The 55748-nt window shown below is 42.8% G+C and overlaps 1 protein-coding gene across 1 annotated transcript; it reads left to right on the plus strand.

Moving 5' to 3' along the window:
• Window positions 1-19762: 19762 nt before the first annotated feature.
• MAP3K14 (mitogen-activated protein kinase kinase kinase 14) lies at window positions 19763-53001 on the plus strand. Its single transcript, XM_066588189.1, has 16 exons — window positions 19763-19960; window positions 35410-35657; window positions 35973-36045; window positions 36133-36325; window positions 36674-37153; window positions 38895-39032; window positions 40354-40483; window positions 43875-44006; window positions 44712-44816; window positions 45517-45680; window positions 45837-45987; window positions 48505-48732; window positions 48916-49013; window positions 49133-49262; window positions 49482-49582; window positions 51820-53001. Exons 2-16 carry the CDS (start codon window positions 35426-35428, stop codon window positions 52036-52038), a joined length of 2574 nt encoding a protein of 857 aa, XP_066444286.1. The 5' UTR covers window positions 19763-19960; window positions 35410-35425; the 3' UTR covers window positions 52039-53001.
• Window positions 53002-55748: the final 2747 nt, after the last annotated feature.

The raw sequence follows: 55748 nt of genomic DNA on the forward strand, positions 1-55748 counted from the left end.
ACCCTCCCTGGCCAGTCAGAAATAACCACCCTAGATCCCAAAATGGGGCGGGGCCAAAACAGAGCTCTATACTAACCTTCCCCCAGCTTAAATAATAAACCCCTGCGGTGCTAAAGCACACCCCCTGTGCCAGCACAGTCAAAGTCCCTGCGGCTATACCCCTCTCGGACTATAATGATAATTTGGCCCCACAGAGCCCTGATCTCATCATCATCCAGTCTGTCTTGGATTACATGAAAAGACACAAGGATTTGAGCAAGCTATATCCACAGAAGATCTGTGCTCAGTTCTCCAAGATGTCTCAAACAACCTATCTGCCAAGTTCCTTCAAACATTGCGTGCAAATGTACCTAGAAGAACTGATGCTGTTTTGAAGGCAAGGGGCGGTCACACCAAATACTGATGTGATTTAGATTTTTATTTTGTTCAGTCTTTTTGTAATTTGTTAAAACTGTCTTTAAAATGACATATTTGTAAAAATATGAAATTTTATTTTCTCTCCTTTAAAATGCATTAACTCCTGAAAAAACTGTAGGGTCAAAATACTTATGACACCCATCAGCGAGTGAATATATTAAGGGGTGTATTTTTTTTTTTTAAATGGGGTCATTTGTGGGGGTATCTATCCTTCTGACGCCTATGAGCCTTTGCAAACTTGGCTTGGTGTAGGGAAACAAAATGTTCCACAAAAGTAATGTTAAATTTGTACATCTCCTAAATGGTTAATAAAAACTAAAGTTTTTCCAAATGTGCATCCAAAATAAAGTAAACAGATAGAAATATATATCTCATTAAAACAGGGGAAAAGTATGTTTGCACATATTTGAGATATTGCAGTTGAAAATGTTAAAAAAATGGCAATTTTTTCAAAATGTTCCCAATTTTGATAAATATACACAAATTATTTCAGTCTATTTTTACCACCTAAATGAAGTACGACGTGTGGCGAAAAAACAATGTCAGAATTACTTGGATAGGCAAAACCTTTAGGGCTTAGTCAGAAGAGCAAATTTTTCACGCATGTATAGGCGTGGGGAAAAAAGAAAATCGCACAACGTGTGTAGAAAAAAACGTGTGACCGGGTGCATTTGCAATCACATGTCCTAACTTTTGCAGGTGCGAATTTTAAGCGCTTCTAAAAAATGGACATGTGACCGCTTTCATCAGAAAGCATTGGTTCTAATAGAGCCATTTTTTCCCCGCGCCTATACATGCATGAAAAATCTGCTCGTCTGACTGAGCCTTTACAGAGTTATTATATGTTAACCCCTTAGTGACCAAGTCTGTTTGCGCCTTAATGACTAGGCCAAGTTTTGGAAATCTGACATGTGTCACTTTAACATACAATAACTCCATAAAGGTTTTGCATATCAAAGTAATCCTGACATTGTTTTCTCACCACATATTGTACTTCATTTAGGTGGTAAAAATAGTTAGTTAGAATTTATATATATTTATTAAAAGCGACAAAATTGGGAAAATTTTGAAAAAAATTATAATTTTTTCACATTTTTAACTGCAATATCTCAAACATACTGTATACATTTTTGATAAGATGTATATTTCCATCTGTTTACTTTATTCTGGATGCACATTGGAAAAACTTCCTTTTTTTTAACCAATTAGGAGAGGTACAAATTTAGCATTACTTATTAACATTTTGAGGAACATTTTGTTTTCCTGCACCAAGCCAAGATTGCAAAGGCTCATATGTGTCAGAATAATAGATACCACCACAAATGAATCCATTAAAAAAAATACACATCTTAATATATTCCTTGAGGGGGTCAGGAGTATTTTGATCCCACAGTTTCTTTTCAGGAATTAATGCAATTTAGGGGAGAAAAAATAAAATTTCATATTTTGGCAAATATGCAGTTTTAAAGACAGGATTTTTTTCTAAAGTGCACAGGAAAATGAGGATTTGCACCCCAAAATGGATACCCCTGTTTGTCCCGTGTTCAGAAACATACCCATTGTGGCTCTAATCCTATATCTGTATGCACAACGAGGCCCAAACCGAAAGGAACAGCCGGTGGCTTTCAGAACAGACATTTTGCTTGAAGGTGTTTTAGGTCCCATTGCCCACTTGTTAAGCCTTGAGCATCCAAAACGATGGAGAACTCCAACAAATGACCCCATTTTGAAAACTAGACTGCCTAATGAATTAATTCACGGGTATACTGCATATTTTGATCCCACAGTTTTTGAATGAATCTAAGCAAAACAGATGGAAAAAATTACAATTTCATTTTTTTGGCAATTGTGTCAATTTAAAAACCTTTTTTTCCCCGTACAGCACACATATGAATGAAGACTTGCACCCCATATTGGATCCCCCTGTTTGTCCTGTGTTCAGCAACATATCCATTGTGGCCCTAATCTTATGTCTGTATGCACAATGGGGCCCAAACTGAATGGGGCATTACATTTCAACTGTTTTTTCAAAAACATGTGACCGGGAACCGCTCACTGCGGCCCTCAGTCACTGCTCCAGTCTCTTGGCTACCTTTAGTAGCCAGTAGCAAAAAGATTTTACATTTCCTGGGTCCTCCCCATCTTCTGTGCTTGCATCCACCACTTTCGCGATGGGCACATGCACCGAAGCTGGGGAAAGCTCCATGGTTAAGGATCACATTGAGGGACATCGCCGGAGGCCTTAGGTAAGTAATTTCACCTCTCCTCACGGTTCGGATCCGTGACGGGAGGTGAAACTTTAGCTTTTTTTTACTTTTACGTGATTGCCATTATCCATTCGATAACAGCAATCACGTGACCAAGAACCATGTATCGCGGCCCCCTTGTGAGATCTCCAGGCTCTCGGCTACGTTTAGTAGCCAGGAGCAGGGAGATTTTAAATTACCCCAGCAATCCACCGATTTTGCGCATGCTTCCGCCCACGAATAAATCCAGGGGCCTTAGGTATGTAGTTTCATCTCCCCTCACGATACTGTCCGTGAGGGGAGATGAAACCTAAACTTTTTTTTTTACTTTAAATGATCACTGTTATCCACATGGTAGCCGGGAGCAGAGAGATTTTAAATTTCCCAGGGTGCGAGCCCTTGTGAGCACGCGGCTGATGTATGACGTCCGGCACGCATGTGCAGAAGACAATGTCAGATCTGGGAAGGACCAGAACGTCACGGAACATCGCAGAGGACGGAGGTGAGTACTTTCAGCTCCCCTTATGGATCCAATCCATGAGGGGAGCAGAACCTATAACTTTACTTACTTTTATTACACTATTATGCGATCACATTATACCTACTTCTGTTAACCAACGGCATGGAGCTGCTACGTTCACAGCCCATGCTGTTGGTTACTACCGCGGTACTTCCGCAGCTGAAATCCGTGGCGGAATTCCGCAATGGATGTGGGCATGAGACTTTAGCGACAAATCTTTTTTCTGTGGAGCGGGACACTGCCCCATGCTGGTGTGATGGTTTCAGGGTCATCGCATACGACAGTTCGTTACCCCTAGTAGTGATACGAAGGACAATGACGATATGTTTTTCGACATCCTGCAGCCACATATGTTCCTCTCATGGCGGCTTCCAAGAGGCTTTTCCCAGCAGGATAATGCTCGGCCGCACACACAAGGGTTTCGCAGGGTTAGCACTGATCGAGCATTTATGGGACCAGCTGGGACGTCAGCTTCAGCAACCTGCAAGTGTACAGGATCTAGAGGCCCAATTGTAACATCTGTGGGCAAATGTGCTGCAGGATACCATACGGACCCTGTATGCCTCCATGCCCACCCATATCTCATCACGTATCCTATCCAAGCTAGAGACTGTACAACAGGACACAAGAGCCTCTATGCTCACCCGTATTTCATCTTGTATTCAGCCTAGAAGCGATCCAACAGGGTACTAGAGCCTTTATGCCCCCCCGTATCACATGCTGCATCCAAGCTAGAGGCGGTACAACAGGGTACTAGAGCTCCAATATTGTAATCACTTCATATATATATATATATATATATATATATATATATATATATATAAAATTACATTCACATATACAAAGTTTCATTCGATTCCAACAAAAACTCCTTGGTGCATTATTTTTTCTCAGTGGGTGTATGTGAACTAGACACGTGCACAGATAATGAATGAAGGCTGTTGCGCAATTTACCATAAGGATATTGGCACCTACTGCGATTCGAGGGTGTGTGCCAGGCAATGCCAGTACTACGCCCAGCCCTATTTTCTCTTCATAATACAGAATACATATGGAAATAATTGACATACCTATGTTCCTTTCCTAAAGCATATGAAGCTCATATGTGAAAATCAATATAACTCTTATGGCAGGATTGTCCTGGAATGGGGCAATGGGTCCATTTTTGTCCATGAGGTTACTGGATCTTTCCCAACACCTCTCAGTTATTGAAGAGGCTTATGTAGGCGATAGCCAACATTTTATATTGTTGTAATACACGTCAATAGAGATCTACCTTTTGTGTCATTCCTATTTCCTCCGAGATTGTAAGTTCTTATGAGCAGGGCCCTCAATCATCTTATTGGTAATTAGGCCATATTCAGAGGGCCGTATGCAAGTGCCTGAGAGACTCAGGAATAACTGACATCGTATAGCAGGACAGCAGTCCATGTGCTGCCCAATATTCACATACCCTCCACATTGCATGTGCTATTCATGTCCATGAAAATGAAAGAGAATAGGACATACAGTCCATTTGTTGTCCGTATGGAAGAGGGTTCATGTGAATAGCCTCATAGGCTATTATAGGGCTGTGTGCTGTATGTTGAACAGCAGAATGCACAGACTTGACTGGAATCAATTGCGGAAGACGAGGGAGTCGGGAAGGAATTTTTCCCCCAAAAGGGCTAATTGGCTTCTGGCCTTGGGGTTTTTTGCCTTCCTCTGGATCAACACAGTAGGATAGACAGGCTGGACTAGATGGACAATGTCTTCATTCGGCCTTACATACTATGTTACTATGACAGCAAGAAAAGGATCCAGCATCCATAAAATCACGGCTTTATTGAGACATATTAAAATCCCAACAGGAAGGACGTACAATGGCGCAAGTACTGACGCGTCTCAAGCTCTCACGGCTGCTCTGGTCATAGAATAAGAACATGGTGCACCTGCTCAGTTTAAAAAGAAACCAATAAACACACGAAAAAGTTTACATAAGCCTCTATCTATAAAAAGAATCCATTCATCCTGCGGGAGTATTTTCCACTGCATTTAGTTGCAAATTTCAGGAAATATGCCAGATGGTTAATTAATATACACCTGTTTTGCATATTGATCTCATCTTCACATCTATTCTCCACAATGATCATAAGAATATAAGCGAGGAAAGCCCCAACTTTGGGTTATTTATTATCGCCTAGTCTGTTTTCTGACCATATTGGTCCATCTGCCACCTCGCTCACGCACCCTGGGTCATTTATATGTGGACATTCCAAATGTGGGTGTTCGGTTCTGCCTATCTCAAAAAATTTCTTTCATGTGTCATTGGTAATTAATTGATATTAATATATTAAGTGTAACACTCCTTATGTAGTGCATTTCATCACTTGTGTCTCAGGTCAACTTTAATATGTTGGTTGCACGACTTGCGTTGACACATTCAGCTGGCGTGGCTTGGACTGTGTGGTGGGAGCAGCCAGAGGCAACCGCCACGGCCTCACCTACGACCTCTCTGAGGGTCGGGGAGCAGAGCCATAGCTACCGGAGCTTTCTCCTAGCAAGCCACGGGAGTCTGCGAATGTGGGCGCTGAAGCCTCTTCTTCGGCCTCCTCCCTTGAAGTGGCCTGGCCTTTTCCTGGTATACAGCAGAGGCAGACACCCGGGCTCTCTCCTCAGGTTCCTCCTATGGGATGAGATGGCAATAAGGGGGGGGGTTCCTTCATGTGTCCCTCGGTCCTCCTTGGGAGTGATGCAGGAGCTGACTGATGATGCTTTCCCAGCTCCTTCCTCAAGACAATAGAGAAGTGAGACCATACCATCAGGCATACCTGGATCTTCTCTAGTGTTGGTGGTAAGCAAGAGCCAGCCAGGGTCCAAACATGCATATGCATACATGCATGGACAGGCACAGCAGGGGTCCACATCTAATTCCTCATCCTCGGATAGCTATTCAACCCCCTATATCTATTAGCAAGAGGGATCCATATACCCACCTCGGCGGATGTGGAGTAGTAGGACTGGAAGGCTCACTTAAGGGCCATACCTACTAAGATAGAGCTGAATAATCTGTTCTCGCAGTTAGAGTTCTCTTATAAACAGGCCATGACATCTTTACAGAGGGAGATCCAACATGTAGGACATCGCCTGACGAAAGCAGGAGGCTCAGGATTAGATTTTTTTAACACATTGATTTCCACAATTTTATTCTACAAAAGCACTCCAACCAGATTTCGGATATACTAACGTATCTAGAGGATATTGAAAACTGCAAGAGGCATAATAATATCCGCATAAGAGGGCTCAGCGAGAAGGTGGAAAACTGAGCACAAAAATGCTTCAGCAATATTTTACAATGTCCTTCAAGCAAGCCAGCGGAATTAGATAGAATCCACAGAACCCTAATCCCTCGCTCTGAGGATCCTACTTGACCGTGGGATGTGATTTCTAGGATCCACTTCTATAAAGAGAAAGAGGAGATATTGAAATCACTCAAAGAAAAAGGCCCCATTAAACATAAAAGCGACACACTTATTGTCCTTCCTGACCTAGCTAGAAGGACCCTCCAGGTACGCATAGTCCTCCGTCCACTACTGACGGCCCTAAAAGAGAGAGCGTTCCCTTATCTTTGGTGGTTACTCTTTCGAGCCAATTGCTAGACGAGAGGGCTAATCAGCAGTCTTTAACAGTTTGGGAGATTTTCCTAAGTTTCTAGCCACATCTGGCCATGATCTTTCTTCCAGATTGGAGGAGACAATCTGCCCTCCCCTCCAATGCCGCCTAGAGAGCGAGCGGTGGCAACCTACTAGGTCCACCACAAAACGGAATACTGGAGGAACTCAATCAAATTTCTTAATACTCCTAGGACATGGTCCTTGAGAGAAAATATATATGCTGGTTTTCAGTTAAGTTAGCTGTAGAGGGACTTACATAATTGTAGTTAAAAAAGAAAAATGTCCGCATAATTAACAATCATGGTACTAAAGTTTCTACTTGCCAAATGTTTGTATTTTCACTGTTATATAGCATTGTTTGCTGCCAATTAAATTCTTGGTGCGTTGGCTTCCCTCTGGGTCTACAGGTATCGTAGTGCTCTGATCTTTTTGTTATCTTCAAAGCAATGGCTGGAACTTGGGGTGAAGCACTGCACCAGAATCCCACATCTCATTTATTTTACAAGCAGGAGTATTTTACAATATGGAGTGCTGTAATGACAAGAGTCATTTGCTAGTTTTGAAACAAGATTACAGCTTTGTAACTTACTGCTTCAGGCCCATTTACATGAGGCAATTGTCATTTGAATGAACAAATTAACAACTTCTTTGCTTTCAAATGCTGAGCATTTACACGTAAAGATAACCATCTGAAATCCTTTCTATTTCCCTCATTAGCTAAAGTAAACATTGCATATGTTGTTTGCTTAGGTGGGCGTGTGTTTATGTGAGGTTATCTCCGGCAGGGAGGTTTTTAATTAGTGCTAAGAAAAGCCACTGTCTTCTACCACAAGAGTAAACAAGTAGTCATTGTGTTTAGCATGGCAAACAATCACCCCTCAAGTCCTTTGAAAGACTAAACGATTGAACAAATATCATTGAAAACCAAATGAAAAGCGAACCAACTATTTTTATAGGCTGAAACTCAGCGATAAACGACAAGTAAACGAATAGTGCATGGTGGCTGCACATTTACATGTAAGGATTATCGCTGACTTTCGCTCGTTTGAACATATTTTGAGCAATAATCGTTGCATGTAAATGGACCTTTACTCAGTCATTTCAATTATTTTGGTTTAATGACTGCCTCTTTACCAACTCTTACTTCTCTTTTAGGCCGCATGCAGACGGGCGGGTTGGACCCGGCTGCAAGGATTCTCGCCACGGGACCCGACCCGATCGCCTGCAGAGAGCAGCGCGTACTCACCTGCGCCCGCGGCTCCGGCTGCTTGATGTGCCGGCTTGCCGGGCAGCCGACGCATGCGCAAACCGGAGCCGGCGGCCGGACACTAACGTCTCTGTGCAGGGGTCTGCGAGCCCCGCAGAGAAATAGAGCATGCTGCAGTTTATTTGCCGCGCGAGCTTTCGCGCAGACAATCCGCAGCCGTCTGCCTAGGATTGCGTTTGCTAACACAATCCTATGGCAGCTTCCAAGGGCGGAAATTCAGCGGGAAATCCTGCCGCGGAATTTCTGCCCCTCTGCAGGCGGCCTTACTCCTTCTCTTTCCTCTCTGCACACCTCTCTTCCTGGTGTCCCTTCTAGTGTGGCCTGAGTATTCTACAGTTCACTCTCTAGACAAGCTACTATAGCGTCTCTAATATTTTGCACATTTAACGCCAGAGGGCTTAATAAACCCGAAAAACTAAATCAAATTTTCTATAGATTTCACAAAAAGAAAATTATGTTAGTCATGCTTCAAGAAACACATTTTGTGGCCTTTGGAGTTTCTTGCTGTAACAACAAATATTATGCCATGTGGCATCATGCCCCAAATCCCAGTCGCACAGCCTGTGGAGTCTCAAAAGCATCCCACAAATCCTTTAGTCCTACAATTATAACCTCCCAAGTTGATAGTAAGCGTAGATACAATTTTCTGAAACTTGCGATTTCAGGTTCTGTGTACACAATTGCTAACCTCTATTTCCTAAACTAGGAGCAGGCCTCCTTTTGGTCTAGAGTTCTCTGGAGACTCTGAAAATTTGCTGAAGGTTCTAGTATCATATTTGACGGTGACTTTAATCTAGCTTTTGACGCTTCTATGGACACATCTATAGGTTGATCATCGGTTTCCCACTTGGCGATGCGTAGAGTGAAGAGAGACCGGGTAAGTCTACAATTGATAGACCTTTGGTGGTTTTTACACCCTAACACTAAGGACTTTAATTTCCACTCACTAACACATAATTCCTATAGCAGATTAGATTATCCTTTTATTTTACATGACCTCTTAGATGGAACTGTTCTTTAGATAATTTCACTTGTTATTAGTATTATTTATAGTACCAGTGTTTCTGATGGCGCAATGCGCCACTTATAATATAATATAGTGAACGACATCACATGTAACTTACTGAAGGACCTGTGATGACGGTTGGAGTTAATCAAAATATTGAAGGACCTGTGATGATGTCACGGTCATGTGATCAAGGGCGGAGCATGTAACTCACTTACTCAATGAAGGACCTGTGATGACATCACCGTCATGTGATCAGAGGCGGAGCGTGTAACTCACTCACAGACAAGTGGTCATTAGTACTTTGATAGTAAATGACATCACATGTAACTCGCTGAAAGACCTGTGATAACGGTTGGAGTTAGTCAAAATATTGAAGGACTTGTGATGATGTCACCATCATGTGATCAGGGGTGGAGCTCAGAGCTCCGGTGATTCAGCTGCTCGTGGAGGTGAAATCGTGGCTAGGATGAAGGACCCGTGATGACGTCGCCGTCATCTGAACAGGGGCGGAGCATGTAACTCACTCACTCAATGAAGGACCTGTGATGACATCACCGCCAGGAGATTAGGGGGTAAGCATGTAACTCACTCACTCATGGACTAGTGGTTGTTAGTACTTTGATATGGTCCGATCACGCCCGGTATATGGGATCCTTGGTGACAACAGTCAAAGACATAAAAGCCTTTGTTGGCGCCTTAAAGATAACCTATTGAAAGAAGAAGCCTGCATGTCTGAAATTAAATCTGCAATTAACAACTTTATAATGGATCGCCAATCAAACCCCACAACAGCTCCCATTCAGTCGGAAGTCTTAAAATATGCTTTAAGAGGGACAATTTAGATTAAAAAAAGATAGGTCTCATAAGCTTTCTCCATTCTTACAAATACTGAGGATTCGGGAGGCGGCCAACAGATCACATTTTTCAGATATCCTGGCAGCAGAGATATCGTCTCTCTGCTCTGAGATTTTATTACTCTTAGGGTGAACACCCACTGGCGATCCGTTACCCTTGTGATGCGAGAGTGAGTAAAATCATATGATAATGAAACCAATGATTTTCAATGGTTTCATTCTCATTAGCGATGTTTTCACCTTAACCTCACATCGCAAAGAAGAATCTGGCATATCGCCCATTGTTTACAAAGGGGCCAGCGGCAGCAGCGCTAGCCCCATTGAAAACATAGGGAGAACATTTTGCTCCCCTGACACAGCTGTGACAGCTATGGCAGGGGATTCCTTCATCCCCGTGCTCAGCCAATCAGAGGCAGCACTGAGCTGTCATTTAAAGACGGCTGGGCACTGCCTCTGATTCACCACAGCGCTCAGCCAATCAGAAGCAGAGCTTTCTGGAGGTGGGGATTTTTCAATTCCTGGCCTCCAGAACAGAGAAGACGACTGCCGGGGCCAGCTACCCATGATTTTCAGGGAAGGCGAAGGCCTTATATTTCAGCAGTGCTGACCCCATTGAAAGAAATAGGATAGCATCACAGACTTCCGCCACAGCTGTGACAGCTTAGGCAGAGGATTGGACCGTGGGTATGAAAAGTCCCCTGCCATAGCTGTCACAGCTGTGTCACGGCTCAGACAGAATAGCGGATAATCGCGCGTTTTCTCCACGCAGAAAAAAACGTACTGCGTGCGCGGCAAAACATCCGCACCTACAAAAGATAGTACATATGGGTGGCAATGGACGTGGTCGCGCGGATCTTTTTCCGACGCAGCGCGTTTAATTTCTGCGTGGAAAAACGTGTGAACATTTGCTCGTCTAACCAAGCCCTCAGGGGAGCGCTGCCGCCACTGGCCCAGTTGAGAACAATTGGCAGTATCGCAGATTCTTCTTTGCGATGCGAGGTTACAGTGAAAACATTGCAAATGAGAATGAAAGCATTGAAAATCATTGGTTTCATTATCATGCATTTTCACTCACTCTCACATCGCAACGATAACGGATTGCTGGGGTTTGAACACAGCTGCGCAGCTGTGTCCTGCGTACCCAGAGCGGAGCGCACAGCTGAATAACAGCCGGCGCTCCGAGCCGAGAAAAGCTGGATGCAGAAGACAAGCGGCCCCGCTTGTCTTCTGTATACCCCACTTAGAGCACAAAGTGATCGCTCAACGTTTGAGCGATCACCTTGCCCTGTAAATGCACACAACGATTATCGCTCAAAAGTCACTCATAAGACATCTTTTGAGTGATAGTCATTTTGTCTAAACCAGGCATTACAGATAAACTAAGAGCTAGATACTATGAATATGGGGATGTGTGGTAGGTGCTTGGCTAAAGCACTACATCCTGGCTCTTCCTAATCTCAGATTTTTTCTATCAATTCTCCCACTAAGGGCCTGGTATATGCACCTCGGGAGATCCCTGAGGAGTTTCGCTCCTATTGTGCTAAACTGTATAATATCTCACAAACCCACAGCTCTTCAGCAAAGTTACAGAAAGATACTGCACAATACTTGCAGCTTAATTTTCTTACATAGAGAACATCAGGTCCTGGAAGGACAAAATTGCTGCGGGACATCGTGAAGGACGGAGGTGAGCATTTTGACCTCCCCTCATGGATCCAATCCATAAGGGGAGGTAAAACTTTAACTTTATTAAACTTTTTTTAAACTTTTCCATGACCGCCATTATCCTTTGGACCAGATCATCACGGGATATCGCGGAGGTCGATGGTGAGTAGTTTCAGCGACCCTCATGGATGAGATCCTTGAGGGGAGCTAAAACTCACTTTTTTCACTTTTTATTTACTTTTTCATGTAATCAGCGCTATTCATTGGATAACACCGATCGCATGACCGGGGATTGGATATCCCGGCCCCCCATGACAGTTTCAGCTTGTCGGCTACCTTTAATCCTCAAGTGAAGCATGTTTTTATGTCCCTGACGATTAAAGTACACTTAGCTAGGATGTAAAAAGGAAATGGGGCTGTCACTAAGGGGTTAAATTGCTTTCAAAAATGATTGCCACAAAATTAAAACCACACATTATGCATAAGGAACAAGTTGGCTTTGTACCAGGTCGAGAAGCCCGTGACAACACTGTTAAAACTATGTCACTGATATCCGAACTCAGAGATTAGGGTCATTGCTAAGCTATCTGATGTCCATTGATGCAAAAAATTGGGAATATTTAGAGGCAACACTTAAGAAAATAAGTCTAGGCTCAAGAATATTGGGCTGGACCATGAGTCTTTACCATGGCCCCTCTGTGGGGGTGCGGCTAAATGGACAATTATTGGCCCCCTTTCCAATTAGGAATGGGATGAGACAGGACTGTCCTCTCTCACCTTTTTTATTCATACTAGTAATTGAGTCCCTGGCTGCTGCTATTAGACATAACGCTTTGATCCAAGGAATAATCAGTGTGAATCAGAAACACAATCTCTCTCTCTTTGCAGATGATCTTTTGATTTATGTTCACAGTCCTAGAATAGGACTTCTAGTTATCCTACAGGACCTCACTAGATATGGTAGGCTTAGCAATTTTAAAGTAAACACTCATAAATCTGAAATTTTGAATGTTACCATTCCTCGAATGAAATTAAACATCTCCAGGAGCTATTGCCTTCTCATTGGAAAGAAGTTTTAATTAAATACTTAGGGATTTAGCTTCCTGCCGACCCAGATCAAACCTTAGAACTAAATTATAAACCAATTCTCCAGATTCTTGAATTAGAACTCCTGACATGAACTCCAATTGTCCTGGTTTGGTAGATTAATGCATTAAAAATGGATTCAGAAAACTGATTATTAGATTTGTGTGGAAAACATCCTTACTACGCCTCAGTTACTAGACATTGACAAGACCTAAAATTTAGGGAGAAATGGGCCTGCCAAACCTCGACTTTCATAATAAAGCCACCATCTGTAAAATTGCGTTTTAGACTTTTCCCACCATACCACATCTAAATTGTGGATAATTATAGAACAGGCCGCCAAGCCCCTCCAGGTTCAAGGAGCATTCTGGATTCTTCATAAGGTGGACTGTGAGAAAATGGGAGCTTTGGCCCTCATACTAACCTTATTAGGTGTTTGGAGGAAAATGGCTAGGCAGGGTGGACTGATAACTTCGCCTGGCTGCCTAACTCCTTTGGTGGGGAATCCTCAGTTCTCATTTACACTGACACACACTCATTTACTATTTCTTCTGATGGTACAATACCCCAGAGTTATAGATGTGATGGGATCACTGGGTCTAAGGGAACTGTCTGATTTAGGGAGAAAATTTGGTATTCCAGTGGGTTCTTGGTTACAATATTTTTAATTATGAAGTTACATTAGTACCCTTACTCCCTTTCCTTACCTGGCAGTAGAATCACTCCCTTTGAAAAAATATGTCTATCATTACCCCCACCCCCCACCCCACACACTCCCTCCCCCCTACATGTGGTTTCCTCAGTATATGGTTTATTGCTGAGTGGGTTGATGAAGGGGCCTGACCCTAGTTGGATTTGGGCTTCGGAGGGTGCCTTGGGTAGGTCATTCTCTAAGGAACTCTGGATTAAATCATTTATATGTACACATAAACTGTCAATATCCAATAGACTTCAGGAACTTAACTACAAAATAATATCATAATGGTATGGGACCCCTGCTAAAATTCATAAAAGAAATCCATTAATACCAAATACCTGTTGGAGATGCTGTTCAGCAGTGGGATCAATATTGTACATTTGGTGGGAATGCCCACTTATATCTTCTCTTTGGCAAGATGTTTTTAGTCTATACAAACAACTAGGTAGATCCCCAATTGCACTTTTATTCATGTACCCAGACTCTATCTCCAAATTATAAAAAAAAGTCTACTATGACAGGAATGCGTCAAGTCATCCCTCCGTATTGGAAACAAAACATTGGTATCCCGAGAATAATGTGGGTGAAAGCCCTAGATCGTCGGAGATACATGGAAGAACTCAGAGGCTCAGACCTGGACGAGGAGTTGAAGGGATTTCTCTCTACCTGGTCGGGGTGGATAGACTTCAGAAGCTCGTCCTCTTTCTCTAACTGGTTATGAATTGGCTCAAGTTTATAGAACTTACTGGATGGGTATGGTTTATGGGTCACTTCTGATGGGTACACCATAATCTTTTTCTTTTCTTCTGCTTTTTCTTTAATTTATTCCTCTACTTTTATTCTTTCTTATTCCTCTTTCTCTATGCACTCATTTCTCCAAGTTCCAGTGTTATATGGTTGTTTTATGATGTCATTAAGTACCACCTAAAATTAATGGAATCCAAAACGCATGGATTCATTTACAGATTTTCGCCATGTAATTCTTGCACATATTCTGGCACATGGGTGTCAGCCTTCTTTGACAGTTGATTCCCACTGGCAACAGCTGTGATTAGAGATGACTCAGATGGCGAATGTTAATCAATTAAATGCTGCTGTCAATTCTGACAATGGCATTTAAATATAACGATTAATATGAAGATATGCCAAATGGGCTCCTCCCCCCCCCCCCCCCCCCCCCGTGATGAGATTGTGTGGTGCTGTCTGGGTGTTACGGGAGCCAGGGGCTTTCTGAAGGCCCCCAGAGCTGCCATGAATGATTGTCTATTAAGACGTGCCTGTGGCAAATCTTAGCAGGATGGCTGTCAGAATACAGTATAATGCATTGCATTATATTGTATGAGTGATCAAACAAACAACTGCAAGTTCAGGAAAAAAGTATAATTAGGTAAACTAAGTTTTTCTTAATCATTGGTAAAAGTTAAAAAAAGTTAAAAAATTTTTTTCCAGTCACTGCACCAAATAAAAAAATATAAAAATGGTTATCGCTGCATCCATAAAAGTCCAATTTATTAAAATATCACATTACTGATCCCACAGGAACGCTGTCAGAAAGAAAAAATGCAATGCCAAAATTGCACTTTTTTGTCTCCAAGAAACAAAAGAAAAGAAAGAAAAAGCTATTAAAAAGTCGTATGTACTGTAAAATTGTACTAATAAAGGCTACAGCTCTCTCTACAAAAAAGGAGCCCTCATACAACCCCATAGACAAAGAAATAAAAAAAGTTATCAAGGGTCAAAAATGAAGACAGTTGTTTTTTTATGTATTTTATTAAGTGTAGTGGCCCAGCGGGTCCTACAGAACAATCACGCACACTTGTCCTGTCTCACCTGTCTGCATGCCGGCCATGGATACAGAAGGCGCCGTCTGTGGGAGAGACCCTGTGTCTTCCCTTCTGCTTTAAGCATAGAGCTCAACTCTGATGTCAGCTGGTCTCCCAGGTTTAATCTCACTGGTGCAGAGCCAGAGGTCAAGGAAGTAACTTCACAAGTCCCTATGCAAGAAGGAGTCCAGAAAGTGCGGGAAGGAAAGAGAGGTTATAAAAGAGAGTGACAGAGAACAGTTAATCAGACTCAGCCATGTGTGTGTAAAGGAGAGGTTGCAGCTCCGTTGTCGGAGAGGATGAGCCCATTTCATCATGTTTTTACTCGTGGTAGAGTGAGGTGCAAAACCCGCTTCCTTGGCATCCCGCAGCAGAGAAGATGAAGATCCTTTCTGAGGTCCATCTTCCCCAAACAGTGAGTTATATAGCTTCCCCATGATATTAAAGCCAGGATTAACATTACAGCCACTTGTCCCTCTGCTTCAGCAATTCTTCATCCCAAGTCACAGCAGTTATTCACCTAAATTCACTAGGGGGAAAATTGTCTAGTTAATCAATCTCCAAGAAAAAGAAATGAGAGAGTGTTGAAGTTAGAGTACCTTCAATTTGTTAGCACTGTATCTTCGTGTTATACTCAAATTGCCTGCTTAGTGCTGCATCTCTGTGTACCTGTTACAACCACGTTTGCAAGGAACTGTGAATTTAACGTGTTATTGCGAATTTCAACGTTAGTAAATCTGCGCACTTTCAGATTGCTAAATATTGCTGGACTTGACGTTGTTATTTCTGCGGCATACCACTCTGAGGGTCCAGATAGAGTGCTGGCGTCAAGTGACAAAGAGTAGGCCTCCAGCCATATGTACAGTAAGTTCATTGGGGCGTTACATTGCGTAGTACTACATAAAAAAAACAGGCAGAGTGTTAGGGCAGCAGAATGCAGTCCTAAGCTCTCACTCACGACCTGAAGGTTGTGGGTTCAATCCCCACTTGGTTCAGGTAGCCAGTTCAAGGTTGACTCAGCCTTCCATCCTTCTGAGGTCGGTAAAATGAGTATCGAGCTTGCTGCAGAGGTAATAAACAAAAAATTACCTGAAAGCACTGCAGAATAAGTTGGCACTAAACAAATAACAAGTCCCTTCCCCCCTATATAAATTTGCTATCACTATAATTGTACTGTTGCACAATTGCATTCTTTTTCCATTTTGCTCCACTTAGAAATGTGAAAGTTTTCCAATACATTATATGGTACATTAAATGGCACCATTAAAAAATACAACACGTCCCGAGAGGAGGTTAAAAAGGCAGTTCTTCGGTAGCCGCAGTATACTTTATACTGTACTGCCTTTTGGCTGCTGCAGGCCATACAAAGCATGAGAGTGTTATATATCAATCAATTGGTAACAGGAAACTAACATTTTCTCTTCAAAAAGAGGTTCTGCAGCAACTGTGATGCATTATAAGGAATAATGCATTTGCTAGTATAACAGATGAAGAATAGTAGGAGACACCTGGCAGCTCCTGTATGGGGATAGTAGGAGACACGTGGATGTAGAGGGGATGCATTATACTCAGTAAGGGCAATTCTGTCCTGTAATCAGTTAACAGGAAATGCTCTGAAATTAAATCTCTCTCCGCATCTCACTCAAACTCTGTTCCTCTTCTTGGTTTCTGTATATCACTGCTCCTCCTTCAGCTGTCTTATTTCCTCCAACTTCTTGGCATCTCTTTTTTTTCCAGATATCCAGATTCTCATCTAACCACCCACATTACTTTTTGCCTCTACAGTCACTTTTACTGCTCCTAGTCCAACACCCCTGCACTTTGTATGTATCTCCGGTATCTAAAGCGCCCCCACCCTATCTCAAAAAACAAACAGCTGTTAAGTGGAAGTCCTTTTTATGGGCATGTCTGTAACTGTACGCCCACGGCTGTTGACAAGCAGCCAAAACAAATGAGCTGTTCCAGTGCACAGTCGGTGTCTTCTTAAAGTACCCACCAGTAGTGAGTCGGTGTCTTCTTAAAGTACCCACCAGTAGTGTAATAAGGCTCAACTACATCTGTCCACATGGTGCTAGTGTCTTATTTACTGTCTGTGTAATATATGATAATTCTGATAATCTACCAGTCATCGGATTATGTAGGTACACAGATTTATAGTACTGTGCAAAAGTTTTAGGCAGGTGTAAAAAAATAAAATGGGTGTCCGATGACTCCGAATTCATTCTGCAAGCAGGACAACGACACCCAACATCCAGCCAATGTCATGAACAACTATCTTCAGAGTAAAGAAGAACGAGAAGACCTGGAAGTGATGATATGGCTCCCCCCCACAGAACCCTAATCTCATCATCAAGTCAGTCTGGGATTACATGGAGAGACAGAAGGATTTGAGCAAGCTGTCATCTACAGAAGTCCTGTGCTAAGTTCCTTCAAAAACTGTGTGCAAGTGTACCTAGAAGAACTGATGCTATTCTGAAGGCTGATGCTATTCCGTACCTGAATTAAAGCCTGCGGATTTGACTTGCGGATCTGTGGGTGCGGAAATCAAATCACAGTATGCTCCATTTCAGTGCGGTTCCCGCACGGACGGCTTCCATGGAGGTCAATGGAAACTGTCCCATCGACGGCCTGTTCTCAGTGTCAGCATTCCCAGGAAAGCAGGAGTTTAGAAAAAAAGTACTGAACATGTACGCCGACACTTTCGTACACATCCGCAGTACAGAAAAAAAAGAGGACCCGGACAGGTGAGCAGGATCCTTGGCCATGGGCAGGGTCGGATTGCGCTGCGGGCTCCGACCCACCCGTGGGGCCTAAAACTTCTATTTTTGAAAGCATTCTTACTTTGCAGCATTATTTCCAAACCTGCCTAAAACATCAAACAGTACCGTATACATTTCTATTGGGAGTGTCAGACATCATCAGACTATCTTTTTCTCCTTATTATACATGGCGCAGGCCTTAAACCATGACAACAGGGTAACAAGAATGCCCGGCACTGAATTTATGCCTGACACTTTCTTACTTTGCAGCATTTTTCCCACACCTGCCTAAAATTTGTGCACAGTATTGTATATTAACTACATAAATGAAAAAAAAGTATATTTTGGAGTTATGACCCATAAAGATGTCTTGCACAAAGGGGTTAAACACCTACAGTTCCATGAAGCAAGATTTAACCACCGCACCCTATTTCCATTTTGCATTTATATTCGCTAATCTGTTAGTCAAAATGGGCAGGGGTAAAACCACAATACACAGCAATGACACGAGTCAACTGATGGCGGGTGGGGTGCTGACCCTATTACCCTCTTTATGCCCCTTGTTCTCAATGTCCAGAGACCTTCTGCTTCATAGGCTAACATTTCTCAAAAAAAATTCTAGAATACATTGGAACTAATATTACTGAAAGGAGACTAAACAATTAGGAGCAGAATTACCCTGAATGGCCACTTTATTAGAACCCTCGGCCCTTTCACAATTGGAGCTTCCCTGTATATAAATTACAGCAGTGACCTCGGAGCATAAAATCATGTCACAATTCAGTTTTCTTTGGATCAATTTCAGTGTGAATCCACTAGATAAGGAAATTCAGCGATCTGAGTGACTTCCAACAGTCTGGTCATCGGTGCTAGACTACCTGAAGTCAAGATTTCACTGCCAACCACGTGGAGTTTTCTTATGCAGCAGTGTACAGAGTATATAGCGAATGGTGTAATTGAGAAAAACATCCAGCAAAAGGGGATCCTGTGGATATAAACAAATCTTCACCAAAAGGGGTCAGAGGAGGATGTCAAGAATCGTTCTGATGAACAGATGCTGCACAGTCAAGAAAGGCCCACATTGGGCTGAAACGTGGCATTGCATTTCTATGGCATTTCTTATGGAGATTTAAATAAAGGAAGCACCTTATGGTACTATACATTTTTTGAAGAATCCCTGGTGTGCTGCTCCTTCATCCGTTTTTTGGGTTCTATTCTCTGTCTTTAGCACAAGCAAATTTTGCATGCACAAACATGGTTGTGTGAAGAAGCCCTTAATCTGCCGCTGTGGATTTCCACTCCATAACCCACATGGATACACGCGGATTTTGAGGGAAGAATTAGCTGTACTTTTACAGCTGTAACAAAAAACAATTGACAATCGCATAAAAAAAACCGCAGCGATATCGCGTGAAAAAAACGCGCAAGAAAAACGCAAGTGTGCAGGAGCCCTAAAACACACCATGTACTCTGTAGGATCCAGTTCTCATTGCATCACAGAAGCAGCACACAGATCCTTTTGAGTTTGAAAAAAAAAAAAAAAGTTCAAAAAGTTGTTCGTTCCACAAGTAGCAAAGTGTTAACCACTAGGGGTGCAGCGGGCCTATAGAGCCATTGGTTAGTTGTCTCCTTTTCTTGGAAGCTTAGCCTTTGCTGGGAAATTCCATGAGGCTGTGGGCCAATCAGCGAGCAGAATAAGGTCACAGACTTGAGCGGGGAGGGCAGGGGAGAGTGAGATCACTACAGATGAGAGTTGGAGGAGGGAACAAGACTGTGAAGCTGTAGATGTGACTGTGGGAGGAGAGGTGGAAGAAAAAACTCTGACAGTATCCAGACGTCTAAAGCGGGTGGGAGGGAGAAGAATATAGATTGGAAGCATGTAAAGAGTGTTAAAGAGTCCCTGAAAGGAGCTAGTGTTAAGTTCAAGGAGAGAAAAGACAAAAAGGAGCAAAAAACAGAAGCTGGTAAGTGCGGGAAGTGTATTGCTAAGGGGAGTGACTGCAGGTCTGAAGCCCGGGCATGAGAGTCGGGCACGCCAACCACAATAAGACACTGTACAGGCTAGGTATATGTGATTGTACAATCAGTAGCGGGTGTGCACTTGTGTGTGAAAAGAGTCCATTTTCAACCTTATGCATGTGGAGTTTATCCAAGGTGTGATGCTAAAATTACAGAGCAGGTAAAGCGTGAACCCTACAAGTGCATTGATGCATCGATGCGCCGTCTTAGGAGCGTGACCCCACCGCTACCTGTGCATTTATGTAACTTGCTTGTTCGTACCTGATCATACATACCATGCTCATGTCTTGTGTTTGCATTAAAGCCTGATGGCCTACGTGATGAGGGGCCTTCTCGTTTGTACGACTGTTTTCATTTGAGATTTTTCGCATTATACACCATTACCCTGCAGTCTTTCTATGTGCATACGTGCGACGCTGGGACTGCAAAGGAAATAGTGTCTGAGGGCAAAAGTTATCATAATGCATATTTATGGCTGTTAATATCAGCAACTTTGGGCCACGGCAGAATGTATCATCACAGGGGATTGGTATTCCAGTGACACAAATTGGTGTTACAGAAGTAGCAAAATTGAACTTGACATTTAGCAGACAACATGTTTTTGCCTTTTCAATAGCAATTTAATGGCTTTTGTTATGTTAATGTAACTTGTGGCAGCGTTGGGTTACATTTTGCTACATTTAATGATATGAATATAAAATGTATATTTAATGAATGCAATGGGCATACTATACAGGCTAAAAGATTACCACAAGCCTTAAAAATCCATCCATTCAGCCATTTATTAGGGATGTCTGTTTCCTTGAAAGCTGAGCAACAACCAATCCAGCCCCCGGCTCTTGTAGATATGAACTCATTGTCAATACAAATTCCGCACCTAGAAGGTGTTGTTATTTTGCTGCAAAATTAGGCATGCAGTTCCATCTCAGGCAGATCTGTAAATGATGAGTTGTGGTGATTAGATGAACGGTCTTGCCTGAGGCCCTAAAAGTGGTTCCCCCCTTGGCCCATAAAAGGCTCTCGGAGGCTCCTTGTGTGTAGTGACTTCTTATTCCGCTTGTGTAGAGATTGTTGGCCACTAGACGCCTCTACGGCGCAGAGAAGAGAATTCATCCCGTTACCAGAGTCTGAGAGGGGCGCATTATTGGGATGTGAGAAGCTGGATGAGCGGCTCCAACTGTTTTGCTGTCCGCCATTCAGAGACAGGTGGCGCCATCGTTACAGGCCTCTGTGTCTGTTGGAAGCATTTCCAGGTGCTTGGCTGAAGGACATTTGGTTTTACAGCACCCATTACTTGTACTACCTTTGAACCCACTGTCACCTCTGTTTGCAGTGGTGTCATAAATGAGGAAATTGCACTGCTTCGGAGTAAAACCAGGTTGTCTTCATCGACAAATCTAGGTTTAGTTTGGGCACTGACAACGGCCATGTTCATGTCTGGAGACCTTGGAATGAGCGCCCCAATCCTGCCTTTGCTGTAGAACTGTACACTGCCCCCTGCTGGTGTGATGGTCTGGGGGGGCCATCGCATACAACAGTCGGTCACTCCTAGTAGTGGTATGAGGGACAATGACAGCTCAGCGATATGTTCAGGACATCCTGCAGCCACATGTGTTCCTCTCATGGCGGCTTCCAAGAGGCTTCCAGCAGGATAATGCACAAACAAGGGGGTCACAGGAGCCCCCACAACATTGTCACACTTCCATGGCTGCCTGGTCATCAGATTTACCACCAAGAGAACATACAGGGGATCATCTGGGACGCCAACTTCGACAACCAATGAGTTTGCATGATATAGAGGCCCAGTTACAACAAATGTGGACCAATATGCCGCAGGATACCATACGGAACTTGTTTGCCTCCATGCCCGTCTGTATCACATCTTGTATCCAAGCTAGAGGCAGTACAACAGGATACTAGAGCCTCCATGCCCGCCCGTATCACACCTTATACCCAAGCTAGAGGTGGCACCATGTGGTACTAGAGCCTCCATGCCCGGCCGTATCACATCTTGTACCCAAGCTAGAGGCGGTGCAGTGTGTATAGTGATTTGGATTACAAGGGCTGTATTTCAGCAAATATGCTATTTCGGAGTCCAGGAAAGGTAGATGACAATTTTATGGAGCTTTACTGACCACCAAAACTGTATGTGACACCTTAGTGCTCATTTAATATATAGAGGCCTCTTGTAAACTCCATCTGCTAAAGCATAGCTAAACTCTCGGATACACACCACTGAGCTTATTGCAGGTGACTTCACCGAACCGATGAGCTGTTACATTTACTTACATTTGCTTCCTCTTGCTGGTTGATTTGTTATGTTCACACAAGGCAGTAATTCTGTAACTGTTCCATTAAACGCTATGAAGTTTCTAAAATTCCATGCCCACCCGCTGATGTATGGGACTGGCAGTCTATGCAGAAACCTGCAGAATACGAAGAGGGCCTCAGGCTGCATTCAGACGGGTGTGTGCGATATCGGTCCGAAAAACGTGGGACTGATATCACACATTCAATCCTGCTATTTTTGTCGCAAGTGCAATGCACTTTGCAAGAAAACCGCATCGCATCCCTGCAATATGCGATTTTCACACACATTTTTCAAGCACGTGAAAATGGCATGTTGTTTCAATAGGAAAAATTGCATAACCCTCACAAAAAAACTCCATCTACCTGCGAGTGCGATGTGATTTTTTTTGTTCCTGCCATAGGTAATAATGGGCAATTCAGACACAAAATTGTTCAAAAATAAGACAGAGGAAATGTTCCATCTTGGGGCTATGACTCCGAGAGAAAAATCGCTCATGCGAATAAACACATTTAAAGCAATGTGTTCTTTGCACACCCAATATCTGACAATATCGCAATCAGTCAGATATGATGCATGATTCACACCCATGTGAATAGACCCTCACTTAGCTGAAAGTCTCTTCATTAGTGAGTGTGGATAGATCAGCATTTATCCCGTAGCACCTCTGCTTGTTTAATGAAATCCCGACCATTATGGAATTATTAGCCTCGCCACTTCCTTGTTTACATACCTCTAAACCAGCACGCTATCAACAAACGGACAGTAGCTACTGCTATACCAGTACATGCAGAACTGACCTGAGCCTGTCAGTTTATGCTGTGGATTTTCTCTGCAATGGATATGGTGACTTCCACGGCAAATCGGTAACAAATCTGAATGTAAAATGTGGAAAATGTAGTTTAAAATCTGCTAGAAAGCTAGCTAGGGAGCCACATGTTGCAGACCTCTGTGCCTCTGTGCATGCTGGGAGTTGTAGTTGTCAAACTCCTAAAGAGCCTTGAATTGCAAGCTACTGCTCGAGAATTAGACCAAGCTCAGTAAGTGACATATTAGGGTGTATTTATACACCAGAAAATCGTTGCAGAAATTTCTAGAACCGAAAATCAGTTCTGTTTATCTGAATTGGATTTTTATGAAGCCTCATTGGCCAAAATATTAAATATGTCGTATGTATCAGTTACATGCAACGTGGCTTTTAATGCTATGGTAGCCCAGGGTGCCGATGTGGTTCGCTTATGAGGTGCAGAGCAGCCCGCCGGACTGAAATATGGCATCATTAATAGTTTGCATGGTGCACTACACGTACTCTTAGCATCAAAACGCTAATGCAAAATACGGATCAGATCTGCAATGTGTGCACGAGGCTAAGAGAACACATGTGCTCTACATAAGTTCACTAGTGGGGTCATTGTTGAGCTCTCTGTTAAACTGGCCATAGAATGAGGCGCAAACCAGTTGTCAGAGGGATAATCCAATTGGTTACCAATAACATTACAAACTTATACAACTGTGCACAAAGATTGCAAATTGGCCATCCGTATTGTAACAAACTTCATATTATGAATCGATTACCAGTTGAAAAATCCAACATGGCAGTCAGTCTGTTTGGCAAAGAATGGACCAATAAACAACTATCAGGAATCGCCTCTTTACGTTTAAACAGTCTTCAAGCCAACGATTATTGGGCAGTGATGTCATTACATAGCAATGGCTCCTAGTGAGCGGGAGCGCTGAGCAACGAGGCCTCACAAAACTTTTGCTTTGAGAAACAATTACAGTTACTGATTGTGTTGCTGAAAACGATGATTTTATCGTGCGATGAGTCATGTGGCTTGAGAATAAACAATAGTTTTACCACTGAACTATTTGAGAATTCAAATTGTAAAATGATCATTATGAGCCTTCGTTGTAACGATATTGGCCAGTGTAATGAACCAGAGAAGCAATCAAACTTCTATGTTTTGGCCAGTCATCTCTATGGCTAACTGAACAGTTAAGCTACCATCACACGGGTAGGACCCACTGCGGAATTGTAATGGAAATTCTGCATTATTTACCTACAAGCCATTTGATGTGGATTTAAAACATTTCCTTTACACGGTTCGGGTATTTTCCGCAAAGAATCCGCAGCGTTTATTTAAAAATTCTGTGAATTTTTATTTTGTAGCATTTATGTTGTGGAAACGCTCTGCGGAATTCCCACATACAAGGCTTGCAGCATAAACGATGGATGATGAGCAGATCGCTGATCGCTCAGTGCAAATAGCAGCCTTTCAGTATTGAATGGCCGCTATGTTAAGTCAATGGAGAAGGGCGGGGGGAGCAAGGAGTAAAATCTCCTGCAGCCTCCCCACTGTAAGTCAGTGATACTAGCTCCTGTGCAGGTGCAGGGGAGCTAGTATGTGCGGGGACAAGTGTTGGGCATCATTTGCCCGACACTCGTGTCATCTAAATGGGCCTTACATACACATCCTACAACACTCACTCCTTAAATCTACAAGATCTTAATCAGTAATTGTGATAGGCAGTTGCAGCAAAAAATATCCTATATGCTATACAGTGACTTTCAGAAGAGTCTTCATAAATGATATCCATTGGAGAACATAAGGAACAGGACGGATAAATCTAGCATCACTGGATATAGTCACCCATCAGATACCAGACTGCAGATTTCACTTCTCTATGGCATGTTGATAAATAAAAGCAACAAGGAAAATTGAATATCCACATACAGTATGAACTGTATAATAAATACATTACATAGTCAGATATATAACGCTATATACACACACACAATAATGGGAGTAATCGAAGTGCATAAAATTAAATTAAATTTTAAATGAAAGGTGTGGGCGGCCAAACATGATGGAGTTTTATCTTCTGGAGTCCTGTTACGGGCACCTACCACAAACAGTAGTTATGAGATAAGAACATTCCACAAAAGATTACAAAATACTCTGCACTACAATACTTGATTTGAAAAGTTCTATAAGGAGGTGCGGGGAAGGAGAAAGCCGCGAACACGAGCAGCAGGGAACACAAGAAATCCAAAAGTTGCAAAAATCTTCCAGCAAATACATAAAACAACTTTAATTCCATCTTGATAAAGGCACAGCTGGTACAGGAGTACAAGATAAAGGGGTTCCTGTTTTTATCCTACACTCCTGTACTAGCTGTGCTTTTAATAAGATGCAATAAAAGCTAAGTTCTATGTATTTGCTGGAGTGCTGGAAGATTTTTGCAACGTTTGAAGGAGCCGCAGCGCTTGCTGTTTGTATCGTTGTTCCGTACTGCACAACATTGCAGTAACTTGTGTCCTACAGTAACATATTCTTCTTAGGCCTCATGTCCACGGCCGTACCGTTACATTGGCGGACGGATCAGACACGTGAATGTTCAGAAGAACATTTATGCCCAATTGTCGGGCTGTGTAAAACCCCCTTTAGTATATCTAGGCAAGAGCTAAGTGTAGTAATGCCAATTAGTTTTTATATCTAGACTATGGCCAGTAAAGTTGTCACTTCCTTCCCCCACTTCCGACAGGTCACATCAAGAGCATTGCTCAGTAAGTGTGACATTGAGCAAATCATAAAGCTCCTGGAGTAAAGTTAAAATAAGATAATCATGCATAAGGTGTAAATTGCAATTTATGGATGTTACCCCTCTGCAATGGCTTATTCTCCTTGGCTCCATGTACACCATTACCTATAGTGGCATTGCAGTTCATCATGCTATACGTTACTAGATCTTATGTGCTAATCTAAAGCTGGCCAAACACATGAGAAAGCTGTTACTGCGACTGAACAAGACAACTGTTTCGGATACCATAAGACAGTGGTATCAAAAGAAAACTTTGTAGGCATAGTAGTCACCCACCTCATCTTACATGGCATTGGACATGATCCCAAAAGCAATTCCTCATGATAACCTTGTGGATGGCAATGACTAACATTCTGGGGGTGGTGAAAGAGCTGGCGTGTGACAGGGTAAGTTTGATGAACTGCATAGAGGCAAGAATGTTTATCCATCCACAATCACATCACCTAGACGCCCAGACAGTCTTGATCCACTTTTTGTTTCATTTCAATGGGCCGGTTTAATTTGAGGTAGTTAAGGTATGCAATGCAAATTATATAAAGGGAAGTCTAGGAGTTACCATTGCAATCCTTTTTAATTTCTACAAGGTGTATAATTAATGCATAACCTGAAACTAAATTTAAAGAGTAACTGCACTTCTTAAAAACTTTTGCCATATCACAGCGGCGTGTCAAAAGTTTTGATCAGTGAGGGTTTGGGTGCTGAACCCCGCTGATTGCTAAAATGAGGGCGGCAGCGCTCACCCGAGTGCTGTGCTTTTTCAGCTGTCTTTGTCGGCAACTCTAGGTAGTTTTAGACTTTAGTCATAGACTTCTATAGGCATCTACGCATCCGTCTTTAGCTACTGAGAGAAGCTAACAGGCAGCGGAGACAGCCAAAGGAGCGCTGTAGCCACTTAATTTCAGTGATCAGCAGATGTCTCAGCACCCGGACCCTCACCGATCAAAACTTTTGACATGCTGTTTTGACATATCAAAAGTTTTTAAAAAGTGCGGTTACTCTTTAAAGGTTATCTTATGAGGGTTTAAATCAAGTTTTTCCCATAGATGTAGGAGTACCCAGTAGATGGAATCTGTGATCAAAATCAATGGCCACCTTTAAGTCTCTTTAAACAGCTTCCAAAGTGGCTCTGCTGTTTGCTACAAATGGTACAAATCAACTTAGAAGAACAATATTTTGGTGGCCTTAGGGTACTTTTACACGGGCTGATAGTCGCCCAAGTAAATTGTTCAAAGAGTGATTATGGGCAACTGTCGTCCTGCGTAAAATTAGACATGCTAAAATCCAACATGCCTGATTCTTCTTTCCCCTGACATCTTAGGGGAGAGTTGGGACATCCTCATACACAATACTGAGTCTGTCCGGTACCGCCAAAATCAGTAGGTTTCAGTGACGTTTAGTTAAGGCCAGCTGCACATGAATGAGTTGGATTCAGCATGAAGGAGCCCGCAGCGGAATCCGGCTGTTACTCCGGCGAGCGACCCCACGTACCTGCTTTTTCTGTAATGCGGATGACCGCGGATGTACTGCTGTCAGTCATACATAGTACAGTTTAGCTTTTCTCAAATATTTGTTTTTCCCATGCCGTCTCTCAGCAATGATGCAGGTACCTGCAGCTTATCTGCAATGTCAATTACGGATGAGCTGCATTTCGCACAGCTTCCACTGATTTCAATGGAGGCCGTCTGCACAAAAATAGAACATGCAGTGATTTTAAAGCCGCTTGTGGAAATCACAATTACTATCCGCTCATCTGAGTGGACATGCAAAACTCCTATTTATTTCAATGGGAGCGGATTACCGCGAATGGTCTGCGTGAGTGATGATTGCGGATTCTACAATTAAAATCCGGTAGTGTGAGACCAAGCCTAAGTGTATGAGCATTGATTAATTTATCATATTTGTATATTTTATTAATTCAATATCATGCTATAACTTAAGCCGTTTAATACTCAGTGCGGCACTTCAAAGGACTATTAGAATAAACTGTAGGGAAGATAGGATCTGCTTTTCATTAACAAGCCTGAATGGAGGAAAAGGCAGTTAGAGGCCTCGGCATTCTAAGTCACTTACTCATAAGAAGCATATCCGCTGTCCAAGCTGACTAATCTCCGTACCCCTGAGCCTAGAAATAAGAAGAGAGGAGGGATCCTGGATAGTGTTACATGGAGAGACTGAAAACTAGTCATCTGACCTAAGAGAAGACTGTAAATTGTATAGTATCATAGTATGCAAGGCCGAAAAAAGACATATGTCCATCCAGTTCAGCCTATTAACCCCCAATGTTGATCCAGAGAAAGGCAAAAAAGAAACCTTGTATAAAGATGCAATTACTTAGCTTCCTAAAATGTATATACTGCACAAAGCAACATATGGTTGCATACTCCAAGAATTGGCTTTATATACCCTGTTTCCCTGAAAATAAGACCTACCCTGAAAACAAGCCCTAGCATGATTTTTAAATGGTGTCCAGGCAGATATACATGTAAAAAAGAAATCTGTCTTATTTTTGGGGAAATGCGGTACTTAGTTGGTATTCATTGTTCTTCTGTTACTAAATGTAGCAGAAATCAACTGATTGGGGAATGTAGTGCGGTCGGGGAAGCTGACAGCATATTTATAAATTATATTACATGTTATCCACTCTATTGACTATGTAATACTTGGCTGCACAGGTCCGTCAGAGAGAGCGCGACACTTAGAAGAATCTGCAGGGTTAGAATACTATAGCTTCTTATTGCTGAAAATATATTGGTTTCATGAATGTGTTTTCTGTGTCGTGACAATCGGACTCAGATATTGCCACCGCGTGCTTCTCTGCCTCCTGCTTCCTGTTTATTACAGATACACTTTCCAGAATCGCAAAAAAAAAACATTTCTCAAGAAATACAGCTCTGGCCTAGAAGGTGTAGAAAGAGAGAGGGGAGGGGGGGCGGTGGTACAAGGCGTAGTCATGTGACACATCCACTAGAGTTACATCCCTTACACTACACCCATTACATTTAATAGATAGGCGACTCTGGAAGATGAAGTTTCACATTTGGAGACGCTTTAAGAGGGAACCTGGCAATAGATAATAAACCAAGGCCAGGGCTGAACAGCGATGCCATGTGTGATTTACACTCCTCAGTGTTGTCTGACATTAGCACTAAGCATGCGCAGTGAGACGATGAGGCTGAAGGTATATACACCTCCGCTTACTGCGCATGCTCCCATGGGATTTCAGCCGGTGACGTCAGTGTAAATCACACAGGAATTGGTACAATTTACAAGCCATGATTCCGTGACTGGGAACCATTGCACCTATACTGATGGCAAATGGTAATTAATTGACACAGACTGTAACCTTGAATTAAGCTTAAAATGGTTTTACACTGGCCAAATTCTAGGCCCGATGTAATGAGTGCCGATAGACGCGCACATTAAACTGCAGTTGTTTAACAGAGAACTAGCTTATAGAGATGCGCTAGTACGATCATTCATCCCCATAGGCTGCCTGTACAGCTCCCTCCTTTTATGCCTGCGGAAAAATCAACGATCGGCTGTCGAATGGGTGTTTGCCCGTTAATCGGCTGATCACTGCCCTTTGACATGATTGTTGGGCAAATGAATGTTTGGAGGAACATACCTGCCCGATAGTTGGGCCATGTAAAAGGACCTTTTAGGCCCCCTGTCCACGGCAGTGCTTTCTAATCACGCCGGCCGATGCTTCCCATAGTATTGCTATGGAAAGCGCCGACACCTGTCCACGGCAGAGAATCACTGCGATTCTCCGCTCGCAGCGGGCAATTTGAATTGCCCCGATTCTCCATGGTCAGCCTATCTATTAGATAGGGCTGACCGGCGGAGATTCGGCGGTGGCTCCTGCAGCGGAGCTTTGCCGCGGGATACCGCATCGCCGTGGACCGCCGGCCATAGTTTTCTTTAAAAATGCTAATCTGAATATTTTACAAAGGACAAGATTGGAATAGTGTTCAAAAGCCTTATTCCACCATGCGCTTGGTTCAATATCGCAACATTTAATGACAGAATATATTGCAAAAAATGTCACAACCCTGTGGAAAGATTGCCCCTTTAGCCTCAATAGCGCCCTAAAGACTTCCAGGTCAGTACAAAGTTTCTAAATTCTTGACTTTTGCCTTTTAAACCTGTCAGCAGAACGTACAGGAATGGAGATAATGGCCGTCCTAAAGCAGTCAATAGCTGCAGTCAGGTCGGCACTATAATAAGCGACAATAACAGTTAAACATTACACAAAAACAGCTCATCATGACAGTAGGAAACAGCAGGAGCAAAGCAGTTAATAATAAAAATGAACAGGATGAAGGGGTGTGGGGCAGAAAAAAAAAATTAAGAATGGCAGCCAGGAGATCTAGGTGGTCCGAGGACTACCGGGAAAAGAAGAGGGGTGCAGCTAAGGGGGGGATAGAGAGGAGGAGACAGGCGAGCATGGAAGAGGGAGGCCCTTTACTGGCAGGCTTCTGTGACCTTACGACAGAAACTGAAAGTAGTCGATATACAGTTCTTTAACTATGGTTTCAAGCACATGGATTAAGCAGCTGCCTAGTGTGTCTGTTTACATAGTCATAAAACAAATCGAGAATTGCCCAGGGCCACACCAGGCTATTAAACTAACAACACAACCAACAGGCTTTTGGTTGCTTGTGGCAACTTTGTTTATGACCCGTCCCGAAGTAAAACATGACCTTCATTATATAAGTGAAATAAAACACCTATGAAGATATTACAATTACAAGACTTTTGCAGCTTCTATAGACTAAAGTATTCATGGATCACAGATCAGGACATAATGGTATTTAAAACTGGGAGGTCGCCAAGCTGACTCCCATCATGCTGGACTATGGGGCGATTGAACGCCGGCCACAATCCCCCACATGTATATACAGAGTAGCAGTCAAGTCCTGAGGTAAAATATAACCACTACAGTTAATGTACTGTGTGATAGTATATGTCTTATTATCCACCGGGCTAATAGATGTAGCGGATTTCATAACATGAGAGCAAAATGTGCAGTTACCGTAGGGGTAAGAGCCTGTGTGTGGGTTCATACGGTGATCGGACCCTGTTACATGTAGTGAGAAGTGACTTTCTACTCGCATATCTCGTAATTCGGGACCTCTTCTGTAGGTGACACTGGGATGTTCTGTAATAACAGGTTTTAAATGTGGATTGTTGAGGAGAATGGTCCACTGTAGGAGTAAAGGTATTGTATATGTGACAAAATGCCCTCGTCCGAAGATTTTCGTGGGGAAGACTGTATAAGAATTAAGACGACGCATATCTGAACATCTTAGCTCGGTAAGAAGGAGAGCCGATACTCCCGTAGCCTGGCATATGAACAACATGCATGGTGGTAATATTGAGCTGTTAACATTTTGGGGACTCTGCCTTGTGAAACTTGGGCCATGAGGTGAGAACTTAAGATTCCAAACTGATGAGAGAAGAGGCTAAATGGATATTCAGACTAAACAGCAGGAGCCTTATTGGACTGAAGGTTTTGCCTTTCCTGCTTTCATTTAATGGGTTTAATTATGTAAATACTTGTTTCATACTCTCTATTATATTATCGTATATTAATTTCTGTTTGCACCTTTATTCTTTTCCAGCACATCTTTGACAGCCTTTAAAGAAATAGATTTGATTAGTTTCTTTAAAAAGATAAAATAATCTATATGCATACTATTGTTTTAAATGCCTCCCCCATCCTCCCTCATAACCGAGTGTTGGATCTGGTTTTATGCCCTGAGAATATATACTATACTTTTCCCAGAGTTTGGTTGTTGTACTAATACTTCTGCTAGTACTGACTTGGTGTCTATAATTGTATCTGACTAGCCTATCTCTTTATATATAGAAGTCTCTGTAACCTGGATTTTTTCTAAGTCTAGCTTTTGCTCTACGGAGCATTTCCGCTGTCCTATACCAATCCCTGACACACCTACTGCTCACTAGGATATGCTCCCATGGCGCTCCTCGATTGGGAATGACTACAATTGGATTGTGCTGTCCACTATGAATGGTAAAGTGTGATTGTTCTCAGCAAGAGAAACCAAGCAATCTTGTAGATTTGATACCTTTTAATGGCTCACAAAAATACATGATGATGTAGCAAGCTTTCAGACCTCTCAGAGTCCTTCCTCAGGCATAATGTAAAAACATATACACATGATCACATGGGAGGGCACAGACTTGGTGAACTTAGATAAATAACAGACAGGATAAAAGGGCATAGACGTTGTGATTAATAGCACCTAGATAAATACCAGGGAGGGATGAGCATAACCGTAAATAATTAGTCCAGTGACAAGGAATGTGAATGTTTATAGGTTAGCGTGCTACCTCTGCTGTAGATTTTTCATGTCTTATAATCTCCAAATAGGGAAGATTGAAAAATACCTCTACACCTATTGGATGGCAGCATTCCTTCAACTCAATGTACAGCTTTTAAACAAGTCTGCAAAACACTGGACTAATTAGGCTTTTGGTTGCCCTGTGGCAACTTTGTTAGTCTATTTGTTTACATAGTCGGCTCAGGGTATACATTGTGGTTGAATGTTCGATTGAAAACACTTATAGGAATCATAAGGTAATGTAATATTAATGGTTTGTAACATTAACACAGTCATTTTTATAGTAAAAACTGCATGTGCCTAGCTGCTAAGGGTATTCATTGTTGAAGTTGAAGGAACACGTGGTAATGTGCTTCCATCTTCTTATGGGGTTTTCTGGGGCTTGCACTGTTATTGGACACTGTGACTAAAACTCTTAGGGACACTGAGTCCAAGTCCTGTGTATTGCCAACTAAGGGTAAATAAATTTTCAGAAAACTTCTGAAATATCATAGTAATGTGTCAGAGGATTTGATTGGTGGGGTCCGGGTGCTGAGATGCCCACTGACTGCTATAACAAAGGGATAGAAGCAGTCACCCCAGTGCTGTGCCTCTCATAATCTATAATCGACAAGTGGTGCGCAGGCTCAAACTTTCTATTGAGCTTGTATACCTGTTTGAATAGAACTAGATGCACACCTTCTGCCTTTTTGTTTTTACCAAGTAGTGAGGATCTAAGCACTTGGACCTTCACCGATCAACACCTCTGACATTTCACCATGACATGTCAGGAGTTTTTGAAAAGTTCAGTTACGTTTTAAGACCTGTTAAAGACGACCCTGTTATGTAGAAAATACACCCACAGAAGTGTTGGGAAACATGGCATAGTACCCTGTAGACTCGCGGCACTGGCTTCATTTGTAAAGAGGCAATGCAAGCCATGGAGATTGCTGCTCGCTATGGGAAAAATGGGTAAATGGAAAGAATTTAGGTCCTGGTCACACTTGTATTAGGATAGTAACGCTAGGCTGATTTTAAACTAGTGTATTTTAACACATCCGTAATAAACATTCGTACTACAGAAGTGTTACAGATGACGTTACGACCATATGTCATCAGTGTTTCATTCCTATTTGCCTCCGTATATTAAAAAACAGCCATGTAAAATCCAGCCATGCAAAAAGATACAAAGATTTATATTAGCTCCGTATTATAGTCTGCAAAACATGGACCCCAAAAAATATGCTAGTCTGAAAGCAGCCTTAGGCCACTCTCATATATGGCCCGGCAAAGCGCCGTGATTTCAAGCGCAGTGCTTTGCCGCGTTTTTACTTTCATTTTCGGAGGCAGCGTTTCTGCCTCTGACAGTGGCTTTAGCACACCACATCATTGAGGAGGTGCGCTAAATGCAAAAAATAAAACAGATAGCGCTCAGAAATGTGCTTGTTCGAGCACATGTCTGCGAGGCTCTATTGAAATCAATGGGAGCGTTATACTGCAATCACAGAAAAAAACATCTGTGTGAGAGTGGCCTTAGGCTGTAAGCAGGCTGGCTATGTTCCCATGCAAGTTCTGTCCAAATCAGAGATGGACAAATCTCACACCAGAAAAGAATTTGAATGGGATCATTCACATGGGCGATCTTCCACTTGGACCAACAGTCCGCGTTTGAAACATCAACCCATTATTTTCAATGGGAGCGTTCACAAAAAGTATCAAACTAGCATGTCAGGCAATTTGCATGCGAGTGCAATCCATTTTTAAAACATTTCCCTATTGGAACTACATGAAATATTTTTCGTGTGCGTAAATAAATGTGATGCTGCACGTTTTAAATGGAAAAACGCATCGTATATGCATGAAAATTGTAGCCAAAACTAGGTTTTTCGCTGATCTACATCACCTATGTCACCACAGCCTTAGAATAGCAGAACCATAAAGCATATAGCAATCCAGCCACCGACTTCAAAGGACAGTATACAGCGTAAGTGATACACAAAGGATATAACTTATGCCATTAGCTTCTCTTAAAATAAGTACAGTACTGTTAGTGTGGACTTGGCTCATATAAAACCATTGCTTAATTCATTCTCTGATGAAAGGAAATGAAAACCATCTGGCTATTCCATTCGGGATATGGGTTTGATTTGGTAACCGAATTAACATGCCAGGCAAAAAATGAGCTTGTGTGTCAAGTCAGGAGCGTAGAAAGAGGTGAGGGCAAATAATAAAAAGGGCTCTCGTCTGGTGCAGGTTAACACCAGCCCTCCCTTGTACAACAGGACAGAAAAGTGTGGATCTAGTCGGCCCCTTCTTGTCTGGGAAGAGCTTTCTTTCCCACCCAGCCCAAGCAATAGTTGAATTCTCTTCAAATGATTGAGAATTTCAGGACAAAAATGATTTAAAATACAAAATGAAAAAATGACACATTGTGCCCTCCTTATGACTATGGAGAAGTGAATGCGTCCCAGACCACATGAACTTAATTAATATATTACCACAATGACATAAGGAAATGAAAAATAATTTTGGCTAAACCAGTCCAGCCAGTTTGCCTGACCAAGCCTCTGCTATTACTGCCAATCCTTTTACATTTCAATATAAGAAAAGTACATAAAACAATTTGTACATGTGCACTAGACAGTAGTAATTATACAGCTGAACTGGAAGAGAAAGAAGTTGCTTTTGGATCTTAGAAGAGGTTTTGGACTCACTTCACAACCCCAAAAGAGCTGACCCAAAGGCCCTAAAAAATGTCAACCAAAAATGGTTTTCGTTTCCTATAAGCAATTTTGTGGCCAAAGTCTAACTGGTAATGTAGGCAAAAATGGCTATTTCTTATATAACAAACCCAATTTACGATTCCCTACTGGTATCCATTTCCCCATATACCCACTTTGTACAAGTGGGCATAAGTTGGTAGGTCATTGCCGAAATTTCATAATCTTCTGCTGTAAACATACAACATAATACAGCGTGATTTGATTTCCTACAAGTGGTTGCATTCAGACTCCCCCTGCATTGTGAAGATGTAAACTGACATTGTCTCAGACAAGTACAAAGTAGATAAATATCAATTATAAATAATCGGATGTCTATAGGAATACTGAATGTCTCATACTTTATTTGTCTCCAGGACATAGAGGATAAACATGGCCATAGACTGCTACGATGGTCAAGCACCAATCTCCACCCAGAACCCTGTGCACACTCTCAAACTCATTATGCCTCTCGAGTCGGTAAAAAAGCCAATTGAGACCGGAATACCCAACGTTCTCCTCCAGAATAAGGATGGACACTGGGCCAAATTACTGCTGAAGGGAACGGCCACAGAGAGCAAGGAGAGCTCTGCCCCGGGAATCTCCATCATAGCACAACCTGAATGTAAGAGCTTCGCATATTATGTATCATTTATTTGAGACACATTTTCTTCATTCCTTATATAACCTCTAGTTTATAATATCCAGTCTTACTTTTCCATTATCCTACCTAAAACCATTATTAGCGTACTTATTACCCCATAAAACCCCCCCTATATCTCCTCCTATTACTCTATATAACCTCTCCTATATTTACTCCTATTAGTTTATATAGCCTCCCCTGTATCTCCTCCTATTACTCCATGAACCCCCCCCCCCCCCCCCCCGCCCATCTCTCCTCCTAGTTCTCCATATAACCTCACTATATTTTACGTTTCAGGTGAGAATAATCAGGAGATTTGCCCGACTTCCCAAGAAGGCCCCCTGTACATCACAGACTCCAAGCAGTACAGGTAATGGATCTCACCTGTCCTACTAATGAAATCTGGGGAGGATAATTCTGTAAATTGCATAAAAATGTTAAATTCATGTTTTCCCAGTTTAACGGAAAGTAACGAGCATATTCCAAATAATGTGGTAAATGCAACTGAAGGAAAACTGGCACAGCTACTACAATTTCCAAAAAGCAAGAAAAAGAGGCGGAAAAGAAGTGCTAAGAATACTAATGCCACATCAGCCAAAAGAACCCAGACCACCCCAGAGCAAGAGACCCGCACACCAATACCTGTACAGGTAATGTCAGATACACCTAAACCAAATCTGAGCATTACCAGGAATGTATGTTACTGGGGACGCTGGGCTGACAGCTGTAAGATGACAGCAATCCAAAATGCAGGACTAAATGCATAGCCTCACATGGACAAGATGTGACCCAAAAATATGTCAGTGTACCTTCGGCATTATAGAGATGGGTCCTGAGCTGGAGACTTTGTGAGACTCTGACCTTGTAGTCTTTTTCTGCTTTCACTGCTCTACTGCATGTTTGTAGGTTATAACATAAAATGCAAGTAGAGTTTTCCTATTAGGAATGTAGAACTTCTTTTGCTACATTTTAATTAGTGTTTTTCTGCTTTGCTTCAGGATGAAGACTCTCAGTCAAAACAGTGGCATACAAATGGCATCCAGGATTACAGCTGCACCCAACAACCCAACATTCAATACCCTCCTCCAAACTCACAGCCCTATACTGACGACAACCCAAAAGTGCTCCACAAACTTATTAACTTATCTCAATACATTTATCATGTGGGTGCTGGAAAGCTTCAGCCGCCAACCGATGTATCAAGTACGCAACAAGGGAGAGCTCGATTGTCAGAACTTATTAGTGCTCTGCACCTTGATGATTATGAGGACAAAATTCCCTTACAATGGGGTTTCTCCAAGTTTACTGACTCCTGTATGGAATCAAAAACCCGATCTGTGGAAGAAGGGGTATTGTTGGCTCTTCAGGGTAGCGTGAGCTGTGGAGAACCCCACAACTTGTGCACATTAGCCAAATCCTGGAGGAAGGACGATGATCTGGATGAGTATGTGGACAATGAAGGGATCCTACTGAAAGAGGTAAAACAATATAGTGGACTCATCTTTGTATCAGTGGTATGTTTAGGTTTCTCTCTGTAACTTGGGACATAGTGATTATCTCTCAAATTATTGAGACCAAGTACAAGGAGACAAAAATTGGGGTAACACAATTAGGTTCTAAATTCCACTCTTATTCATTTCTTGCTTTCTCCTTATTGTATTTGGAAGTTTGTTTTTTTTAAATAGAGCTGCATATACATAATTGTGGGCTGGGTTCACACAGGGCGGATTTGCCGCGGAAATTCCGTCCAGAATTTTGCCGCAGCAAATCCGCCTACGGCCGCTAATCCCGGGATTAGCCAGCCATGTGGACAAGATTTCTCAGAAATCTCGTCCACATGGGACGGCAAATTGTCGCGGCAAAGCCAGCAGAAGCTGGCGTTGCGGTGCGGATTCGCTGGCCACAGCATGTCCATTCTTTTTTTTTCCGTTGCAGCCGCACTCTCCTCTATGTGAGCGCCGGCCGCAAAGGAAAAGTGTGCGGCCAAGCCACTCCAAAACCCACGGTTTAGTGCCGCGGGTTGTGAAGCAGCGCTTTCCCGGCCAAACCGCAAGATTTCCGCTGGGAATAAGTCGTGTCAGAACCCAGCCATAGAGTTTTAGTTGCCTGCAGCTGTCACTACAGGGCGCTTACAACATACTGTATCAGATTTACTAATATTCCTTACTAGTTAGACAGTGCAAACTTAGGGTGGCTTTACACAGGATAACAATCGGACAAAATTGCTAAAACTAGTGATTTCCAGTAACAGTCATTCCGTGTAAAAACGGAAGAGTACTGATATAGAAATCGCTCAGTAGATGCTACCTCACTGAAACGAAGCAACTAGTGAGCAATCTGTCGTTCAGTGTAAAGAGCAGTCGTTGATCTCTGAATGACTGCCTGCTCTCAGTGAATGGAGGAGGGTGACTGAAAGAGATGTCCAGCACTCTGCCTCCATTCACTAGACAACTATCGGTCCTGTGTGAAAGCAAAAATCTCATCCACACGGGGCGGACAATAAGTCGCTGCAAAAGGAGCATTAGCCAGCGCTGCGGCACAGATTCCCGGGACACAGCATGCCAATTCTTTTTTTTTTCATTGCGACCTCGCTGCTCTCAATGGGAGGGCTGGCTGCAACGGAAAAGCCTTGTCGTTCGCTGCAGCAAACCCAGCATTACTGTATCCATTATGTCCTTGACTATACAGTTAAGCTCTCTATCAGAATGATGGACCCAAAAACTGACTAAACAGCATTATTTATAGAAAAAAAATTGCAACCCCTTTAATGATGATCTGTCAGTTTTCCTGGTATGTAAGTTTTAAGAAATACTTTGATTCCCTTTAAAATGGGAATTTTGTAGAATTTTATGTTTTGCTGCCCCTCTGTTACTCCTCTTGAAAATATGAGTATGTATAATTTGCTAACTGATCGTTACCATTAGGATCTTAGATGCTAATGGACAATACTTTTGTCACTGTCTAATAATTGACACTGACCATATCAGGTTTTCTAAGTTCATGCCTTGTTGAGAAGGGGAAAAGTAAAGCCCCGTTATTGGTTCATCCATATATTTTTTAGGAGGAATAACAGAGACAAAAATGCCCCGAAATTGTCATTTTACAAAGAATATCAGTATTTATGAAAAAGACGTGTCAGGAGTGCAACTAGAGCATTTACTATGATTATCCACTGCGATCAGTACTTCATTAACAAACTTACATTCCTAATTCCCCTAGGAACTCAGGATGGAAGATTACGAGTACAGAAAGGACACCCACTGGACAAAGAGCAAAGACGTCCTGGGCAGTGGAGCCTTTGGAGACGTGTTCTTAGGAAAGGACAACAAAACTGCATTTGAATTTGCAGCTAAAATTGTAAGTATGATTTCTGACACGAGTCATTTGGTTTGATATTACTGTGTTTCATCCATTGGCTTAAGGCAATAGTGCTGCTCAGACATGTAACCTTGGACAGATTTTGGTTAAGGTCTGCAGTAGAACTCACCCCTTCAGTTTAAATTCAATTGAAAGGGTGAAATCTGCTGCACATTTCCACTGAAATCTGCAACAAATCAGCGGCATGTGAAAACATACTATTACACAATAAGATGGCAGTCGGCTGAACGATTAGTCGCCGGACAGTTATTTCACACGCTCCTCTAATACACATTCATGCTATGTGTTCTGAATGTAGAGAAGAGCTTAACTCCTCAAGAACAAAGCAGAACAACCCGATCCGAGCAAGAGAGCGAGTATGTGCGGGGACGAGTGTCGGGCATCGTTTGCCCAACGTTCGTCCGGTCTAAATGGAACGTAAGACACTGCACCTGCTTTAACTGAGCAGCACTGGTCACACAGATCAGCATGCAGCATCTTAGACTACTGATGCATTCTAATGCACAGTGTGCATCAGATAGTCAGAAAAGCAGTTGGGCCTTCTTTGTTTGTCCAGGACTGGAGGGTCACTTGAAATGAATGGAGGGACAATGCATATGCTCAACCGCTGCATCATTCATTCGGGGACCTCTGGAACCCCCTGTTCTCAAGATCAGCTAGTTATCTCATATCCTGTAGATAAGGCATAGCCTGTTTTTGTGGAACATCTTCTTTAAAGGGAACTGGTCATCACCTATGAGCACCATAAGCTAAGTTATGGTGCTCATAGGGCAGGTTCTGAGGATGTACTCTTTATACTTAGCTGGCTCCTTGTTCCTGCACTGTCACCTGTGGAAGTCAGCACCCACGGACACATCTTATCAGCTATGCACACGCACTCTCATAGAGGACAGTCTGTGTGAGCATGCAGAGATGAGTCCGCTGTACATGCACACACACTCTTCTCTATGGGAGTGTGCATGCACAGCTGCAGAGATGTGACAGTATGGGAACGAGGAGCCGGGTGAGTATAAAAACTACATTATTGGACGCCTTGGAACATGCCCTATGAGCACCATAACTTAGTTTATGGTGCCCATAGGTGGCGACCAGTTCCCTTTCAGCCTCCACAGAGTTCTGAAATTCAATATAAGTGTGGATGGCTCATACAGTAACATTTTCAAACAGGGGCATTGCATATCAGATTCATATTCATGTGGTGTAAACATTTACCCCTGGGCCAGTGGGAAAGAGCAGGTTAAAAGAAATTCATTCAATTTCACTTTCTTTCAATGTTTTTTTCCCCTCTTCCTCTTTCCAGATTAATGTTGACAGATTTCGATCTGAGGAGCTGACATGCTGCCTAGCCGTCAATTCTGAAAAAGTAATCCCAGTGTATGGGGCAGTCCGAGAAGGACCATGGATCACTGTGTTTATGAAGCATATGGATGGTAAAGTTCAGCACTAATGACAGTTCTTAAGAATGTGCATTTTTCTGGTATTGAGGGCTCACACCCACTGGCGATACCATATCTTTGCAATGCGAGAGTGAGTGATAACGCATGATAATGAAACCAATGATTTTCAATGGTTTCATTCTCATTTGCGATGTTTTCACTGTAACCTCGCATCGCAAAGAAGAATCTGCGATATCGCCCATTGTTTACAATTGGGCCAGCGGCAGCAACACTAGCCCCATTGAAAACATAGGGAGTACATTGCGCTCCCTGAAAAAGCTGTGACAGCAATGATTTTCGGGGAAGGGCTTGAAATATAAGCCCTTTCCTGAAAATCATGGCAATCTGTAAAAAAAAGTAAAAAAAAAATATTAACTCACCTAGAAGAGCCAACCACTCTTAACTCAGCCAATCAGCTAATAATAATTCAGCCAATCAGAGACAGCACTCAGCTGTCATTCAATGATGGCCACAGCACTCAGCCAATCAGAGGCAGCGCTTTCTGGAGGCGGGGATTTTTCAATCCCTGGCCTCCAGAACACAGAAGACTGCCAGGGCTGAAAAGAAGAGCTGGATGGCTCTTCTAGGTGAGTTAATAAGTTTTTTTAACTTTTTTTTTACAGCTTACCATGATTTTCAGGAAAGGGCTTATATTTCAAGCCCTTCCTCGAAAATCATTGCCACAGTGGTAGCCTTCATTCCATTGCTTTCAATGGAACTGCAGCAGCGCCAGCCCCATTTAAAGCAATGGGATATTATCGTGGACCTCTGCCACAGCTGTGACAGGGCATTCCTTCATCCCCGTGGTCCCCGAGAGGATAAAGGAATGCCCTGCTATAGCTGTCACAGCTGTGTCAGGAGAGCGCAATGTACTCGCTATGATTTCAATGGGGTTAGCGCTGCTGCCGCTGGCCCCTTTGCAAACAATGGGCAATATCGCAGATTCTTCCTTGCGATGCGAGGTTACAGTGAAAACATTGCTAATGAGAATTACACCATTGAAAATCATTGGTTTCAATATCATGCCTTTTCAGTCACCCTTGCATCGCAAGTATATTGTATCACCAGTGGGTGTTCGCCCTAACATTGACAAACACAATGTTCCCCAACAAGAGCAAGGGCACAACAGATGAAATACCTCTGATATCTCAAATGAAGCATCAGTAATTAGCAATTTTCATGAAGGATTAGATAAGAATCCAGAATGGAATAATTTTACAGCCCTGGTGTACAAAAGATGTTTTTTGTATCTATTTTAATCTTTAATCTGTGAAACAAACAACGGCTAATCAAGGATATGTAATTTGGCGTTGACCTACGAATCACATATAGATAAACATTCAGTTACTAGTTAACTATTATTTGCCAGATAACCAGATGAAGGCTGTGAGTCACTTACCCGGGTCAAATTTCTTAACCTTTTCCAATCCAATTTGTATCCTGGTTTTCCTAGGGGATTTACTCTTTTTCTGCCGTTCTACAACGGCGCTATATGCTGGCTAAAGCCAGTACTGCATGAAGTGACAGGTTGAATAGGCTCCGTATAAGATATAGTACACCACAGCAAACTTTAACCCTTTCTTGGGGTCAGGCAACTTAATGCAGAGCCGAGTCTGGACCAAAAAGAACCTAAGGTCCAAAGTTACAGTCCATAAAGTGAAAATGACCGGCAGCATAGGCGGATTAGCGAAAGTGCAAAAATACTTTTTATTCCCCCATTACACAGATAGCGACGTTTCGGCAGCATGAGGAAGGCCACATGGGCCGAAACGTCGCTATCTGTGTAATGGGGGAATAAAAAGTCTTTTTGCACTTTTGCTAATCCGCCTATGCTGCCGGTCATTTTCACTTTAAAGGTTGAATAGGCTCCGACAGCAGTAAGAGAACCCCGACCAATGTCTTCCAACATCGGAGCTGTACAGCCTTAAATCATAATGTCTTCAGAGGTCAGACAGTGGATTGGAAAGGGTTAAAGGGAAAATGTCCTTTTTATTTTTTTGAAAAAGTGTTTCTTTTTTATATGTCTGTGTATGGATTCTGGCTTGGCTTTCAATTCCCAGTCATTGTTACAATGCTTGTATAAAGAGTCTAACACTGACTTGCAGAAATGCTGTCTTCCAATATTTTTAGTTTTGGTCACAAGTATTCATTAACTATTGCTGCTTCTCCAAGTGCTGACATCTAGTGGTTAGATGAATAATATGACCAGCAAAAAACTGAATATTTAAAAGGTTCGTCCGGGTGTTATAACAATTTTTAAAAAAACGACCCAACTCTGTTAAAATAATAAAAGTAGGAGTACTTACCTGTCCTCAGACCTGGCGTTCCAGTGCTGCAGCTCTGCGGTCCTCCTGGTCTTTGTTTCTTGTGGAACGGCTACCATCTGACCACTGAAACCAATCAAAAGCCAAATGACTGGAGGACCATAGGCCAAAGCACTGGATCGTCAGGTCTGAAGATGGGTAAGCACCACAACTTTTATTATTCTAACAGAGCTGGATTTTTTTTCTTTTAAGTTATAAAATCCAGACACCCCTATAAGTGAGAAAGGCCACCAGCAGTTCCCTGTGCAACCAGGCAGCCAGGAGTGCTGCAGTGCAGTGACAACGTAAAGCAGTGAAGGGGACACAGTGCGAATCCACACCAAAATCAGAGTCTAAATCCACACTATCCACACCATATATGTGCCATGTGTGAACATACTCAAACATGATAAATAAAAGAAGCTGCACCTATACTGATGCTTATTGGATATACATGTCTGCAGACATTTTTCAACCTTGGCAATGAAATATTTTTCACACATTTTTCTGAAATATTTTTTCATAATATTTTTTACTAGTGGGGAGTGAATCAAGTCTTCTGCACTGCCTGACCAAGATAAGCAGCTTTTACATTGATACAAATTACAATGATACCTTACCAAGTAAAGCTAGAGCTACACAGTAACTTTGGCCGCAATGAGAGTTGAGCAACCATTGAGCTCACTGGGGGCAAAATGTGAGTTGCAGATTGCCATGACATTGCAATTGTAAAACTGGATATATTCTTAGCAATAATGGGTACGGCAACCTGTGACTCCACTGAGTTCAATGGCAGGTCACAGTGCTACACAGCGATTTTTGGTTGCATAGCCAAAGTCGCCATGTTACCCTAACCTAACACTTAATGGTAACCTAGACCTTTTCAACCAAACCTAAACCTAAAAAAAATGGATGGGTGGAACATTTACTTGCAGGTGGGTCTTTATCATGGGTCTCTAGTATAGATGGATAGGTACAGTGTCTAAACTCTGGCACATCACGGTTCAGTATGACATGAACTACATTTGTTACAGTACGTTACTATGAACAGTGGAGCAAATGGTATCAATCATATTTTACAGGTGGATCTGTGGGCCAACTGATCAAAAGAAGTGGCTTCTTAGAAGAGGACTGGGCCCTATACTACACAGGGCAAGTACTTCAGGGCCTAAAACATCTTCATGCTGCCAATATACTGCATGGAGACATAAAAGGTCAGTACCATAATGTTTGTGTCCTGGTCCCTTGAACTTTTTAAGTGAAAATTTACCTTTACATATCTACTGACATCCCCTGATAGTAGATCTCCACTTCAATGAACAGGACTGAGACACACATGAGGCATAAGAAGATATAGTATAATAAAGTGAACCTGCTCTTTAAAGCCAACTTGTAAGGTCCAACATGCTAACATCTTTAAGGGCAGCAAAAAATAAGTGAAAGGCGTGCTGATTTAAACAGTCTGTCACTTATGTGTGTTTGTGCAGCAGTTTTTGAGGACTTGCATGTTAAGCTTTGGAGTGCACAGTCAGCAATGCTAGAAAGAAATTCAATTATATGCAGACTTCTCCTGCCTTTCAGCTGCTGATTGACAGATTCTTCCCTATTACCGTGTAGAAGAGAAAGCTATCAATCAGGGCTGGAAGGTGGAGGTAATCCAATATCTTTAATATGATTGGACTTGCTGGAAGAATACTGCAAAATTTAATGTGTAAGTTTTCAAAAAATACTGCACAAATACACAAAGGTGAGAGACCACTAAAATCAGTGTGTCTGTCACAGCATGTCATGTCTGTGAGGGAGGGCTGCACCTGACAAGTTTGCTTTAAGCCTACAAGGCCTCTGTTAATTCTACCTGGTATTTTTCTATCATCCTTGTGTTTCTGTAGTCTTCATCTAACGTTTTGTTCTCTTTACAGCTGACAATGTACTTCTGTCTGACGATGGAAAAACAGCATGCTTGTGTGATTTCGGGCATGCAGCACATCTCCCTCCTGGTAGTTGCAAGATGCAGCTGTTGACAGGTAGGTGACAGTGTCAGAAAATGACAAATTCCCGGGTCTAAAAACATATTGAAACATGAGCACAAAAATACTTTGTGGGGAGGGAGACAGGCTGCTGGCAGAGATACTTCATGCCTGATCCTGGTTTCCCTCACACATATTGCCTCACCTAATGTACTGCCCAACATACAGCATGTGCCTTCCCATGACTGGTGTCAGATTAGGCAAGAGAATTTAATTGGAGGAGCACTTTAAGAAAGTATATTTTAAAGAGGACTTGTCATGTCCTCCGGTCAGCGGGGCAGGCTGCATACATTTGCAGCCTCACTGACTCTATTACAGCTTTTCTTTAGTTCCTATTTCCATCCCCCATTCCTCTGCACCGAGTCCCTTTAGATTTAGCTCCCAGTACTTTCAATCTGTCAAGTGGGCGGTCTGCATCTGTCACTGCCAATGGATAACATTAGATTTGATTGGCAGTGAGCTTGGGAACAGGGTGGGGATGAGTATGAAGAAAAGAAAGACAATGTGGCCACAGCTTCAACGATCTGCAGATGGCCTCGCTGACCCGAGGTTATGACAGGTCAACTTTAATAAAGGTTTGATTATTAGATGGTTGGCTAATATACGGTACTGATGTGTAAAAATGAAAAACAATTATTTTTGATAGAATTACTACTATACGATCATATAAGCAATAATCTATGTATTGTGCCCATAGGTGACTATGTCCCAGGTACGGAAACACACATGGCCCCTGAGATAGTGCGTGGGCAACCTTGTGACACAAAAATAGATGTGTGGAGTGCATGTTGCATGCTTCTTCACATGCTGAATGGCTGGCATCCATGGAGTCGCACACACAAAGTACCCTTATGTCTAAAAGTGAGTATATTAATGTTATTGTAAAACAGATTAGCACGATGTGTTTAATGCAAAGTATTTAAAAAACGTACTAAATTTTTTACGTAGATCTAAATATTCAAATCGATAGACACTTTAAGCTATTTAGTCTACAAACAATTCATTTTATGTTCTTAGATTGCCATAGAACCACCACCTTTGCAAGAAATACCCCCCTGCTGTCACAATCTAACGCACGATCTTATAGTGGATGGACTACAGAAAGATCCTAGTAGCAGAGCAGATGCGGTAGATCTCATTCACAAAGTGGACACCGCACTTCGGAAAAGTAAGCAGTGTACTAACATTCAGCATGTAAGGGGTGTCGAAAAAGTTAGTCTGGTCTAGTTGGGTAAACGCAATAGCTGACAATTATTATGCTATCACTCATGTATAATTAGGAAAGTGATATAGATGCTGACGATTATTAGCTTAAATTCTATAATGATTGATGATTATTGTATTACTACTGGAGATTACAGATGACATATATGGTGGCGTGTGGCTTGCATGCGTGAGTGTAATGCACAGTAGTCTAGTGGAGCAATGCCGAGTGAAGTAGGCTGCTGTAATGAAGTGTGCCACAGAAGTGAAGTGGGCCCCTGAAGTAAAGTGAGACGCTAAGTGAAGTTAGCTGCTGTAGACAAGTGAGCTGCTATGAAAACTGACCCACTTAGTCAAGAGGGTTGCAACTGCAGAGCAAGCCAATGTTGTAAAGTGTGGAAGCAAGTACCAGAGGCCTGAGAGAAGGTGGGTGCCTGACGTGCTCTGGAAAGTTAACTGCTCTTTGCCGAAAGGCGGGAAGCCTCAAATTAAGACTGTGGAGAAGATTTATTAAGACCGGCGTTTGTAGTATTATCCCTGTTGGCAAACAATGTGCTTAATATATAAAGAAGTGCATGCCTCATCGTATATTATGCACATCTCAGCTGCTCTGTCCACCAAACAGAAATCAGCCAGCTGGGTGGTGGCATAGATTTTTAGTATAATTTATGCCAATTTCTGGTGTAAATTATACGTAAATGTGGCTGCCAGCCATACCCTCTCCTAACAAGCCACGCTCATCTTTTTGGAAAGTGGAGTAGCATGGCATACCCGTCAAGAAGTTGCAAAATTATTGCTTATGCTACATTTTGCAACTTCTGTATGCTAAAAAGGCTTCATAGATCCAAGACTGTGCACCCAGTTGGAAAAACTTTGTTTCCAAGTTCCATAGATTGCACTGCCACTTCTTTGCTGCTCAAGTAAAGACTGTTAACTGTTCATTGCAGGGTGTTTCACCACACTTTTAATCCATTTTTCTACGGCGGTCCCTACTGACCAACTATAACATAGGCGGTGAATGCTGTTAAAATTGTTGTTGTTAGCCGTTTAGTCGTTCACGACCCTCGGCGACCCGATAGGCTCCCTCCATGTTTTTCGGTATTGCACTTCTTTCAGTTGTGTGATATCCATGCAGTATCAGCTCTGACAGTATCAGCCGTCGTGTCCTTTGGCGCCAGGTCTTCTATTACCACTGATCTGTCCAAGCATTATAGATTTTTCTAGCGACTCTGCTCACATTACATGGCCAAAATCCATGAGCCTGAGCCCAGTCATCTTGTCCTCCGTGAGTCTGAGTCCGGTCATCTTGTCCTCCGTGAGTCTGAGTCCGGTCATCTTGTCCTCCGTGAGTCTGAGTCCGGTCATCTTGTCCTCCGTGAGTCTGAGTCCGGTCATCTTGTCCTCCGTGAGTCTGAGTCCGGTCATCTTGTCCTCCGTGAGTCTGAGTCCGGTCATCTTGTCCTCCGTGAGTCTGAGTCCGGTCATCTTGTCCTCCGTGAGTCTGAGTCCGGTCATCTTGTCCTCCGTGAGTCTGAGTCCGGTCTTCTTGTCCTCCGTGAGTCTGAGTCCGGTCTTCTTGTCCTCCGTGAGTCTGAGTCCGGTCTTCTTGTCCTCCGTGAGTCTGAGTCCGGTCTTCTTGTCCTCCGTGAGTCTGAGTCCGGTCTTCTTGTCCTCCGTGAGTCTGAGTCCGGTCTTCTTGTCCTCTGTGAGTCTGAGTCCGGTCTTCTTGTCCTCTGTGAGTCTGAGTCCGGTCTTCTTGTCCTCTGTGAGTCTGAGTCCGGTCTTCTTGTCCTCTGTGAGTCTGAGTCTGGTCTTCTTGTCCTCTGTGAGTCTGAGTCCGGTCATCTTGTCCTCTGTGAGTCTGAGTCCGGTCATCTTTCCCTCCAGTGATATATATTGAGTCTTAAAAGATTCAGGACTTCTGTTTGTTACTCCAGACGTCCAGGGAATACGCAGCAGCTTTCACCAGCATAATAGCTCCAACATATCATCCTCCATCTGTCAGCTTTTTTTGCAGTCCAGCTTTCAGATCCATACATGGCTATGGGGAAAACAGTGGTTTGCATTATTCTGCATTTAGTTGCTATACCGATATTCATACTTTTACAGATTTTGTCCGTGGTTAGCATTGATATCCTACGTTTTAGCTCTGCCATAGATTCTCCAGCCTGGTCAATTTTTAAGCCAAGAAAGATAAAGTCTCGCACACATTCTATGACCCCATTGTCGATTTTGATTTGAATTTGGCCATTTTTTGCAGTTGTCATAATTTTAGTCTTCTTTAAGTTCAGGTTGAGGCCCATTTTTTTACTTTCAGTTTTAATCTTACATATCAGCTTTAAGCTTACATATGTTAAAAATGACATACTACATACCGTACTTCCTGTTAAAGTTTAAGATCTGCCTGCAAAGAAACAAAAAATGTATAAAAAAAAACAATAAAAGGCATGAAGATATAATTACACATCTTTCTCTCTTCTAGTTGGAGGTCTGAAATCATCATATAACACAGAATACAGAGAACCTCGAATATTCCCCCCCACTTTCACAGAGGTCCCGGGTTCGCAGCTCAAGACCTTTCATGAAGAAGCCATTGCACTACAGGGCTACGGTGTGCAGCAGATAACAGAAGATGCTTCCTTGGCAAGTCACAAAAGTGTGGAAGAAGGCAGGATATCATGCGAATTGGAGATTGAACGCCTGGAACTAGGTAGTGTGTTGATATGACTTTTCGAAACAATGTCAACATAGGAACCTTAAAGGGGTTAGCCGGTTCTTTAAAATCTATCCCCAGTATAGGCCATTGATATAACATCAGTAGGGGTTGGACACCCGCAACCACATAGATGAACTAATAGCTTTAAAACCTTACTTTTTGCTCTTCTTTCCATAGATCTATACATGGAGAACCTCTCTCAACCTTTCACTCTTGAGGAACATGAACAAATGTTTATGAGTGAGCAAAGCCTGGAGCCTATGCACAGCCGCAAGGTACTAACAAAAAACTACCACTTTGTATATTTATAAGAATTTTTTTCATTTTTTGCCAATAGCCTGTGATATGTTCACATGATTACACAACAATCTCACTTTTTACTAAATTTATGCAGGACTCCACAACAACTTTTGACACTAAAAGTTCTGGGATTCATTCATGGGACAGTCAAATGGAGCTTTTGAGCTTACAGAGTGATTCACTATTCAGTGGAGGAATCACATCTACACCCAGTTGGTTCAATGGTAAGTTGAGAGATTTGCCTTCTCTGAGGGGGGGTGGATTCACTGAAGCACCAAAGAGAGAATCCCTGTTTGCAACTCATTAAACATTTTGGGGTTTCCTTTTCCTCCTGCTTGTTTTGAGTTTCAAAAAACAATGACCCCCGATACTTTAGAGACCCAAAATATGGTGCATTGACACTGGAACTAAAAAATAAATGCTGTACCCTTTATGTGTTTCAGGGGTAAAAGTTCAACTAAGGTCCTTCACTGGGGAGATCCTGTATATCTGGGAGTCTGGTAGGACAAAATTGGGAGATCTGGCCGTTGGAATCAGCAGTCAGGTAAGAAATGGCGTAAGACTGGGTGATTGTACATTGGGGCGTAATGTATCAAAACTGTTTCGCAGCGGGGGAAAAACAGCCTTATTCCAAATAACAACTGATCAAATATCAGTTCTTATTCTCTAAATTGCATGGTAGAATTAAAAATTCTGGCTGTTATTAGCACTGTTGCCAGTTTTGATACAGAAAGCCCAAATTACCTAATATTGATGAAAATGTGTGGAAACCATGACTATTAACATTTTCTGATCTAGCATAAAAGTGCCCATATACCTTTGATTTCTCCCAACTCCCCAATACATCCTTTCACTGGGCAGAATGAGGAAAGCTACTGCCAGACAGCTCTGGCGCAACTTATGTTTAGGGGGAAACAAGAGGATCAGGTTTTAAAATTCAGCACATCGGATCCTACTTTCCCTTAACATCGTCTAGCAGTTGGCCAAAACTGCCGAAATCAGCAGGACTGACCAAATTTACCCTAATGTGTATGCAGAGTAAAAAGGGAGTCTGTTGGCTCTTTTGAATGCCATAAGCTAAATTTATGGGCTCATAAGAGCTGACACGCCGAGTCCGGGGATGTGAGTATCATACTTACCTTCCCCAATGTTCCCTCTCTGTGCGCTGTCAAAGCTGTCGCTGAACGCATCCGGCAGAATACCTGTGCATGCAGAGATTGAGAGTAGTCATCTCATTCTATGCATGTGTACAAGTAGTTTGCTGGATGTATTTATTAATGGCTTAGGCCGGCTGCACACGGCCGTGACGGGCTCCGCCGCGAAATTCCGCGGCGGAGCCCATCACGGCGACCCCCAGGAGACAGCATACTTACCTGCGGATCCGGCGTCCTCATTCCCGAATGACGCTTCCCCACCCACCTCCGCCGTGTCATGTAACACGCCCACCACGTCACATGACGCGGCGGCGGTGGGCGGGAAGCGTTTTTACGCTATCTTCCGCTGTGCCACAGCAGAGGATAGCGTGAACGGACGGCTTCCATTGACTGCAATGGAAGCCGTCCGCGCGTACACCCGCGGCAAATAGAGCATGCCGCGGGTGAGGACGGGTGAATTCACGGTGCGGAATTCCACCGCGGAATTCCGCACTGTGAGCCCTGAGCTATTAGGTTCAATAGAACCTAATAGCTGCGGGCAACGCAGCAGATTTCCGCCGCGAATTACGCGGCGGAAATCCGTTCGTGGGAAGGAGGCCTTAAACAGATGATAGCAGGGGACCGGTGGGGAAATTAAAGGGATATTTTCATCATGGCTTGTCATGGCTGAGATTGGAAAACCTGAAGCTTTGGTTCGACCACCTGTCAGAAAGAGCCAAATGCTTAGTGCGGCGTCGTTTCCAAACCTCTCATTGAAGTGAATGGGAGCACAGCTATTTCCGTAACTCCCATTCACTTCAGTGAGAACTAATGAAACAGCACTGGGCTTAAGTGCCTGGCTCTTTTCATAAGCTTTGGTCCGGTGGCCACTAGCCATGTCAGCAGTTTCCCATCTAGACTATGAAATACCCCTTTAAATATAATACTCACCTCCTCAGACTCAATTTGTCAGCTGCCCACTGTATAGTGCTGCACTTTCCTATAATGTTAAGAAAAAAGGGTATGCTATCACATACCAGCCTGTTGAGGGTCTCAGTCGAGGTTATTGAGATCCTATGGCTACATACTGTATGTGCCGTAAGCTTTCCTGGTACATATGCAAATGGAGGATTTACACGGGGCGGAAATCCCACAGTGGGACCACATAAAACGTCCGCTAGATTTCTGCAGTGGAAAGGCTGCATCAAAACCTGCACCATTTGGCGTGGGTTTAAAGCAGCTTTTCCGCCTGTATCCTTCTGCGGAAATCTCCACCATAGAGAGAAGAGAGGCCGCAGCGGAAAGGGCGATACAATTGGTATGTCGCGGATTTGAATTCCTGCGGACAGTCCGCAGTATGTGGACGACATGTTTGGAAATATCGTCGTCTTTGCTGCTTAGTCTTGGGCTTAAGAATGTATGCGGAATTTCCGTATGGCCCGTGTGAACCCAGCCTTTTGTGGATTGTTAGTTTGCTATTAAATTGCATTTTACTTCTAATGAATTCACTATATATTGATACTGCAATTCCGGTGAAAGAAATAGTGAATTCTTGCACAAATGAAAATTAGTATTGCAATGAGAAGTATATCACCACAGCCTTGATTGCTTCCAATAATAACTATATAAATTTGTATCCTCTTTTCAGATTCCTATAAAATCATTCACAATAGTGAACTCAAAGGGAAACCCCATCCCCTGGGACACAGACATCGCAGACTGTGGAATTGAGCTGCAGTGCTCCCTGGCTCCTAACCGCGGGAACTGGCTCTGGAGAGTAAAAAAAGGGAAGATAGAAGAAGGGAAAACAGGGGAGGTATATACAGGCGGAGGGACAAACACACCAACATTGTGGACCCCGGAGTGATCTCTATGGTTCAGACATTACTACACTCCTTACCCGGGCCTACTCTTGTGCCTTATGAATCGTCAAGTCCGGAAGTTCTATCAGATCTCATATGTAGGACACACAAGTGATCGTGTTCAGATTTTATAAAATGTAGTAATTATATTTGCAATAAGAAATTCTATTTTTTCTTAAGACTTTCCTTCTACATTGTTATTATAGAATCAAAGTGTCTAAATGAGTGTGAAATGAGCCTGACATTGCAAAGATGAAAGAACACTTGGTGCTAATGTCACCAACAGAACAAAAAATGACGATCAGGTATTGAAAGCCCCATTGGCAATACTACCAATTCTTCTACAATAACACGCCAATGACTGACCTTCAGAGATTTATATGGGTTACAATACAAGGTTAACCTATTTCCTGGCTTCCAAAAGACTAAACAACCCACCAGTCAACCCATAAATTAACCAAGCAAGCAACACACCAATATACAATTGTCTAGTACATGAGAAGATGAAAAAGCCATTTGAGAACCAGGGTGTTGATTTGGTTCTTCATGATGTCAAAAGGCCTGGTGGTGGCCCATAAAAATCACTTTTGTGGGCCTTGTGCAAGCATTAATAGCACGAAGCACAAGCCGCCCAGCCAGTGCATTAATGCAAGGTTTAAATTCATTCTCCTCAGATGTGATACATTTTCTGCACAAGACACTTTTTCTATGTTGAAGAGGATATAATGTTTTCTTGTGGGTCTTGCCAGGAAAGAAACAACGGGTGGATTGTAGCTTTGCACTCCTCCATCCTATTTACAAATGACTTGTCTTGCAAGATATTGCCAATTTCCTTAAAGGGGTTGTCCCGAGGCAGCAAGTGGGTCTATACACTTCTGCATGGCCATAATAATGCACTTTGTAATGTACATTGTGCATTAATTATGAGCCATACAGAAGTTATAAAAAGTTTTATACTTACCTGCTCCGTTGCTGGCGTCCTCGTCTCCATGGTGCCGACTAATTTTCGCCCTCCGATGGCCAAATTAGCCGCGCTTGCGCAGTCCGGGTCTTCTCCTCTTCTCTATGGGGCTCCGTGTAGCTCCGTGTAGCTCCGCCCCGTCACGTGCCGATTCCAGCCAATCAGGAGGCTGGAATCGGCAATGGACCGCACAGAAGCCCTGAGGTCCATGAAGACAGAGGATCCCGGCGGCCATCTTCAGCAGGTGAGTATGAAGACGCCGGACCGCCGGGATTCAGGTAAGCGCTGTGCGGGTGGTTTTTTTAATCCCTGCATCGGGGTTGTCTCGCGCCGAACGGGGGGGGGGGGGTTTTAAAAAAAAAAAAAAACCCGTTTCGGCGCGGGACAACCCCTTTAACTGTGCTTGTGCACAGACATTATATTGGGGGACATAGAAGAAAGGAGGCCCCTTAGCAACGATCAGAATAGGTCTTCCAATATGGTGTCAGGTTTTGCCATTCAAGATAGAAAGGCCTAGTGTTACCAAATAACTGAAACAGAGTCGATACCCATTATCTGTACAGAGAATGAGAATTTTGTCAAATTAATCAACAGTAATTAATGATCATATAGCTCACTGATTCACTAGGGAAGCGAGAGATCTCAAGCTCCAACTTGGATGCCTCTTATATGTAAAGAATGGTTCCCATCTCAAATTCTTATGTGTACAGCTGGGTTATAGCATCGAGCAGGGCTGAGGAGTTGGAGTGCATATTGGGTGGAGTCAGTGGAAATGTACAGCCTCCAACTTCGGCTTCAAAATAAAGATATTATTATATATTGATATCTAATATATTAAGCCTGACATTAGCATTCTATTACAGTAGGTCTGTTATTATACCACCATTTATGAAGGAGCCAGTGCATGGGAAAATAGAGGCGGACATTTGGCTTCCTGACCCCACAGCCCTGGTATCTACAATGCAGATCTCCTCCCTTCTGGATCTGTAGTAGCGCTGATGTGTAAGATGTGACTATATTATGTCATCTGTGTTAGTAAGGCTTCTTGCATGTGGAGAAATTAAAAAGTTGTGCCCAATGCACTCCAACGCAACTTGCATTGGACAGCACACGGACCTCCCACCCATGTGCTGTACGATGTACGGGACCACGCACATATACATGGGCTATTTTCGTCCCAAGAATCGGACAAAACTAGAACACGCTGTGCTTTTTTTTTTGCATTTACTAGGCGTTTCCATCCAAGTAAAAAAAAGCCCATGTGCATACATCCACTCAAACGAATTGGGGCTACTTCTGGCTGATTTTTGGTCTGAAAATCGGTAAGAAATATCGTCCGTGAGCAAGTAGCCTAATTGTTACCAGGGAAGTTCAGGAAATATCTGTAAAATGTATGAAGAGGGAATAAAATAGCAATAATGAATTACTGTGATTGTAAGTCTGTAATCCCCACTGTATGCTAAATAAACATCAAATTGAACTTCGTAACTGTAGTTATTGCATATCTTTTATTATATGTATTTCATAGGTGGGGCAGAGAAATACAGTGATGCACGGCAGCTCCTGTGGTGGCACACGGACGGGTCATATCCCGCATGCGGGAGCCCGCAGCACAATACAGCCCTGTTGCCGGCCAGCGTCCGCGCGTACCTATATTGCGGATGGACCCAGCGGCTAGCCGTCGGACATGCTCAGTACAGATTTTTTTTTTGCAAATCTCTTTTCCCCCCGCAAAGTTAATTGCGGATGGGCGCTGGTCTGACGGCTTCCATTGACTTCAATGGAAGTCGTCCATGCAGAATCTGTCGGAAAATAGAACATGCTGCAATTTAATTTCCGTGAGCGGAAACTGCAATCGCTGTATGCTCATGAGAGTGGACATGCGAATGCTCTATTGCTTGAATGGATGTGGAATATCGCGGATCGTCCGTGCAGGTGACGATTGCGGATTCCGCAATTCAAACTTGGCCATGTGCAGCCAGCCTGAGGGCGCTCACCCACTGGCGATTTTTTTTTCTTTGCGTTTTGCGTTTTTTCTCAAGAGCAATTAGAATTGAATGTACTCCTGTCCACTGGCGTTTTTTTTTGCGTTGCGTTGCGATTTTTAACATAGGAACTGTCAGTTGCATATGTGTCCTTATTTTTCTCCTAATGCACCCATGAAAGTCAATGGAAATTAATGGAAAAGCCGCGAAAACGCCGCGAAAACCGCGGGAAAAACGCTGCGTTTTTCACGCACGAAAATCGCAAACGCCAGTGGGTGGGCGACCTTAGGCCGCCTGCACATGGGCGGAAATCCCGCGGCGGTATTTTCCACTGCAGCCGGCACATGAAAGAGCCGGGGCCGCCAGGCGTGGGTGAGTACGCGCTCGTCCCTGCAGGCTCTCGGGTCGGGTCCCGCGGCGAGAATTCTCACTGCCGGATCCGACCCGCTCGTCTGCAGGCGGCCTTAGTGAGAGGACTGCTGTAAAGCTTTCTCTACAGGAAGTATCAGCCTATCATTAGTCTGTGGTTAGTGGGACAAATGCAGGATTTTAGAGTTTTTAAAAAATATATAGATTGTGATTGAAAATTTAAAAAATAAAAATCACCAAACATTCTTAAAAAAATGTTTAACATAAAAATGTAATTTACATAATAGGTTGTTTTCTGATGACATATTCCCTTTAACCCTTTCCAATCCAATTTGTATCCTGGTTTTCCTAGGGGGCTTACTCTTTTTCTGCCGATATACAACGGCGCTATCTGCTGGCT

Source organism: Eleutherodactylus coqui, chromosome 13 (assembly GCF_035609145.1).
Source record: "Eleutherodactylus coqui strain aEleCoq1 chromosome 13, aEleCoq1.hap1, whole genome shotgun sequence".
Taxonomy (NCBI): Eukaryota; Metazoa; Chordata; class Amphibia; order Anura; family Eleutherodactylidae; genus Eleutherodactylus; species Eleutherodactylus coqui.

What these genes read in the sequence shown, in the direction of transcription:
- MAP3K14 (XM_066588189.1), top strand. Translation starts at nt 35,426, where the DNA reads ATGGCCATAGACTGCTACGATGGTCAAGCACCAATCTCCACCCAGAAC. An exon ending in CATCATAGCACAACCTGAAT is followed by an intron (nt 35,658 to 35,972) that starts GTAAGAGCTTCG and finishes TTTACGTTTCAG; the next exon opens with GTGAGAATAATCAGGAGATT. An exon ending in AGCCTATGCACAGCCGCAAG is followed by an intron (nt 49,014 to 49,132) that starts GTACTAACAAAA and finishes AAATTTATGCAG; the next exon opens with GACTCCACAACAACTTTTGA.